Consider the following 72,089-nt stretch of genomic DNA (forward strand, 5'->3'; position numbering starts at 1 on the left):
GTATTGATGCAAGATGGTAAAGTAGTGGCATATGCATCAAGGCAGCTACAACCACATGAAAAAAATTACCTGGTACACGATCTTAAATTAGCAGTTATTGTTTTTGCATTACAAATATTGCAGCATTATCTTTTTGGTGAAATATGTCACATCTTTATGGATCACAAAAGTCTGAAGTATTTAATGACTCAGAAAGAACTGAATTTGAGACAACGTAGATGGTTGGAATTATTGAAAGATTATGATCTCGTTATTGATTATCATTCCTGGAAAGCTACTGTAGTGGCAGATGTCTTGAGTCGAAAATCCTTATTTGCCTTACAGGCATTGAACACCCAGTTGTCTTTATCTGATGATGGTTCACTCATAGCTGAGTTAAAAGTTAGACCGAAGTTTATGTAACAGATCTCTGAAGCTCAAAAAAATGATGGTAAGTTGCAAACGAAATAGATACAAAGTGAATCGACTCTTGACTCAGAATTTCAGATCAGGACCGATGGTTGTTTATTGTTTAGAGACAGGGTACGTGTACTGAAAAGTTCAAAGCTGATACAGAAAATTTTGAATGAAGCTCATAGTGGTAAAATGTCTATACATCCTGGTAATAATAAAATGTATAATTATTTGAAAAAGATGTACTGGTGGCCAAGAATGAAACGGGATATTTCTGAATTTTTATCTTAGTGTTTGATATGTCAACAAGTGAAGGTTGAACACCAAGACATTCGGGATTATTGCAGCCAATTATAATAACAGAATTGAAATGGGAAAGAGTTACCATAGATTTTGTAACGGGATTACCTTTATCACCGAAAAAGAAAGATGTTGTCTGGGTAATTGTCGATCGTTTAACGAAGTTGGCACACTTTATCCCGGTACGTATCAATTTTTCATTGGATAGATTGGCTGAATTATATGTCTCTGAAATTGTCAGATTGCATGGAGTGCCTATTTCTATTATTTCAGATAGAGATCCTCACTTTACATCTCGATTTTAGAGTAAATTGCATGAAGCTTTGGGCACTCGTTTACACTTTAGTACTGCATTCCATCCTCAAACAGATGGACAATCTGAACGTGTGATACAGATTTTAGAAGGCATGCTTTGGTGCTGTATACTTGAATTTGGAGGTAACTGGGAAAAGTACTTACCTTTGAATTTTCTTACAATAACAGTTATCAGTCCAGCATTTGAATGGCACCGTATGAGGCTCTATATGGTTGTAAATGTAGAACCTCATTGTATTGGACAGAGTCAAGTGAGAAAAAGATACACGGAGTTGACTTGATTTGGGAAACTGAAGAAAAGGTGAAGATAATTAGGGATAGTTTGAAAGCGGCCTCGGACCGTCAAAAGTCTTATGCCGATTTAAAGCGGAAAGAGATAGAATTTTGGGTTGGTGATAAAGTATTCTTGAAAGTTTCACCTTGGAAAAAAGTTCTTCGATTTAGCCGTAAAGGAAAACTGAGTCCACAGTTTATCGGGCCATATGAGATCATTGAAAGAATCGAGCCTATTGCATATCGGTTAGCTTTACCACCGGAGTTTGATAAAATTCATAATGTGTTTCATGTATCCATGCTACAATGATATCAATCAGATCCTTCACATGTTATTACTCCAACAGAAGTTGAGATTCAACCTGATATGACTTACAATGAGTAACCGATTAAGATACTGGCTTATGAGACGAAAGAGCTGAGAAATAAAAATGTGACCTTGGTAAAAGTCCTTTAGAAATGGCATGGATTAGAGGAAGCTACCTGGGAGCCTGAGGATACCATGAGGAAGCAATACCCTAACCTTTTTTCTAGTAAGAATTTTCGAGAACAAAAATTTCTAAGGGAAGAGAGTTGTAACAGCTCAATTTCGGTGAGGTTGGAACAGTGGTTTCGGGAGCACAAATTCGTTAAAAATAAAAATAATTTTATTTCATTTTATAGTTGGCATCATGATAAGAAGGTCACATGAAAATTTTGATACAAAAATTTTACCTATTGTGTGGTTAATTAGGTAAAAGACTAAATTGCATAAAATGCAAAAGTTGGATTCTAGTAGCTATAGGTATCAAATAGCTATAGAATTCAAAACTTAAGGCCCTTATATGGTAATTATACCATTGAAGGTTAGTTAGTAGATTTTTTAATGACTCATCCATGGAAAAATTAGAAAAGGTAAGGGACTAAATTGGAAATCACTAAAATTAAAAGATGGTAATTAAATAAAAAGAAATTTTTATCTAATTTCATATCATCTTCCCCAAAATTTCTATGGAAAACCTAAGAGAAAGGAAGGCAACTTACCAAGCTTGAACCTAAGAAAGAGGAAGGCAACTTACCAAGCTTAAAAAGGTATGAAATCAAGTCCCATTTTAATGATTTTTATATTTTTTAAAACAAGGATAATCTAATCTCTCTATCTAGGGGATTAATTTGAAAAGTTATCTAGGTATGAAATTTGGTTCATGGATGAATATGCTGAAAATTAGAAATTTATGGTAGAAAATGAAAATTTGTTCATAGATAAACAATTTTTACAAAGCAATTTTTGATGAAAACTTGATTTAGGGGCTAAAATGAAAAATGGTAAAAACCCATGGAAAATTCTAAAATTTTTGAAAATTGTGTGTTGTAAATGTTGTTTATAAATTTTGGCTAGGCTTGGAAAGAGGGTTAAATTTCATGAATTTCATTTCCCGAGCCTAGGGACGAAATTTGAATTTTTTAAAAGGATAGGGGCAAAATGGTAATTTTGCCTATGATGCAATAGAATGCAAATGTATATGAAATGTGATAGATTAATAGTCAAATTTATCTATATAGATCCGAAAAGACCAAATACGGAACTAGATCGAGGAAAACAAAAGGTTTCGGATTAGTTGAAATTCAAAACAAACCATTTTCAAGGTAAGTTTGTGTAACTTAACTATGTATGTTAAATACTTGAATTTAATCGTATAATTGTGTTGATGTGAATGAGATAACATACATTATGAAATAATAATAAGTTGTGAAATGTGGACAAATTGCCATGTTTCGATTGAACATTGAAATTCAATGGATTAAGGTGATAAGCTTGAACGAGAATAATATTCCATATGTTGTAAAAAGGATTTAGCCCGGACAGGTAATACTAATATAAGTCGGTCGAGCCTATGCTATAGATTGGATTTAGCCCAGATGGGTAATCCAAATTAAGCTCTTTAGAGCATATGTTTTAAAAAGGATTTAGTCTGGACTGATAATCCTATAACATAATATGCAGCTCAAGAGTGTGCTTGTTAAGTTTGTGCCCAAAGGGGTACTTTTGAGTATACTAACCGAATGTCCATTGACATTTCAATAGTTCAACGGAAAAAGGAATCTTGAAACAAGGAAAGGTGAAAAATTTATGAAACTTGTAATGTGATGAGCACATCTATATGTTTACTTAATATTCATATGAGATTACATGACTAACTTGTTTGAATAAGTGTATGTGTTTAGGTAACTTACCAAAAATTGATGGAATATATATATTTATGTGTGCTTGTGTTAATAAATAAGACCGGTAAATTCATTTTCTGTTATACGAACTTACTAAGCATAAAATGCTTACTCCGTTTATTTTTCCTTGTCTTATAGTGCTCAAAGCTCGCGAAGGTTGAAAGTCGATCGGAGCAGTCATCACACTATCCACTATCTCATTTTGGGTATAAATAGAAATCTCATTTTGGTATAACGGCATATATAAGCTTAATTGGCCAATTATGGCTTGATGATGATGTTTGTAATCTAGCCATTGGAATGGCTAGTAATGGTTGTTTGATATACTTGTAATGTCATGCTATGCTAGCTTTTTATATATATTAAGTGGTTGTTTTTAGTATGTCTAATATATTGATTAAACCAAGGTAAAATTATGAACATGTATGCATGTAGTGGTATGCCTTGTAAGTGATGGAATTTGTTTGAGATGGATGCTTGAAATAGTTGAATTATATTTGGTATGTTTTAGTGCAGGAACATGGTAAATTTGGGTGACAAATGAGGCTAGGAAATGACTTGTTTTTGTCCACACGGGCAGGCACGCTAGCGTGTGTCTTGGCCGTGTGTGACACATGGCCAGTCCCAGGGCATGTGTTCCGGTCGTGTGTCCCCTACATCTTAAAAATGAGAAACAAAATGCTCAAAATTGGGAACACAGGTAGAGACTCGGGCGTGTGTCTCAGCCGTGTGGTTGACACGGACTTGGACACGGGCGTGTTACACGGTTGTGTGAAAACTGCACCTAAATTTCGAAAAAAAAAATTTGCCATACAGCCTAGCACGCGGGCGTGTGACTTCAATTTCTTCATGCTTTAAAAGTCAGAGAGTTACACGGGTTAGGGACACGGGCGTGTGTAGTACATGGCATGACCACACAGGCGTGTCCCAAGACCACACTGGCGTGTGAGTTCCTCATTTAGTCTCGATTTGATTCCAACACTTGTTTTGGGCATTGATGGTCCATATATGAGACGATATGTATGACCTCGGAAAATAAATAGTAATTTATGTAAATTAATTGAAAAATATTCTGAATGTTCCAATAATATTCTGAAATCCTATTCCGACGACGGATATGGGTTAGGGGTGTTACATTTACTATTTAAAATTAAATAATTTAATAAATTTTCTTAACAACATAATAATTAACTAATTAAAGTTTAATAATTTAATAATATTTTCTTACCATTTGTAATTGAACGTCGGAGTTGTGCTTATCATCTAAACGAATAAGTTGATTTGTCATATTACAAATTATAATGAATAAAATAAAATATGAAGAATTCAGACAAAAAATTAAGAAGAAAAGATTTGACAATTTAGAATTTAGAATAAAAAATCGAGAATTGACAATTGAAAATAAAAAATTGAAAATCAAAAAGTGATAATTGAGTTGAAAAGAATGTTGCTTGGAGAAGTTTATATAGGAAATAATATGGTTATTGGTATCCTACCGTTGTTGGAATTCTGCCCGTTGAGGAATTGTTACCGTTGGCCAGAAAACACTACCTACATTAGTAAAAATGTGCCTGCAGGACACGTTTTTCTTTCTCTTCAAAAATAATGTAAATGAATAAATTTTCAAAAACTCAATGTAATTTCTCAATTAATATTTTTAGCTTATTCACATAAATCAGCCTCAAATCAATTGACTGTCAATTGATTAATTAAAACTGAGTTGATTCCTTCCAAATATTAATACTTTTTATTTTCAAATTTGCATAATATACTAAATTATTATCTTGATGGATATGCATTGTAATGAGAATAAAGATGGTACTTGGTTTAATTCCTTAATTGTTGTGATAAAACCTAATTAAATACGTCAATAATTAAATTCACAATCAAAAGAGTTCTGATTTCTCTATTATTTAACGTAAATTACTTACAAATTTTTATTTTTTAAATATATTTATTTTTTAATATTATTAAACCTTATTAATATATATTAAAGGCGTTCATCTGTTTAGATAATCTATTTACGTCGGGTTAATTTAGGTTGAGTTTAAACTTGATTACTTAATCTTAGGTTGATCTAACCCGATTAATTTTATTGTTAAAAATAATAAAAATAATACTATATTAATATTTATACATTTTATAATTAACTTTAAATAAAAATATTTATTGCTACCGTAAACAATAAAAGAAAAATCATTTGAATTAATCGAGTCAAGTCAAATTATGTAAGAAATTTTTAAAACCTGACCTCAACACAGTATATAAATACTTTTAATGTATTTATATCTTTATAATTTTATATATCTTTATTATTTCGAAAATTAATTGCAATAAATTCAGAATCGTGCTCTTTTACATTAACTTTTGTAATGATTTGGGTCTCATTTTTTAAAATTACATTTTCCCACTAATTGTTATGTTATAATAATTATTAATGTATTAAAATTACTATTACGTCGTAAACTAATGGAGTGTATTTTATTATTAATCCTCATAAATTATTACATGTTATAGTAATTAAAGCATCTATTTAATTTTTTTGATAAATCTCTATTTAATCTTACAACATAAGTCCCTTTTATTTTAAAATAATTTTAAAAAAGTCTCTCTTTTTACACGAATTATATGAATATAGATACAAACTTAACTATATATTTTAATTTTAATTTTAATTTTAATTTTAAAATTAAATAACAACATAATTGTAAAATAATATTATAAACTCTATAAACATAATTTTATATTTTTAAAACAAAAATATAATCTAACTATTTTAGTATAGCAATTCTATACACGATTTTAAATTTTATAATTAAAGTTCAATATTGGTATTCAATTTTAATAAAATATAAACAATATTACGATAGATTTATTTTACATTTTTTACACCACATTTATTTTATATTTTGAAAATTCAAACAATGATGCTAATATTGCACTAAATTATTAAAAAATGTGTATAATGATGATAATATATTTTAAGATATTATGTAATTTCAATTCAACTAAGCACATCTTTTAATCTATTACATGTGTTAATTAATTATAAGTTTTTGTTTTAATTTGGACTTATAACAATATTTTGAAACACTTATTCAAGATTGAGATTGAAGATATAAAATATTAACATCACGAGTTCTTTTTAAAATTTTAAATTTTCAATAATTTTGTTGATTAATTCAAGTTTAATTTATATTTATCATAATACTAATTATCATAAATCTAAAAATTAAACATTTATACAATTTTTTTTACTTCCTCAATCATTATATTATTGAAATGTTATAAATTTTTATAATAAGTATTTAACAAATAAATATAAAATATTTGCGCTTTCCATTCTCTTTCTCAGGGTTAGAGTTTTTAATATTTTTAGGTTTAGGGTTTTTTTAAAAGGGTTCGGAGTTTTCAATTAAAACCGGAGAATTTCAAAGGTAGTTTTGAGGAGTTGGGGATGTGATAACACGCCTCATATGTTGTGGCGAGATAGGACCATCACCTCATAAACTCATTTTTGGGAAATCTGGTTTCGGGGTGATTGTGCTTGATAAAATCAGGGGTCTTTAAGTGGAGGTCTCAATTAGCGGCCGTGATGTGGTCATAGATTCAAGTATAACCAGGGGCCAGCTGACGGTCATTACGTGGTCACGAGTTCAAGCTTCTTGCATACCCTACAAATAATGTCATATATATCATACATAAGATTAAGGTCAAAATCATAGGGAAAAATAGAGGGATTTCAGGTGTAATCAACGTAATTTTTTCTCTATTTCCATGTTGTCAATATCTTTAATCTTTCATTCTTATCCAAAGTCTAACACCAAAGTAGACACAAGAGGACTCTCAAGGGGAGAGCGGTTGTTTCAGCGGAAGTAGAGGTTAAACTTTGGTCAAGTGGCAGCAGTTGTAGTTATTAATGAGTTGTTTAATAATGACAACTGCTGTCAGCCTTAAAGGAACATCACTTTTGCTCCACCGAAACATATGCTCCCCTCTTGAGAGTCTTCTTGCGTCCACGACGATGCTGGCTTTCAGATTAGAAGGAAGGTTAAAGTTATCGGCTGCCTGAAAATAGAGAAAGGATTACGCTAATTATAGCATGAAGACCCACAGTTTTTCCCTATGATTATGCCCTCAAACTTCTAAATGTTATTTATAAGGTAACATTTTTGGGTGTCTGAAAAGTTTGAGCTCATGGTCGTGTAACGACTATCAATTAGCTCCCTCGTTATACCTCGATCCATGACCGCATAACGACTTTAAATTGAAACCTCCACGTATACTACCACCCATGACTGTACAAAGCAAAATCACCTTGGAACCTGACTTCCACAAGATAGATTTCAGAGCTAATAGTCTCATCTCAGCATGATATATGAAATGTGTGTGACTTGGAGCGATATCGCATCACTGAGAACTTAATAATACCTCAAAAATCAACCAAAAGTTTTTATTGATAGAAATTTTTAACACTAAGAATTATTTTGTAGAGGAGGGGTGGAGAGGCTGTGAGAGAAGATTTTTTTGGAATGATGAAGTGTGGAGTGGAAGACCCCTTTTTATAAGCGTGAGGGAAGGGTTGGATTGCCAAGTAAAATATTTTCGCGGTTGAAAACGCGCTACAAAACTAGCGTCTCCTAGGAATATATTCAAAACATGCTTAAAAATGATTGAAAAATTGAACGGGCACATACTTTTGAAGAAAAAGGTTAGAGAAAGAATCAAAGTTGGTTCCAACGAAGCTAGAACCTTGTAGGTTCGACGATGATAACTTGGACAGTGCTTCGGATCCACATCTGTGATACAGGGTATATGAACCTCTGCCCCATATGACCAACATCAACTTATCAATCAAAGGTAGTTTAAAGTTTTCGCATCTACCACACAAAATACCTGCCCATGCAAGTATATCGCGTGACGTATGAGTACTAGAAGTTAGTATGGAATACTCAAGCACAGATGTTTTCCTTGTTACACTAAAGAGGTATAGCTTCAAGAACAACGTGAACTACCACGTCACGAAGTCCCATTCTGAGAAATTCGAGGGAATGTGTACAATTCACAATGGGAGGTGTAAGTAAAAAATCATGCCATCTTTATGGAAGAAGACTAGGCTATGGACGATAAGGAAGTATTCCGGTCTACATACTTATGTTGTGATAGGTGCAAGTCAGGATATTCCAAGCTAGATTCTAACATGATTTCTGACATTATTTTACCAATGGTGAAGGTAAGTCTCAGAATTACCATCCCGGTGTTGATTATGAACATTTGTAGCCAATTCACCTACACTCCATTATACTACAAAGCGTGGGTTGGAAAACAAAAGGCTATGCATAAGATGCATCATAGTTGGGACAGTTCGTATAATTATTTTTGGCAATGGTGTCAAGTGTTGGATCGATACGTTCTAGGTTTCATAATCGATCTGGAAACACAGATAGTGTACTTCGGTGATCAATTGATCCTTGAGAAAAGAGTATTTCATTGATTCTTTTGGACCTTTGAGCAATACAAAGAAGCTTTCCAGCACTGCAAGTCATTGGTACAAATTGACAACACCTGGCTGTACAGAAAGTATCAGCATCAATTGTTGATTGTCGTTGCTTAAGACAGTAATCAAAGGATTCTGTCGATTGCGTTTGCAATAACTCCTGGAGAAATGATAGACAATTGAGATTTCTTCTTGAGCTGATTGCGCCACCGCATTTGCCCACAGCCAAACATATATGTCATATCTAATAGAGGAATTGAAATTTTATCTGCGATTGAACGGCAAGGTAGCCTTTTAGATCGCACCCATCATAGATATTGCTTACGACATGTTAGATCCAACTACTATACAAATGACCTTTTAAAAGTGAGCGAGATGCAATCATTAACATAGGTATGTAATTGGTACTACCTGCATAGTCATGTTGTACCTTATTTCGTTCATTTTTTGTATTCATAGGTATGCTTTTCTCGACAAGTTACGAGCTCGTCCAACATCCTTTTAATGAAATGTTGAACAATTTAGGCGTTATCAACAACTATGATGTGACATACCTTGCCAATATACATTTCAAACAATAGATGCAATTATATGAAGGGGGTTTACGGTATGGGCACATGACGTCAAACTTAGCAGAGCGTATCAATTTCATACTAAAGGGAACGCATCATTTCTCGATACCCTCGATTATAAAAGAAACAAACTTTCACCTGGATGCGTTGTTTCCAAAGAGGGCAGCGACGTACGCTGGACAGATAGCAAACAACCATACTTAGTGTGAACATGTAATAAAAGAAATTAGATGAAATACGACAAGAGCGAACACTATGTATGTAGTGTGCCACTCGCGTTGAAAACGGGAATTTCAAGCATGCTAGGCTAGATCAGGACATGTTAGGGGCATCATATCTTGTCAACCTAACAGGAGGGACTTGCAATTGTGGGAGGTTCCAAGCTCTTCAATTCCTATACGTACATGTAATTGTCGCATGTGAGTACCTAAAAATCGAGTACACATCTTACATCAACAATGTGTACAGTCTAAAACGCATGTATAAAGTATGGAGTCTTGAATTCCCACCCATCCCAGATGAGAGTACATGGCCGCTAGTGTTCAGCGAGCTATTCGAGTTGGCACTGAACATGAACCTGCGTCGCATCCTAAGAGGTCGCCCGAATACCACCCAGATACAGAACAATATGGATATTCAGGACAAGAACAATCAACAAAGGCTATGTGAGTACTGTAAAAACTCAAAGTATATGAAGGCAACATATTCTATGTTAAGGGTACTTTGGGGCCTTAGCATTGATAGCATTATTTTCGAGAAAAGAACATATTTAATACGATACTTCCATTATTCTGATGTTCAAAATTTGTTTTTATTATTAAGTTATGCATAACTCAGTTTAAAATGTAACAAAGGCAAATTTAGTGTTGGAATGAAAATTTATGGTTTCTTTATTTATGTCATATATATTTACATTGCTGTAGTAATAAAAAAATACATCAATCGTGTCATGGGGAAGAACGTATACCGTAAGGCAGCGGACAATGCTCGTGAAGAGGATTTTAGGGCACAACCGAAAACGCAGGCCTATAAACTTTCTCTTTGCCATTGTCCTCATATCATCGCCTTCACCCCCACCCTCTTGCTCATCTCCATCTCCATCGTTGTCATCGTGTTCATCTTGGTCTTCATGTTCGTATTCATCTTCGTCTCCATTATCTTCCTTCGTACTCAAGTGTCGTGTCATCCTAACCTCTTATCATGTATCCTCCACTCCACTAACAGAAGATTGCGCACCCACCTAGATAAAAAAATAATACGGACGGTGTTTGTGTCACTATCAGCTTGTAACTGTAAGGTGTAAAAAACTTGAATACGTTGGTATTGACCCAGGCATCGATGTCTACATCGGTGTCATCATTGGTGACGGTGCATGCATCGGTATTTGGGTCAACATCAGGGTATAGAATGTGAAAGACATTGGTGGCCTAAAATATGTATCTGCGAGAACAGAAGAACTAGACACGTGCGGTGGTGGTGCATAGTGCGGAGTTTGTGAAAAAAATATGGGGTTAATGAAATGAATGAGGGCAAGTGGAGTGAACTGGTCGGGATATTGCGTAGACATATGTGGTGTTTCTTGAGGCGGAGCTAATGACAAGCCAACGATACAACTGCGTTTGGCCCTACGTTGTTGCTGGGCTGGTCGTTGTTTTCTTTTCTGAAGAAGTTGCTTACCCCTCGCCTCCACTGATAGCAGATACGACTTTCTAGTGACTTTGAACCATGAAAAGTACTCTAAACAAACCGCCGTGTCCACTTAGAAAAATGGTTCGTAGATGGGTAAAAGTTCCATCCTACGATCCCAAGCCTCGATTCACTCTTTGTGCATCTCTCGTCAATCATCGTCGTTCTTCTCCCATATATCCACCTTGTGCAGCTCCTTCAAGTCTCACGATGGCGGTAGATTTTGTTGTCTCCACCCAAATTGTTGCATCACCCGGTTCGATTCTTGCATTTCCACCGTCACATACACTTTCAACAATACAGTTGCATCCCACACCCTAATTGGCCAACACTTCAGGTGAGATGCATATCGTTGTCGACATATGGCATCCATTCAAACTGAAATGCATAATTGTAAATTACGTTATATATGAAATTTTAGTTACAAGTTATTGTGTAATTAATATAGGTTCGAAAGAATAAGTAACTAATATCGGCTTCCAAGCGTTGATCTAACAACAGCCTAATATCTTTCAGCTCCTTGGGTAATCCCACGTAACTCGGTCCATGGTTCCACCTTTAAAAGCGATATGTTAGTTCAAACATATGATAAATAAAAATATTTACTGTATAAACTACGTATTTATTAATAAATGGTTTTTACCTTATCATCAAAAGAAACATGTATGAGTCGTGTTCACTCGGAGATGTAAAAATGGTAGCTGCCACCAGACTCACAACTGCAGTAGAAGCAGACAATCACCGATTGACATCTTATCTGGTTCCGTAGCCTAACACAACTCTTAGTATAACATGGTCAACACGGATGATCCCCTACTCAGTTTTTCACATTTTTTGAAGTGTACTAGGTGTAGTAGCCACTTATGTGTACCAAATTTCAAGATTTATCGAGCATTAAAATGTCCCCAATTAACTGAAGGATGAATTCTTGGACATATTTTTCTTTGATGACCTCGGTCGCATCCAAAGGAAGTTTATAGAATTTTTTCGCCAACCAATTCATTGATATTCAGCCACCATCAAACTTGTTTGGGACCTTCCAAAAAATGTTACGCAAAGATCCTTTTTACCAAGAACAATCATTGTTCCTATCACGACCGACCCATCCACCAGTAGACTAAGTCGTAACGTCACGTCCTCTAGTGTGATTGTAGACTCGTCATGTGGAAGATGGAAAGTGTGTGTCTTGGGCCTCCATCTTTCCACCAACGTGCTAATGAGTCTAGGACCGAGTTTGCAGCCCCCAAGCAGCAAGATGCATGCAAAAATCCCGCTTCTTGCAAGTAACCACGAATTTCAGCGATCGAAGGCTTTGCCAAATTATGTATGAATGCCTCCAAAACACGATCATTTGCCTATTTATAACGACAAAAAAATATTTTGATTTATTAAAAAACAATTTAAATTTAACTTAATTGAAAATAACGAAAATTAAATTTTCTTCTTACCATTACCGCTTGAGCAGCGGAAATGTGCTTGTCGTTGAAACGAATTAGGGAAGTTGTCATTCGTGAAAACTTAATTTGAACAAATAAAATACGAAATAAATAAAAAAACTAATATTTTTAAACGAGAATATCGAAAAAATTTGAACAAGAACTTGAGAAAATTGAGACAGTTAAGAGAGTTAGGAAATTAAAAAGAATTGAAAGAATAGGATATGAGTGAGAAAATTTATTTTAAGGGGGTATTTATAGGTAAAAAAGATTTGACCGTTGGCCCTTTTAAATTTTTTTACCGTTACTCAGCCAACGGTCATTTGAACGTTGAGGTAAAGTGCGTCTAGCTGGGCTCTCTTTTCATTTCTCTCTCTAAAAACGGCCTATATCCCTAAATTTTAAAAAAAAATCGGCATATAAGCCTAATTAAAAAAAATGGTGTAATTGCCTATTTTAGCCCAAAATATACTAGCTCATGTATTTTTATATTTAAAATTTAGTTTTTTTATTTTAAGGAATTTAGTATATTTACTTTTGATTTAAAAATATAAGTCTAATTGTTAAAATGATTAAAATTATTCTATTAAACTCGGGTTTGCTACAATTTTTATCACATGGCTATCAATTTTTTCTTTTTAAATTTCAAAATATTACACAAATGAATTTAACAAAATAAAAATAAATGCTGTTAACAATTAAACCTAAATTTAAGAAGTAAAAAATTAGAATATCTAAGAACAAAAATAAAGAAAGTAAATTTCAAATATGCAAAAATGAGCTGAATTCAATAACGGCATGGGTACGTTAGAGGATCCAAAACTTTCAAATTCAAAATCAGTGGCACCGTTGTTATTAACACAACATCAAAGCCCAAATTGCACCACAAAAATAATAAATAATTTCAAACTAATTACTTAAAAAAAGAAATCCTCTATAAACCATTTCACTCTCTAATCGGCCTCTCCTCGCTCTATCATTTTCTCAAACAACCAATCGACTCTCCCAGAAATAGTACATCGACTGTGAATTAATCGGCGATTCCATCAGATTGAAAGTAAAATAAATAAATAAATAAATAAAGAATCGACGATGTCTCTAAGACCGAACGCGAGGGCGGAGGTCCGTCGGAACAGGTACAAGGTGGCGGTTGATGCGGAGGAAGGCCGACGGAGGAGAGAAGACAACATGGTCGAGATCCGAAAGAACAAGAGAGAGGAAAACCTTCTTAAGAAACGCCGCGAAGGACTTCTCTCTCAACAACAACAGCCGCAGCAACAGCAGCTGCTCTCTTCCGCCGCCGGGTCCGAGAAAAAGGTATTGTCTTCTGATTAATTGATTTTGATCCGTCGGATCATGAATGATAACTAAGGTTAAGTTGTTATGCATGAATTTCTGCATTGAGTTGATTGGCAATTGATTTATCTCGATTGGTTAATTTATATATTTATATAAACTGGTCATTAGGAGGTAGCTCAAACTTATATTAATTAAATGAAGTTAAATACTTGTTTAATTTACTGATTTTAGTAAGGCTTAATAAAGAACAATATTTGATTTTATGTATTTATTTACTATTGAATTTAACATGATTTTGGTGCGTTTATAATGTAATTGCAGTTAGAAAGTCTTCCCGCCATGGTTGCGGGTGTTTGGTCAGATGACAGGAATATGCAGCTTGAGGCAACAACTCAATTCAGAAAGCTGCTATCAATAGGTTGATAAATTGTTTTGTTGTTCTTGATTGATACAATTTGTTTTTAGCTCCGTAAAGTTGATGTTATTTCTTATTCTTATTTTATCTGCAGAACGTAGTCCTCCGATCAACGAAGTTGTACAGTCAGGTGTTATTCCTCGCTTTGTTGAGTTCCTTGCAAGGGATGACTTTCCGCAGCTTCAGGTTATTTAGATTTTCTCGGTCTCTTTCTTATTGTTGTGATTGCTTCATCTTTTTAAGTGTTTTTTTTTTGTTCTTTTGGGTTGTAGTTTGAGGCAGCTTGGGCTCTTACAAATATTGCTTCAGGGACATCAGATAACACCAGGGTTGTGATTGATCATGGAGCTGTCCCTATATTTGTTAAACTCCTAGGTTCTCCAACTGATGATGTTCGTGAACAGGTATGTATTGGAGATTGCAAGTGATCTTTGTTCATTTGTACAGTTTATTTGCATTTCTCATATGGGGTGTCATTCGTTTGGAATTATAGGCTGTTTGGGCATTAGGAAATGTTGCTGGAGATTCTCCTAAGTGTCGTGACCTGGTCCTTGGCCATGGGGCATTGATGCCACTGTTGGCACAATTCAATGATCATTCAAAGCTCTCTATGTTGCGAAATGCTACTTGGACTTTATCCAACTTTTGTCGGGGCAAGCCACAGCCTTCATTTGAGCAGGTTTGACTTTTTTTTTTAACACAAATGTTGGAGTTGTTATGACTCTTTTGCTAATACATGGTGCTTTTGAAATTTAATAAGCAGACAAGACCAGCTTTGCCGACTCTTGAACGCCTTATTCATTCAAATGATGAGGAAGTCCTTACAGATGCGTGCTGGGCCCTATCATATCTCTCAGATGGTACTAATGATAAAATCCAAGCTGTTATTGGTTCAGGTGTCTGCCCCCGACTTGTTGAGCTTTTGCTGTAAGTGCTTCATTTCTTTCCCTTTTCTCAAAATTATTTCTGATTCAATGTATTTTCTTCCTTATTTTCTCCCCTAGCAGTTGCTTTTTGATTTCTAGTTGTTCTGAATATCTTCTTACACATTTTTCCCCTTGTTGTCAGTCATCCATCCCCAACTGTCCTAATTCCTGCACTTCGCACTGTTGGAAATATTGTTACAGGGGATGATATGCAGACTCAGGTATGGATTTCTTTTTTGGCAGATTTGTTACTTTCCTTACTGTTATTTCTTCCTCTTCAAATTTGTTTTGTGACTTTTCACAACATTCAATAATGAATTCTGACTTGATTATAATTCTTCAAATTTGACAGTTCTATCTTTTTATTAGCATTAGTTTGACAGAATGTCTATACATGTCAATGTAGAATCCGTTGGTCCTTTACTCAGGTTGGCTAGCTAGATATTTCTGACCCTTTTTTGAGTTCAGAACTTTGACTTTAGCATTGTTTTGTTCATTAGATTTTATTTTAAAGAATTTTTCTAGAAAACCTAAAACCGGGCATTTATTACTGAAGATTGACTCTTGCATTTCAATTAACATTTGACATGCATATAGAGCCAAAAAGACTTGATGCATGTAATGAGTGTAGACTGAAATAAATTGCACATCTTCCATGATTCTATCATATTTTGTGTCTAGTTTCTTGATTGACATATGATTAATGTACTTTTGGTCTTGGTTAATTGGCATATTATGAGGTGAATCGGTTTATGCCTTAAGCTACATTTGGATTAGACAGAATTGTCAGTTGTTTGGACAATTCCTTATGCTTTTCTTTGGAATGCAGTTTTTGTGTTCGTGTCACTACTTTAGGTTGCCTTGTGCTTCTTCAGAATTGTGATGCTTCATTATATTCCCCTTTCAGTGTATTATAAACCACCAAGCCCTTCCATGCCTTCTGAACCTGTTGACAAGTAACTATAAAAAGAGTATCAAGAAGGAAGCTTGCTGGACCATCTCAAACATCACTGCAGGAAATGTAGATCAGATACAGGTATGACAAACCTATAGTTGATGGTTGTTAGTTTTCAACTGTAGTCTTTTCACCCAGTTTGCATGAATTTTGAAAATCCTTGCAGGCTGTAATCAGCGCTGGCATTTTTGCGCCTCTAGTCCATCTACTTCAAAATGCAGAGTTTGAAATCAAGAAAGAAGCTGCTTGGGCAATTTCAAATGCTACCTCCGGCGGCACCCATGAACAGATAAAGTATGTTTTCTTTGCCTTAATCATTCTCTAGGGTTCTTCTTGATATTAGAACAAGATCCGGTAAAATGATTTTTCGTTTTTGGTTTGCCAGGTTCCTGGTGAGCCAAGGTTGCATTAAGCCATTGTGCGATCTTCTAAACTGTCCAGACCCAAGAATTGTGACAGTTTGTTTAGAAGGCCTTGAGAACATTCTGAAGGTTGGGGTAGCTGAGAAAAATTTGGGTCACACCAGAGAGGTCAATCTCTATGCCCAGTTAATTGATGATGCTGAGGGGTTGGAAAAGATTGAAAACCTCCAGAGTCATGACAACAATGAAATCTATGAGAAGGCGGTAAAGATTCTTGAAACATATTGGGTGGAAGAAGAAGATGAGCCATTACCCCCTGGTGATGCTTCGCAATCTGGGTTCCAATTCGGAGGCAATCAACTTCCTGTTCCTTCTGGTGGATTCAATTTCAGTTGAAGGTACGCATTTGAATATACGTCTGATTACCTTTCCCAAACAATCCACTCAGTCTGTTAGGAAAGTAGCGTTTTCTCATAAACCTGACACTAGGCTGTGATAAATGTTTCCATAAATGTATGAGAGATTATACGGCTAGGGGTGTAATCGAACTGAGCTGAGCTTGACTTGAAACTTGGGTCAAGCTTAAAAATAGATGTTCGATCAAGCTTGAGCTCAGCTTGAGATAAGTAGCTTGATTAAGCTTGTAATATGGTACGTGAGCTGTTTGAGCAGAATATTACTAAGCTTGAGCTCAGCTCGATAATTACTGAATCCAGTTTAAGTTTTTTTTGAGTCAAATGCAAGTAGCTTGCAAGCGCCAGTGTTTCACTTATTATATATGGCCATGCTCTGAGATCTTATTTGAGTCCTCTTGATGGTTCTTGTAAAGTTTAATATGCAAGAAAATACCTTATTTATTTAACGATTAGGTTATTGCAGAGCCTAATTTCTTGGTGAGTTGCATGTTATACGACAACCATCATGTTTCTTGTCTTGGTTAGAAGATGTCCTTACACGATTACAAATTTGCAGGACGCATGGTTGGAGTAGTAGGAAAGGGGATTGAGGTCGGGTATTTTATCTTGGTGTTTGGTTTCGGTATTCACATACAGTTGAAGTGATGCCAAAGTGTGTGCCTAAGAAGTCATCTCAATAAAGACGGGTGAATGCACACCATCATGGTAAAATCGTTCGAGGAGAGTGTCTGGTAAAACCGTTTAAATACTTATTTTACTTCTCCATACGGTAATTAAAATTCTTTTGCAGCATCCTAGTTACTGGATGCAAGGGTGAGTTTATTTTTCTTTATATATATGATATACATATATGTTTGTCTTTGTTTTCACTTTAGTGGGTAGTGGTGGTTTCTGATCATAAAGAGCCACCAATATCAGCTTTGAGAAGGGATTATTTATCTTTTTCATGTAATGTCTGATTTCGTTAGAAACAAAAACAAAAACGACGCATGGTTTCCCTCTTTAAAATTTTGGGGTGTGTCTTAAACTTTGAGTTCATATATTGGAAACCCCAGCCGTGTGAAGTTCAAAAATTCCGAATAGCAATTAAAAGGTTTCAAGCAACTTATTTGAATTGAGTTATGGATTAAAAAATTATATATTATATTTAAAGTTGATTAAATCAATTGGTAACATCTATATACTTAACCTATTCTGATTCACTATATAACCGTTTTAAACATGTACTTTTGCTCACTCTAAGATTTGCGTTATTGGCTGCCACCACAGGAACAGCTATGTTGAACAGTCGGTACCCTCTGCCATATTAAAATGTAAAATTTTATTTATCTTAGCTTAATTTAATATCTATTTTTTTTATAAAGTTATGGATAAATCCAAATTTATAACATTAGTTTTACCTTTTTGAATTTTTTCTAAAACGAATGGTGCAATTAAAATATAAAGATAAAATCTGAATTATAATTTTAAAAAAGTTCTATGTTAACAATTAGACCACAACAACGCTAGGGCCTTTTTTTCTTTTCTATAAAACATTGGCACTACAAATATGTTTTCACAAGCATCATAGAACTCGAACCCGTGACAGACGACAAAATAATTGTGTGGGGATATAAATTCCGGGTAACTGATCCTCGGTATACATGAGAACACATCCGCCTTCCGGTTAGCAGATCATAGTCTCTAGGACTCTGCAAACATGAGAAAACGGCTACCTTAGAAATTAAATCCACCATTTCCAATTTCAGTTAATGCAATCTAGTTGCAAAATCTTACCTCCATTCTCTTATTTTGCTTTACTGAAAATCACAAGCACTTTGTTCTACACACTGCTGCCAAATGAGGGAATCATAATAAAAATGACCATGACCAGGCTGAAAAACTAGCTGTTTTGTAGCAGGCTTCTAAGCAAACTCTAATTTTTCACCAAATATCATTTCCAACCGATCCTTTGTGACTCCCCCGACTACTCAAAAGAGCAGTCACAAAAATTAAGGTACCTTTGTAATCACCGTTTTGAGTTATGCGATACAAAAAACTGGAAATCGGGAAGATGGACTCGTAAACCATGCAGCCAATTATCAGCAGCATGTAACAGAGAGCTTGCTTGCTGCCATTCTTGGGAACAATTGGAAGTCAAAATCGAGCCTCTCAACTTATAGGATGCTAAACCGAAAACAGGTAGAGAGATCTGTGAAGATGCATCAAAGCCACATACTTTCCTGCTGCTAGAAGCAGGAGAATGGAGTTGATTTTTACCTGTAACTGCTGTAAAAACAAAAAATATCGTTAACATATAACGGCACATAATGTAACCTGCTCATGATTGTAAATGAGAGGGAAAGGAATGTACTTTGAGAATGGGTCGACAAAGAATGGAAGGTCAAGAATGATGCATCCAGATTTTGTAGGGTTGGACCCATAGGTATTCTGTATATTGGGTACCTAACCAAAATCGAATAACCGAAAACTCATTCACGGCAAGTTTAAAAGAATAGAGACGTGATCAATCCTTAGAAGTATAAGATGTCTTACCAAGCCACTGAGATCCAACTTGCTGGTAATAAATCACAGCTCCTGTACATCCTGATGTCTGGAAATTGAGATGCCAGACTTGAAACCTGCTGGGTCAAAAAAATAAGTGCCACAAGCATCCAAGTCAGGGCAACAAACATTAACATTCTACATCACCACCTAACATGAACTTGCCTTGTCATATAAAGGTTTCCGGTGATGTGGCTGTTCTTGTTCAAAGTATTCGAAAACCAAATGGCCAGGTGATTTGCCAACCTCCATTTCATCACTAAATGAACTCGTAGGAGGTTTATTGGTCCCCTGGGAGTTGTGCTTCTCCCGTGCTCCAACAACACCGCCTTTCAGTCTCCTGTCTGTTTCACAGTCACTACTTCCAGCACTACTAGTTTCTCTTGAAGACTCGACCTCACTATCCTCACTAGCCCTCCTGATAGTTCAATACATAGTCAGATTTGCAAAATTAACAGGAAGGCAACTCAAAAGCTTCACAGTATATTTATACATATTATCTAATATCACGTGTATAGCTCTTAAGTTGCAAACTAGTGAGCCAATGCCTTGAATTAGATTTAACAATCTGGTATTCCTTATTAAAAGAAATAGTGCCTGGAAGCAGCTGGATATAAATCACTTACGGAGAAAGGCAATTATCATGTCTATCAATAATGTCAGAGGAAGGGTGAGAGGAAAACAGGCGTGTGGTCTTTGTTGAGGCCAGATTTGTCATAAAACATGAACCATTATTTCAAGTGAATAAAAGTAAAAACTTTCAAGATTCACTAGAAAACAAGTATGAGAAGCATATTCCCTTGTCAAAGACAAGGTAACTAGAGATCATTTCAAATTAACATACAGAATCCTTAAGGATTATTCCTCAAATTAAATAGATGGGTCTAATGCAGGAAAGCCAGCCAAGCATGCTTAAAACAATCAGGCTGTTTAAAGATGGCATTCAAGGTTTCTTGCTGCCAGACAATAAGGGAAAGTTTACATATATAAACAATGAATTCAAGTAATCACATCATCGCAATATCAAGAGGAAGCATAAGAAGCTTACCTAGGCCTCTGTTGATCTACAAACAACTGTATGCCTGACAAGGAAGGAACGTAGTATTGCTTAACGGAATCGCTCCCATTCAACAATAGCGGCACTCCAACTCCATATACACTCCACTCACTAAAACATTCCCATAGGTCACCGAGACAAAAATATGGGCGTAGATTTACTTCATGAGTTCTCCATCCCCTCATTTTTGCCTTCAAATAAAAAAAAAAACAACAGGGTATGAGGAAATTTCCTTCAAAGAAAATAAGCATTGCCAATTAAGCTACTCAGCTTTCGATCATTAATGAAATAAAAAAGTAGCTGAGAAAACCAATGATTCTTTCTTTTATTTCCAAGAACAATACTCAACAATGTTGTTCGAAACAAGATTAATTTTAAATCTTTAGGACCACAAGAATGCAAGTCATTATAAAGCTAAGACCCTACACCATTAATTAGCAGTAAGTATGGATGTTCTCTACAAGTTGGAATTTCTAATAAACTAAACATTGGATTTCTTAAAAAATAATTGAAAATTATTTCTATCACACTATCTGCTATCTCAGCTTAATCTCAGGTTGGCCCTAAAAAAAACACAGTATTAATTAACTCTCCAAGACTTTGCTTTGCGCTTTTTTTTTTCTCAGCTACCAAACAGAGCTAAACAAAACTCAAAATATAATATTCAGTACTTATATTTAGTGACAAACTTCCCTTCTTTTTTAAGAATACCTCAGAGAAGCACTGAGCCGGAACAAGAGGAGTGACCGATTCCATGAGCCGATCCAAATTGGTCAAACTAGCAACCTCCGGCGATGACTGCGCCGCGGACAATGTAGATTCGTCCAAATCCGTCCGTGACTCAGAAAGTGAATCGACCGAGTTGACTCGGCTCTCATCTTTTAACGGTCTCCGTAGCTCCTTCTGCAATGTTCTGTGTAGCTGCTGGTGCTGCTGCCTCTCCAACTGCTGTTGTTGTAATAACTGCATTTGCCGCCTCACCGCCGGCGGGTTGTAGAATCGGTCCTCCGTGTGAGTTCGAGTCACCGCGAACCCGCCCGAGTTTGACATTCTATAATTAAATCTCAACCCAAAATGAAATAAATAAATGAAAATTACAATTTGCTCAAAAGAAAATTTTTAAAGCTTTCTGGGAAGTCGGAGGATCAATGACATTGAAGGGATAGAGAGGGAATTAAAGGCTTTTGTAAGGGTTTTAAAAGGTATAAAACTTGATGACGAGAGTTAAAGGAAAACAAAAATGCCTTTTCAATCACTATTTTCTCTTTGCGTTATTTTACTGCTGCTTTTTTTTTTTTTTTTACTCGCTCGACTAAAATTAATAATTTATATTCCATGCATAATATGGACCGATAATTATTTAATTCATTTATTAAATAACTAAAATGGGTTTTTTCTTATTTTAGAAAATCTATATATATCTTATTTGAATAGAATTAAACTAGTTGGATAAAAAAATAGCTAGTATATCGATATGGACATAGGAGTTTATTAACTTTTATGTAAACTACTCAAATTGATTAAAAAAGTCAAAATTAAGACAAAAATGGCAATAACATATATATATATATATATATATATATATTAATGTTTTTATTTTTATTTAATTATTATTAGACCGACGATTAAATTAAAAATATTAATCTGATTGATTCAATTATCAATTTAGTTATTAAAACATTGGCCTCAATTAGCTATTGGCATAATGGCGAATGCTTTTCTCGTTGTCAAACTTGGACAATCTAGATATAGGGGTTGAAAAATTTTTTAAGTGAACTACTCAGAATTGGTAAAAAAAAAAGTTAGAAATCAAGACAAAAAATGGCTGTACCAATTATATATATATTAATATTTTTAAATATTTATTTAATTATTATTAGACCAATGATCAAACGAAGAATCTTGATCAGATTGATTTAACTAGCAAATCAGTTATTAAAACATTGGCCTTAATTAGTTATTGGTATAGTGGCAAATGCATGTCTTGTTGTCAAACTTGGACAAATTTATCCCTCCAACTTTTAATAAAATAATTGATAAATTAGTTTTCTTACATTATTATTATTATACCTTTTCTTATATTTCATGTCAAAATATAATTTTGATCCTCTATTATTTCAAATTTGTGATTTAATTTCTATACTTTAATGTGACGTAATTTGATATGTTTATTTTATAATATCATTTGCTTTTTAGATAAATTTAATATTATTAATTAGTTCAAATAGTTTACATGGTTAATTTATTTGAATTAAAGTATTTATGTGACATTTTAAAAACATCAATAGAAATGACTAAAGTATCTCACATTAAAGTACTTAATTCCAAATTTGATTATATCAAAAGGATCAAGAAACAAAATTTGACCAATATATATAAAAGATGTATGTTGTTGATTCAATGATAACACCAAGAACAAGGAGGAAATATGGAGGAAAGTGTGGCAGTGGTTACAGAGGTCGATTTACTTAGTCGAGGTGAAGAGATAGAGGTTACAGAAAGTGAGAGTGAAGAGAGTATGAAGGCTAAGTTGATAGAGTATAGGTTTATATGCTTGGAGAGTCGATCCTTTCTTTTTCATTATTGGGGATATTTATAGGCAGGAGTCCTGTGAAAAATGGTGTTAATGTGTTAAGCTTGGCATCTAACCATCATTACAGAACGAGTAGGGTAGATGCCTTCGACGGGATGAGGATGTTTGTAATGGTACAAATCTTGCCATTCATTCTAATACAATAGTACAAATCTTGCCAACGATATCACATTCTTAATAGAAGGCTAGAGGCCTGGAGCAATAGGTGGTTCCTGTTTATCCAAATGGTTAGGATGAGAGATAAAACTTGGGGTGATCTTCGAATTGATAACTAATTGATTTGCTGTCGGAATGACCTTCTAACTTGCTACATATCCTTGTTCGAGTAGGGTGTAACGTGTCATCCAATTTAAATTTATAGTTGAATTAATAAGTTGATAATTAATTATCATCAAACTTGGTTAACCCTAATTATAATTTGGTAGTTGTTGAACCTTAATTGTCACAAATAAAATCGTCCGATCTCTAAATATTTTATATTAATTTTCTTAGCTTTGACTGAGGAAGATTTAATTGTTTTAACTATAAAATAATAGCTCTGTTTACTGATTTTGATTTGCAAATGGAATGTTATTATTAGGGGTATTTTTGGGAAGCACAGACATAATCCATCAAAAAGATAAAACACAAATTGAATATATTCATCGTCGGCAGCTATAATTTAAAAATCAAATTATGCTATTACACCTGTACATATCCTAAATTGGAATTTAGTATTTATATTTAATTTAATTAATTTTAATTTTAGATTTTTTTATATTTTAAAATTTTAATCCGACCTAATGGTAATAGGTAAATATGTTTGGTTAAATTATGTTATTATTGTTGTATTATGCGTAAAGTTATAGATTTAGTCTATATTCACCAATTGGACAATTCTTAGTGGTTATATTTTTTGAATTTCAAAATTTTAGCTTTAATGCAAATAAGAATCATTAAATCTATTAATTGATTTTTGTGAGTAACAGCGCATTATACATACGATCATATGTTTGTCACGTCAAATTTTAAAAATAACAAAACTTAATAAATTTATAGTTATCATTTGATTAGAACTAAAATTTTCAAATTCTAAAAGTACAGGCATTGAAAATGGCCAAATTAAAGTATAAGTACTAAATCCACAATTTACACAAAGTACGATGAATAATAACAGAATTTGACCTTTAAAAAATTGATTCACCTCACGTAGCTAGTAAATCGTCGAGATTGAGTCCACATTTTGGCCTTTTTGGGAGCCTTCGGTCAAAATGTCCATCGGTCATCTACTATTTAGCTTAGGCGACAAATCTACTTTTGTCGGTGTCACATGAAAAAAAAAATACATATTTGTAATCTAATAGATATTGTTAGGAGAAATAGTCACCAATTCTAAGTAAACTAATTTTTATGTATAATTTTAAAACATACCTAAAAGATATTTTTATTATATTATAAAAAAAAGGGGAAAAAGTACGACTTATAATCCATTACATTTAACCAATGTTGTAAGAATCAAATTAGAGGTTATAGTGAGGCACTCACGTTGTTGGTTAAGGCATACCCAAGGTTCTTAACAACACGTTTGGTTCACTAGAATGGAATAAGGTTATAATGGAATATTCATTCTATAAGAATGAAATAAGGCTGTAATGAAATTGAATAGGCATAATGGTGGTTTGGTTGGATAAAATAGAATGAGTATTGTAATAGTATCCATCTGTTTGGTTGAGAGGAATAGATATGTAATAGCAAAAAAAATACTCGAATGACAAATATGCCATCTAATATTTTAATTTATTTTTCATGTCAATTTAATATTAAAGATTAATATTTTCTATTAAAAGAATAATATTTAAATATAAAATATTTAAATAATATTTTATATTAAATTATATTATAAGATTTTTTATTTTTATATTAAAATGTTAAAAATATTTTATTTTTATATTTTCAAAAATTTGGAAATAATATTTTATAATAAATTATATTAAAATATATATTTTATTTTCTCCATCTTCTCCATCTTTGTTAGTCCCCTCTCTCCCCCCAAATTCATCTTCATTTTCCTCTCCAACATTTTTCCAAAATCCACTAGACCACCATCGTTGCTACTGCCTTCCGCCATCGTCAGTCACCGGTATGAATTTACTTAAAATTTACCAAGAGCTTTTCTTGATCTCCTTTTTCATATTTTCCATTTTGGTTTTTCTAAAAACCTTCCAAAAGCCTAGATTTACAAAGCTTCTATATCAAAATTTCTCCTTTTTTTTTTGGTTATTTTGTTTACTAGTAATACCAATACGAAGACTTCACACATATAGGTGATTCAACGCTTCCTCAACTTTACATGCATTATACAGAACATATGTTTCTTGTAAAATGAACAAAGAAACCGAGAAGAAAAAAACATTGTAAATTCCCTTGCCAAATTTACAAGTGATACGCTTGCTTGGATTGAAGACCAACATTTTTCTGCAAGGTCAATTGCCACAAAAGATACGTCTAGGAACTTTTTAGCAAAATGTTACTTAGAAAAATAAGTAAGCTGCTTAACATACTTTCGAGCATTGTAGCTCCTAAGGAACCCAAGATTCGAATCTTCTAGCGACCCTAGTAGTTATTTTATGAAATAATCAGAAAGTAAGGATAATTATCTAAACATGTTTTATCATCATGCATTCAATGTCCACTAAAAAATTACAACCTGCTTCAATATTTCATTGTAACAATACCTAAAAATGGTGATTATATAATATTCAGTACTCTTCTAGGAAACTAAAGAATTGGGTTTAGGGTTGAGTAAAAATCAAAGGATGAATACCTGAGCAATAAACCCCAACTGATGAACATAATCTTTACCAGAGAAAAGTGGCTCCCTTCTTTATCTCCATTAGAATATAACCAACTGACCAGATATCTGAAAAATTGCTTAAGATAGAACAAAAAAAAAAAACACTTTTGTTTTTAACTTCTAAACTTTCTTACTTTTTCTTTCACTATCTTATATCAAATGCTTACAAACTATTTATAGACTACTGCCCTTAAAAAAAAACTGAAAATATTAAAATCTAATAATAGCCATAAACCAATGACTGTTGACCTTTCATTCTCCTAAAAAAAAAACTTCTAAATTAAACCCATTAAAATCACATTTAACGTTTAATCAACAAAACTCCCCCGTAAACTTAAATGCTTCTACCATCCTTCATGTCGATTAATTTCTTGCAGTTGTCAAGAAGTACCATTGACAGCGGTTTCGTGAAGATATCTGCAGCTTGGTCCCGACTTCCCATGTGCACTAATTTCACACTTCTTTCCTTTATATGATCTCGGATGAAGTGAAAACGAATGTCAATGTGTTTGCTTCTCTCATGATTCACTGGATTCTTTGTTAACTCAATTGCTGATTTATTGTCAACTCGTATCTTAGTCGCACCGAGTTGTTGTTGCTCTAACTCATCCAACAAATTTCTGAGCCATATAGCATGACACACACACCAAGACGCTGCTACAAATTCAGCTTCACATGTCGAGAGTGTCACGATTGGTTGCTTCTTTGAAAGCCAAGTAAACGTCGTATTACCCATAAAGAATACATATCTCGATGTACTTTTTCGATCGTCTAAATCTCAGCACCAATCACTGTCAGAGTACCCAATCAACTTGTAATCTTCCACATTTGAATAGAATAACCCGAGTGACACTGTTCCTTGGATGTACCGTAGGATTCGCTTCAACGCTTTCTAATGTGAATAAACCGGCTCCTCCATGAATTGAGTTACAATGCCAACACTTAGCGAAAGATCAGGCCTTTCCAAGTGAGATAGCGAAGACTTCCCACCAAACTCCGGTATTTGCTCACGTCGACTCGTGCTCCTCCATCAAATTTCGAGAGTTTTATACCTAGTTCCATTGGTGTTGATACCAGTTTGCAATATACCATCTTGTATTTCTTCAAAATTTCATTTGCATATGCTTCCCGTGACACAAAAATACCTATCTCTTCTTGTCTTACCTCCAAACCAAGGAAAAACTTCATCAAACCCAAATCTGTCATCTCGAATTCCTGTGTCATTGTTCTCTTAAAATCTTGTATCATCTCACCATTGTTCCCCATAAAAATGAGATCATCAACATAAAGAGCAACAAATAACATATTACCTCCATTATTCTTCACGTAAAGGGCATGTTCATAGGGACATTGTTTAAACCCGTTCTCCTTGAAGTATGTATCAATACGAGTATTCCATGCCCGCAGTGCTTACTTCAACCCGTAAAGTGCCTTCTTCAATTTTAGTACATTTTTCTCTTCTCCACTTTTCATGTACCCGGGTGGTTGTTCGATGTAGACTTCTTCTTCGATCACACCATTCAAGAATGCTGACTTGACATCCATTTGAAACATCGGCTATTTAAATTGAGCCGCTTGTGAAAAAAGCAATCGGATTGTCTCCATTCTTACAACGGGAGCAAACACTTCGTCAAAATTGATTCCCTCCCTTTGTTTGTATCCCTTTGCAACAAGTCGCGCCTTGTACCATTCTATTTCGCCTTGAGCATGCATCTTTCTTTTGAACACCTATTTCACACCAATGGGTTGACTTCCTTTCGACAACTCCGTTAACTCCCATGTGTTGTTGCGGTCAATTGCTTGAATCTCTCCATCCATGGCAGTTTGCCACTTCTTGTGCTGTACCGCCTCTTCAAAACTTATATTCTTAGAATCTTCCAAAAGACATACAATGTGTACCTTATTTGTTGAATCATACAAATCTTGCAAACTTCGTATTTTGGGTTGTTGCGGTTCATCTTCATCATTGATAGCTTCAGAATTTGTCAGTACGATTGTCGGTGTAGTGGTTGATGATTCTCTATCTTTGATAATAACCTCCGTTGAGTTATTCTAATCCCACTCGCTTGCTTCATTAACTTGTACATCATGACTCGTCACAACCTTCTTGCTTATCGGGTTAAGTAGCTTGTATCCTTTTGTTTTCTCATCATACCCAATAAAAATAAACCTTTTACTTTTGTCTTCGAGCTTCGTTCTTCGCTGATCCGGTTCATATGCATAGGCCTCATTACCAAATACTTTGAGATGAGAAACTGTCATTTTTTGTCCGCTTTATGCCTTTTGTGGTGTTTGATCATTCAACTTCGCATGTGGACACCGATTTTGCACATAGATGGCACATTGCACGGCTTCCGCCCAAAATTCCTTCGGCATCTTCTTGCTCTTGAGCATTAACCGAACCATGTCGAGAACAGTCTAGTTCTTCCTCTCTGCTACATTGTTTTGTTGGGGAGAGTACAGTACGGTTAGGAATCGTCTTATGCCTTGCTCCTCACAATACTCCATGAAAGCCATCAAAGTATACTCGCCACCTCTATCGGATTGTATAGATTTGATGTGTCTACCGGTTGCCTTTTCCACCATCACTTTAAACTTTTTGAACACCTCGAACGCCTCAAATTTTTCTTTCAGAAAATCAACCCAAGTTTTTCGTGAGAAATCATCGATAAAGGAAATGAAATACCTTTTGCCGCTAAAAGATTCGGGGGTGATTGGTCCACATATGTCGATATGAATCAATTCAAGAGGTTGCTTAGCCTGATATTCTACCTTCTTTTGAAATGAAGTTCTCGCATGCTTGCCAAGCACACACTCTTCACAAAATTTTCCCTCGTAGTCCATGTCCAGTAGCTCGTGCACCATGTTCTTCTTCACCAACTCATTTAGACCACCATAATGTAGGTGACCAAAACGGAGATGCCACAGTGACGCTTTGTCTTCTACGTCAACTTGTAAACATTTTTCTCGAATGCTTCTCAAATTTAACTTGTACATGTGATTTCTCCCCATTTCAACTCGAGCGACCAAACGCCCTTGCTTATCTTTCAAGTGTAACACCTCGTCTTTCAAAAGTACCGAATAACCTTTTTTCATGAGTTGCCCCATACTCAAAATGTTGTTCTTGAGGTCTGGTACGTAATACACATCTTGGATAGACCCATCTAACCCATCCTTTTATATATAACAAATAGTACATTGGCCTTTTACCTCAACTTTCGATGCATCTCCAAATGACACATGTCTCGTTTCAACCTTTCGCATCTCTTTGAATAGGTGCTTGTGCCTGCACATATGGTTGCTTGCACCTGTGTTAAGGTACCACACCATGTTATTGTTGGTGTTGACTTCGTTGTGTGCCATCAAGAGAAAACCTTCTTTTGTCTCTTCATCTTCCGTGGTTAGGTTGGTTGTCTCTTCCACCTTTTTCAAGATGCGACATTCTTTCGTGAAATGCCCCGTCTTACCACAATTGTAACACTTACCAGAGTTGCAATCCTTCACATAGTGACCATATTTGCCACACTTGTAGCACTCGATGTTGGAATAATTCGACCGATCGCCTCTTCCACGACCGCGTCCTCTTTCACGCCAATTTGGTCGGTTTGAATACTCATTCTTCTCATAATACCCTTCTTGACCGCGACCATTCCCTCGACCTCCACGGCCACGCCATCTACCTCGAAAGTTTTGAGAATAGAAAACCTTTTCTTCTTTGATTGAAACCTTGGTTTGAAGTGCTTACTCGAGTGTCTCATCTTTCTTCTTCTTCTTATGTTGTTCACGTATCTCAAGAGAACCGACGAGCTCATCAACTGTGAGTGTTGCTAGATCCTTTGACTCTTCTATGGCACATATGACATTCTCGAAACTATCAGTTAACGACCTCAAAATCTTCTTCACAACTCGTACATCGGTTAACGCTTCTCTATTTCAGTTGAGTTGGTTCACCACGATTTGAACACGCGTAATGTAGTCGGAGACACCTTCTGATTCCTTCATCTTCATACCTTCAACTCGCCGTGAAGAGTTTGAAGGTGGACTTGTTTAACCCGGTCGACTCCTTTGTACACCTTCGCCAAAATGTCTCACGCTTCTTTTGAAGTTGTCGCACACGCAATCTTCTCAAAGCCCGATTGTCAACAGCTCAGAACAACATGTACAATGACACATTATCTTTTGATCGCATCTCTTTCAACGTCTTATTTTGAGCTGCCATATATCCTGCGGTAGTTGTCAGTTCTACAAAACCTTCTTGGACCACCTCTCAACCATCTTGAGACCCGAGAAGAGCTTACATTTGGATGCTCTAATTCTTATAGTTCGCCTTTGTTAGTTGAGGCAGCGGCACATTACTAGTCACAGTCTCCATGGCTTTGATACCAAATTGAAAAATTACTTAAGATAGAAAAAAAAACACTTTTATTTTTAACTTTTAAACTTTCTTACTTTTTCTTTCACTATCTTATATTAAATGCTTACAAACTATTTATAGACTATTGCCCTTAAAAAAATTGAAAATATTAAAATCTGATAATAGTCATAAACCAATGACTCTTGACCTTTCATTTTCCTAAAAAAAATTCTAAATTAAACCCATTAAAATCACATTTAATGTTTAATCAACAATATCGATGGTAGCAATATACTCTGAAAAATTGAGAAGCAATTCAGGGGCTCAATACCATCTGGTTACAACATACTCGGTCATGAAGTCTGTATCTGAGGTGGTTATTGCAAGACTAAAGTCACAAATCTTGAGATCACAATTTGCATTGAGAAGTAGGTTGATAGGTTTTAGGTTGCGATGTAGAACATTTGTTGAGTGTATGTACTGAAGACCCCGTAATAGTTGGTATAAGAAATACTGCAAAACAATATAGTTATAGCCCAACTTCCGATAATACACAATCAAATTAAACTACCATTGGTGATGCGTGATAGTGAAATATGTTTATTGCAATCGACTATGACATAGTACACAGACCAAGATAGAATACTGATGACATTGGTCGCATCACAAACTAGGACTTTGCTAAAGGGGGAAAAAACTAATAAGAATGATATATAACCCACCTAACAATGATCATCAGTGAGAGCCTCGCTAGACCATATTATCTGATGCAGACTAATGTCCATTAGCTCATATGCAATGTAAACATCATTGAACTTTCCCTTCTCTAGCAAGGGTATTATGTCCTTGATTTTGATAATCTGTAAAAAATGACAATGCAACACTTCATATCCCTTTCATAGTATAACATGAAAAGAATAAGCAAACCCAATCTAGTAGATTACATTATCATGATCCATGTGACAAAGGAGCTTGATCTCACGGAGTGTTCTTTTAGCATCAATCCTGTGGTCAAATGCATTCACAGTCTTTTTTATTGCAACATCTTCCTTTGTCTCGGAATTTGTGGCAGAACTGCAATTATCACAGGATCCAATTTCATTGTGACTCAAAATATTGTTTTAAAACTTTAATCTCGCAGTCTCTCTTTTAAAATTAAGCCTATTTGATCAAAGCACCAAACTCATAAAAAATTAAACCAAAATTATTACTTAAAGTTTAGTAAAAATAATAACTTTTTCAAACATCAAATTGGAACATACCCATAGCTTATTCTAAAATTTATGTAGAAGGACACTAAAGATTTCCATTTTATACATTTTTAATTAGATCTACCACCAAATTGAACGGATAAAAAAGGTGAGTAAGAACATATAAGTTTGTACGTATTGGCGAGTAAACCCAAGTCAGAGGTGAAAATAGGAGGATAAAGTAGAACCTAAGTTTAAGAGGTCTGCGGGTATAAGACGGCTTGGGCGGGTAAGTTCGTCGGGGTCTTATTTGGGAACAATGAAAGCATAACAAACTGACTAGTAGAGATTATCATAAGCCTATAAAGAGGAAGGATTTGTAATCTGAGAAAGTGAATGAAAGATAACCAAATTGTAGGTAATGGCATTCACATCCAAGGTTGTGAATAAAATAAAAAGGGAGATAAATCTTGGGAAGTTAGGATGAGCCGGAACCAGGCATGTACCATAGTGGGTTGTACCGTAAAAGGGCAAGCTTATGTCTCAGACAGAGAATAAGCTGCTACTAGTAAATTGCGAAAAAAAATAGAGGTGTCAACCTCGTTGGTGAAATATGTGGAAGGCCAAAGATGATCAGGGAGTTGAAATATTTATCTTAAACTTCATTCTTTAAATATCTAAATCATTGTTATAATGTCACCTTATAGATTCTCACTAAGTTCATTTGAACTTACAAACTTATTGCTTGTTGCAAGATATAGTTTTGACTCAAGAATCGAGTAGAAGGACAAAGCCAGACATTGCCAGTTGGTGTGAAGAGCATGATTTTCGTTCATGGGCATAAAGGGGCACTCCTTAGAAGTTGTGCCTCGGGGACTAAACTGGTTGTAGTAATGTAGTAGACTTTGATGGGCGTCAAAACCACCAAATCAAAAAATTCCTTCAATAAAATAACTTTAAACAGTAGTAAAGAGTAGTAGGGTTGAGTCCACAGGGAATGGTAATTATGATCAACTTTTGTGTTTTTCTTGTGAACATAATTTTTATCATGTCGATAATCGTGGCAATAGTCGTGCCCATGACTCCAAATGGACCAGCTGAAAAATAAATAAAATAAATTAAGGGAGTTGAAAATGTCAAGAAATTAAATAAGTGATATAGTAAAAATTAACAATTATATAAATCAGAAATAAAATTAAATTATAAATTAAATTTGAATTTTGTGAACAGAAATAATAAGCCTTAGGTCTAGACTCGGTGAAGTCTAGTCTCTAAATCGATCTTCAAAAATGAGTTTTCTCCTCCAAATAATAAGCTGGTTATAGCAGCTAAGAACGTCCTAACCACCAATTCTTCCTCTCGTAGCTGATTCTGGTACGCCCTGCAAATTAACCCTTACCAATTATCTAAATGTGATACACACGTTCACGATTCAAGACTTTGATAGCCTTGCATTATGAAAAACCCAACTTGGATTAACAACCTCAACCATAGGGGACATTTAAAATCGATCACTATCTCCTTTGATTCGTTTGCAGAAATCCGAATACATCATGACCGACTAATCTCTCCAATTGTCTGTCAAAATGATTCCAACCCAACGTGCTTTTTGAATTGAAATCGAGTTAACTTTAAGGATGAATTTGTTAATCCTGATATTCCGGAGAGATGGTGAATACTGATTTGAAGGATTTTTAGTGCGGATACATTTTTTATGATTCCTTATCGAAAAAAAAAACCAATCTAAAGCTAATTTGAATTTAGTGAAGCATGAAATTAATGATGCTTTGGTTGGTTGTAGAAGTGAACTTGAATGAAAATTGTGGTAGGTGAAAGGGGAAGAGCTTCGGAAACAATTAAGCCAAAATATTGAAATGGAAACAAAAGTTGGCAGAATGCCTGCACTCTTTCACGCAAAGTAATAAAGAAAATAAATTGATTTTTTTTTCTATTCAATTGCCAGACAAATCAAGGTGTATTTTTCAAGTCCACCTTGCCACCTATTTATACATAAACCATATGCTAAAATTAGGCTAGTCCCAACTACCCACTAATTACATGAAATAAATATCAGATTTTTTTTTCTAATTTTAGCTTTTACAAAGTTAAAAAATCTAATCAGCCCCTAAATGTCTCTAAATTTCTAATTTGACTCCTCTTCAATTGCTCATCCTTCAATTTAATCATTTTCTGCTTATTTTTGAATTAAAGCATCTGAATTTCGTTCTTGATAAGATTTAAACATAAAATTCACCAATTAACAGAAATTAATTCAAGAACAAGATGATTTGAGTACGAAAAATATGCAAAATAAATATGTTATCAAATCCCCCTACTTAGCCTATGCTTGCCCTCAAGAATACTTTACGTTTCTTCATTGGAAATTATCCAGTAACTTATCAAAAATCAAGCCTCTTTTCCATAATTATGATCAATGCAAACAATTTAGGCACAAAAATGAATAAGTGCTCAAATACTTAATTTGATCAACAAGTGTCCATAAAACTCAAACATGCAAATTATATCATTTCACTAAATTGAGTTTGAACCAAAATTTGTAAGGTATTATTCTTAATTAATTTGTATAGTAAATTTGGGACATAGTAAACCTTTTTACGCGAATTAGGATAACAATCCAAACACCCTACTCCGGTTACTTAATTTGATATGTCTCCAAACGGACTATTTTTCCCTACTCATGGCAGCTCGGTTAGTAGAATGCTTGTAAGTTTTTGGTTCGTCACTTGAACCTTTTTACACGAGATGAGATGACAACCTAAGCACCTCATCCTGGTTACTAAATTTGGTCACTTTTCCGAAATCTTCACTCATAACTTGAGCCATTAGCGGAGTAGTGTTTCTTCTCTCTTTTTTGTTTTTTTTTAAATTTATTTATTTAATTAAAAGAAAATACAGTATTCTTACCAAGCAATTATAAACAACCAATTTTCATGAAACAATCTAATTACATGTATCAACTTTAAAACACACATGTCGATTAAACTAGATATTTGAACACTTTAATTCAAGAATCACCCAACTATCTAAATTAACTAAGTAATGAAATTAGAGGCTCAATGTTTAACAAATTAATGAATAATCCAGCATAGGAACTAATATATGCGAAAGAGAAACATGCCATAAAAGAGATTCAAACATGCACACTTACTAACCCAATCCCCCCACTTAACCTATGCTTGTCCTCAAGCATATATTATATGAATCAAGTATAGTAAGGAGAAAGTATACTCCCCATGTGTATCTAACATGGTTGCCAACATTGGGAGTGACTACTTTATAAGATGTCGAGAATCGTGGAGACTTAGGTTTCTATTGTTTCAAGTTGAGGTTTGATCTGGCTTAAACATGCCTCAACAGATGAATGAGGCTACTCATTTTGCTCCTTAGTAGTGAAATTAGGACGTTTCCGAAAGACCCTATTACTGCGAGCTATTCGTGTACCTGGAGGAACAAAATAATATGCAGTAGGGGTGCTGGCAAGGAAACCCATAGAATGCAAACAATACTCATCTAGATTATCCATAGTATATGCATATGTTTAGGACGATAAATCAACTTTAGAGGGAAAAAGTTGAGAGGTTAAATTTGTAATATATGGGCGAAGTATTAGTGGTCGATTAGAGTGTAAAATAGCATGAAAATTTTGTGCAAACCAATATCCCAAATTAATTTTAAATCCAGAATGCATACACCACAAAAAGAACAATTATGTTTTAGTTAAAACTGACGATGAATCATTTCAACCTGATGAATATATCTCAAAACGGGTTCATGTACCAACAAGTCCTTAGAGGTCTTGAGATTATAAAGTTGATTCCTAAAATGAGTTAAAGCAAAATAAACAACATTAGATCAAAATCACTTGGTATATCCAATAATGCAATTTGGTAAGAATCGCTTTGAACATCGTCAGGGTCAACGAAACCCACATAATCTAAAATTAACATCCTAAAGTCTTTAGCAAGTAATTGAAAATAGACAACATCTTAAGTTTCAACAGTTCACAATACATTAATATTGTAGCTAAATGTTGTATAGAACTCATAAACTAGTTCATAATATGCAGTACATGAAATATTTGCAAATGAATTCTAACCAATAGCATCAAAATAGTTCAATATAGCATCACGTATATTTAACATATCAAAGGTGTACAGATGGACATTGTCAAATATAGTCATATCTTGCACAATAATTCAGGGTTGTAAAGTTTAGAGACCCTCATAATCGTCTTTCGATGGGAGTAGTGTAGGTACGGCCTCGCCTATTACGTTGACCGTCTCGAGATGGTTGAACATTTTCGTTAGGTGAGCTGGGTGGGGGACTTGAATTTCAAGCAGCTCCAGTACTGCTATGTAGAGGTATCACTGGCACATTAATTGGTGGTCAATGTGTTTGAGTGGTGGACGACCTTATTCGACGCTAAGAAATATGCTCGCTTCGGGTTGAAAGACTTTTTCCATAGTCATTATATGTCCCTGCCTCATCCGAACAACCTGCATAGTATGTTAGTAAAGGTAAAAATTCAAAAGTAGCGGGACTGCTATACGAGCGTTCTGTCTCGATCGAAGTTGGGCTTCATTGGCGATAATTCCTAACAAGCACAATTGTTCGTCTTGTAGGGGGTGGATATGGTTTCGAGTTGCCATCGTTTAAATCGATGACTAGAGGTGCTGAAATTCAGTTTTGTCCGCGATTAAGGGAAGTTGGGAACCTGTTGGCTGCTTGGTTCATTGTTCGAACCATAGAACGTGTTCATGCTCAAAATCAAGGACAATTATTATATAGCGGCTCGCGACGATGAATAGTGGCGGGACGATGACGCTGGCTTACAACAGTGGAGAACGGCGTTTGGGTAGTGGTTGTGGTGAACGTAAATGTGTTGGAAATGTAGTGTTATGGTGGGAGTTCTAAATGTGGTATCGTGGTGGTTTGAAGGGGTCAGTGACTATGTTGAAAAAAAGAAGAAGAAATAGGAATAGGAGAGGTGAGTGATGGCGTTTTGGGGAAAGAGAAGAGAGTCGGTTGACAAAGAAAGAAACAACGAGACCACGTCGGCTTTGTGAGGTCTAAGATCGATGGCGAAGTTGTTCGACGATGGTGGCGACGGGTAAAGAAAGTTGGGGAAGAAGAAGAAGAATGAAAAAGGAAAAAAAGAAAAAGAAAAGATAAGGTTAAGGTGGTGCTCGATGCCAAAAACAAATCAGCAATCGACCGACGTGACAGTGGTGTTCAACGATGGTGGCGACATGATGGTGTTAATGGGGTTAGAGTTTTTTGTTGAGAAAAGAAAAAGAAGATAAAGAAAGGTAGGAAAAGGGTGGGGGCTTGGGGGTTTTCTTTTTAGTTGGTTTGGGCCTTCTTTTCCACTTTTTTATTTGTTCTTTCTTTTTTTTCTTAGGCCATTATTGGTCGTTTGGCCCTTTTTTTTTGGTTTAGTTAGGCTTGTTTGGGTTTTGGGTAATTGGGTTTGTTTTGGGATTGGGTTGGTATTGGGTATGGGATAAGTAGGTTAAGTTGTTTTGGGTTTTGGGGTTATTATTTCGGTTAGGGTATTGGTTATTATTTGTAGGAAATAGATGAAAGCAGCCCACGCCACCATCGGTGTCTAATTTTCAGAAAATTGACAACCTCTGCCACATTCCTAAAAAAATAACACATTAAATGGATTAAATAATAATTTATTTTATTTCCAACCTAATTTAAACTAAAATTCAAAATTAAACAAATTAAAATAAAATTGGGTTGCCTCCAAAAGAGAACTTTTGTTTAACGTCGTTAGCTCGACGACCTAAAAGTTTATTCAATAGCTCTTCAAGGATTAATTCCTCAACCATGTGTACTTGAAAATTTTCGTAGAAATGCTTCAATCATTGTCTATTTACTTTGAAGATTTTTTCGGATTCTTCACTTTTGACTTCGACTGTATCATTCGAAAATATGTGGTTAATAACAAAAGGCCCTAACCACTTAGTTCGGAGCTTACCTGCACAAATTCTTAGTGTAGGGTCATAAATTAATGCTTTTTGCCTTACCACAAATTGTTTATGACTTATTTTTTTTATCATGGTATGCCTTGATTTATCCTTATAAATTTGGGCACTTTTATACGCTTTTCATCGAATTTCTTCAAGTTCTTGAATATGTAATTTACGATACTTACTTGCAGCCTCCAACTTCATGTTGCATTGCTTAACCACGCCAAACACCTTGTGTTCTAATTCTACAGGAAGATGACATGGTTTACTAAATATAAGTCAATAAGAAGACATACCTATGGGTCCCTTATAAGTTGTGCAGCACATTATTTAGTTGCAAACTCTAATATTTCCTATCTAGCTTAACGGTCTTTTCCAAAATTAATTTGATCTTTCGATTTGATACTTTCGCTTGACCATTTGATTGAGGGTGATAAGATCTAGCAACTCGTTGCACTACCCTATATTTTTTCAAAAGTGTGTCGATTACCTTATTGTAGAAATGCATTCCCCAATCGCTGATCAATACTCACGGTATGCCAAATCTAGAAAAAAATATAACTCTTTAGGAAATCCACTACAGTTTTGGCATCAGCATGACAGAAGGCTCTAGCTTCCACCCATTTTGATACATAGTCAATTGCAACTAAAATATAAATATTACCGAATGATGAGACAAAAGGCCCCATAAAGTCGATGGCTCATATGTTAAAAATTTCATATACATGTATAGGTGTTAGAGGCATTTCATTATTTCGGCTCAAATTTCCTACATTTTGACATTTTTCACAGGTTTTACAAACTAAATATGCATCACGAAAAATATGCGACCAATATAGTCCACATTCAAGTACTTTGTGTGCAGTTTATTTAGGACCAAAATGTCCACCACATACGTAAGAATGAAAAAAAATATAAAATCAATTTTAACTCAGCTTCTGTAGCACACTATTAAATTACTTGATCGGAACAGTATTTCCGAAGGTAGGGGTAGTCCCAAATATAGTATCACAATTTTCGTTTAATCTTATCCTTTTCAGATTGTGATAAATTAAAAGAAATTATATTTGTAGCAAGGTAATTCACCATGTTTGCGTACCAAGGAAAATTTGTCTGAGCAGAAAGAAAACTTTCATCTGGGAAATTGTCTTTAAGAGGTGTGACATCTTTCGATAGAGGCATTCTGTTCAGATGGTCAGCTACCAAATTCTCGTGTCTTTTCTTATCCTTTATCTTGAGATTGAACTCTTGCAAAAGTAATATCCATCTAACAAGCCTTGGCTTTGCTTTCTTTTTCTCGATCAGATATTTAAGAGCTACATAGCCAGAGAAAACAACAATTTTAGCTCCTAATAAATACGATCGAAACTTTGAAAAGCAAAGACTATAGCTAGAAATTCTTTTTTAATGGTCGAGTAATTGCTTTGGGCGACATCCAAGGTCTTAGATGCATAGGAGATAACATGTGGTTCATTCTCAATTCTTTGCCTAAGGACCGCTCCTATGTTGTAGTCACTTGCGTTGCATATGATTTCGAAGGGATAGTTCCAATTTGGTAGTTTAATTATGGGTGCCAAAATAAGTTTATGTTTGAACGTGCCAAATGCATCCTTGCATGATTGGTCAAACTCAAACTTTTTGTCCTTCTATAAGAGATTACTAAGCGGTTGAGTAATTTTTGAGAAATCTTTAATAAACCGTCTTTAGAAACCTACATGACCACGGAAAGAACATATCTCCTTCACAGTTGTGGGGTATGGAGGTGATTTAATAATATCAATTTTTACTTTATCAACAAAAATTCCTTCAGTAGAAATGGTATGACCTAGAACTAATCCTTTGTCGACCATAAAATGACATTTCTCATAATTTAGAACAAGGTTAAATTTTAGGCACCTTTCTAAAATTTTGGCAAGATTGGACAAACATAAATCAAAAGATTCACCATACACAGTAAAGTCATCCATAAATAGCTCAATAATTTTCTTGACATAGTCGAAAAATATACTTACCATACACCTTTGGAATGTGGCTGGTGCGTTGCAAAGTCCAAATGGCATCCGTATATAGGTGAATATGCCAAAGGGACACATAAACATTATCTTCTCTTAATCCTCCGATGTCACTGGAATAAGGAAAAAACCTGAGTAACCATCAAGACAGCAATAATGAGATTTTCCAGCTAGATGTTTTAACATCTGGTCAATAAAAAGAAGTGGCAATTGATCTTTCTAAGATAAAGAATTCAACTTCCTATAATTTATGTAGACTCTCCACCCGTTTCGAACCCAAGTGGGAACCATCTCACCTGTCGAATTTTCAATTACGGTCACATCAGTTTTTTTAGTACTACATGAACTAAGCTGACCCAATTGTTGTTAGAAATGGGATAAATCATCTCAGCATCAAGTAACTTTTGAACTTATTTCCTTACCACTTCCATCATGGGTGAATTGAGACGTCTTTGAGTTTCTTTTTTGGGAGTTTCATTTTATACAACTGAAATTTTGTGCATACAAGTCAAGGGACTCAACCCCTTAATGTCAACAATTGTCCACCCGGTCACCCCTTTATAATCTTTAAGAACTCATACCAAATTTTTCTATTCTAACTTTGAGAGTTTACTCAAGATTATTACTGGTAAGGTATTTCCTTCGCATAGAAAAGTGTACTTCAAATGGTTCAAAAGTGGTTTAAGTTCCAATTCTAGGGCCTACAAAATAGATAGTAAAAAACTTAGTTTGTGAATGAGACAATTCAAAAGTTTACCTGAATTTTTCCATAATTGTGATGCCTCCATATGAGCCATTGTTTCACGAATAGACTCCTCAATCGTCATCCATTCCTCTAGTTCTTTTATAATATCAAAATCTAAGCTTCTGCAAAAGGCAGTTTGTAACTCATCTTCATCATGATATTCAAAATGTAATTCAGTTAAAGGCTCAATTATATCAATATTAGAAACGTTATTCATCGCGTTGGGACAGTTCATGGCCTCATAAATGTTAAATTTCACCACTTCTCTATCGAACTCCATAATGTGTATCCCACTTCGTACGTCAATATTCATTTGTACGATACTAAAAAATGATCTCCCAAGTAGTATATCGGAAGAATTGGCCGAGTTATCATCCTCTATGTTGATAATATAGAAATTTACAGGAAAAATCCGTTCGTTTACCTTGACAAGAACATCCTCAAGCCCTCCTTCCGGATGCACTATCGACCTATCTGTAAGCTGAATGATTACACATGTTTCCTTTAAAGGACCCGCATTTAGTAGTTTATAAATAGACAAAGGGATAACATTAATAGATGCACCTAAGTTGAATATATCTTTTTTGGTACTGACACTACCTATTTTGCAAGATATGGAAAACATACATTGGTCCTTACATTTAGGTGGTATTTTTCTTTGTAAAACAGCGGAGACATTTTCTCTGACACTCACCTTTTCATTGCCTAGGAGGTTCTTATTAGTCGTGCATAATTCTTTTAAGAACTTTGCATACCGTAGAATTTTTCTTAATCGCATCAAGAAGAGGAATATTTATTTCTACCTTCCGAAAGGTGTCAATGATCTCCTTCTCTTCTCGCTCCTTTTTGCATTAAACAAGTCTTCCAAGAAACGAAGGTGGTACTGCAAATGGTTTTTGTGGTGCTAACTCCATTAAAGCCTCTGAGTTAATTTTATTCTCATATCGACCTACATCGTGGGCACGACTCGTGCCAGGTACAGTTTCCAAAATCTTTCCATTTCTCAATGTCATAGCACTTGCATTATGTTGAGAATTAGGTTCAGTTTGAGACATCAGCTTACCTTGGGACACCAAATGGCTAAATGTGTGTGCAAGCTTACTCACTTGTTTATCTAACTCCTGCAAATGCACGTCAGTTTTTTGTTGAAATTTTTCAATAATATTGGCTAGCCTTTCTAATATGGCTTCCAAAGATGATTTTGGTGGTGGTAATTGTTGATTTGGAGGCGACCTTTGTTGGTATAGTTGATTGAATCGAGAATTCGACCCATAACTAAAATTTGGATAATCTTTCCACCAGGGATTATATCACCTTTGGGGTGGCCCTGGAAAGTTTCTGACAACATTTGCTTGTTCTGTCGAATCTTTATGTAAAATTGGACATGAGCTCTTCGAATGATATAGCATAGTGTAAATTCCACACAACCGTGTTGAGCTTGTTTCATTTGTAAGAAAATTTTGGATAACATTAGTAAGCTTATAAATTTTATCTTCTAGAGATAGAGAACTTAACATATGAACTCGTATTGTGGGTTCTATAGCTAGTCAGAATTGTTAAGAGTTCGTAGCCATAGTCAAAATTAACTCTCTTGCTCTCTGAAGCGTCATGTTAACAAGTGCCCCTCCACTGGCAGCATCTATCATTTTCATTTCCATTGGGAGTAACCCCTCATAGAAATACTACAAGAGTGACTGTTTAGTCAGGTCATGTTGTGTGCAACTTGTACACAACTTTTTGTATTGCTCCCAGTAATCGTAAAGCGACTTAGTCTCATTTTTCTGAATTCCTACAATATCCCTTTTTAATTCGGTTGCTCGAGCTGTTGGAAAAAACCTATCAAGAAATAAATAATACATGTCGGACCATGTATTGACAGATCCTGGAGGTAAATAAAATAGTCATTCTCTAGCAGAGCCGACTACCGAGAAAGGAAAGGTAAGAAGTTTAACTTGATCCCCAGTTACTCCCTGAGGTTTCATGCTTGTGCAAACCATATGAACTTCCTTGAGATAAGTATGCAGATTTTCATTTTGTAACCCACAGAAGGTGGGCAATAAATGAATCAAGATCATTTTCAACTCGAACAACATTTCTCCCGCCAGATAAGTTATACATATAGGTTGTTGTTCATCTGTGGCTGTTGCGAGTTGGCGTATATTTTGCTCTGTCATCTCGTCTAGTTCACCAAATGAGAAAATATCCTCGGTATAAAATACAGTTTCGAACTCGGGATGTGGTCATTTACTGCATCAAATGGCTTCTCTTCAAAGTTTTCGAGCCAAATTCTCTATTTCTAGTTCAAATTCTAGAGTTCCTAGTTCTGATTTGGTCATAAGGAAAACAAAAAAAAATTAAAAAAATATCTCCAATCCCTAGTAACGGTGCCAAAATTTGATGGGTGTCAAAACCACTAAATAAAAAAATTCCTACAATAAAATAACTCTAAACAGTAGTAAAGAGTAGTAGGGTCAAGACCACAGGGATTGATAATTATGATCAACTTTCGTGTTTTTCTTGTGAACATAATTTCTGTCGTGTCGATAATCGTGGCAATAGTCGTTCCCATGACTCCAAATGGACCAGCTGAGGGGAGTTGAGAATGTCTAGAAATTAAATAAGTGAGATAGTAGAAATTAACAATTATGTAAATCGAAAATAAAATAAAATTATAAATTAAATTTGAATTTTGCGAACAAAAATAATAAGCCTTAACCCTAAACTCGATGAAGTCTAGTTTCTGAATCAATCATCAAAAATGAGTTTTCTCCTCCAAACAATAAGCTGGTTATAGCAGCTAAGAATGTCTTAACCACGAGTTCTTTCTTTCGTAGCTGATTTTTGGTACGTCCTGCAAACCAACCCTTACCGATTATCTAAACGCAATACAGGCGTTCACGATTCAAGACTTCAGTAGCCTTGCGTTCTGAAGAACCCAACTCGGATTAACGACCTCAACCATGCGGGAGATTAAAATCCGATAATTATCTCCCTTGATTTGTTTGTGGAAATCCAAATATAGCATGACCGACTCGTCTCTCCAACTGTCCGACAAAACAAATTCAACCCAACGCGCTTTTTGAATTAAAATTGAGTTAACTTTAAGGAATGAATTTGTCAATCCTGATATTTCGGAGAGATGGTGAATACTAATTTGAAGGATTTTTAGTGCGGATACGTTTCTCACAATTCATGATTGGAAAGAATACTGACCTAAAGCTAATTTGAACTTAGTGAATTATGAAATTAATTATGCTTTGGTTGGTTATAGAAGTGGACGTGAATGAAAATTATGGTAGGTGAAAGGGGAAGGGCTTGGGAAACAATTAAGCCAAAATATTGAAATGGAAACAAAAGTTGGCAGAATGCCTGCATTCTTTCACGCAAAGTAAGAAACAAAATGTAACAACCCCTAACCCTTATCCGTCGTCGGAACAGGGTTATGAACCATTACTAAACTTTTCAGATCAAATACGAACATTTACATAATCATTTAACATACACATCATAATTTAATCATATTGTCCCGCTAATAAACGTTCAAGGCCCAAAATATATGTTAAAAACAAATCGGGACTCAATCGGATACTTTAGAACTTTTTCATGAAATTTCAAAAATTTTCCTAGGTGCAGGGGTCACACGCCCATGTGGTCAAAGGACACGACCGTGTGGCTATTAAACATGCCCGTGCCTCAAGCCGTGTTCGACCCCGTGGAACTCTCTGACACACACGGCCAGCCACATGCCAATGTGCTAGGCCGTGTGCCTCACACGGCTACGACACATGCCCATGTCTCTGCCCGTGTGAAATTACCTGAGCATTTTCTTTTGAAATTTTAAAGTTGCAGGGGACACACGGCCAGTGTCTCACACGGTCTAGTCACACACCTATGTGTCTGCCTATGTGGACTCAAAATGAACCTTATACATCAAGTTTTCTATACCTTCCAATCTTGAACACCAAGCAACTTAAAAACCATTTATTCAACCAATCCAAAACTCATTCAAATACATCTAAAACATATCAAAACTATCAATCTAATGACTTATCCAATGTATACTCATAAGTATTTCACATTTATTATCCACACAATCCATTAAAAACACCATTCAAGCTAATTCAAATTTTCATACCATTTCACCCAATTTTTTGCCTATTTCATACTTATTTATACATAAACTTGAACATTCCATATTAAACCTCAACATAACACATATATTCATTTATATAAGTAACCAATATCATTTTATATCATCATTTACATTCATTTTTCCAAAATGACAACTTAAGACATCCTAGGTACGTGCCATTACAAAAAAGAAACATACTTTATCACATTTGAGTTCAGGATCTCTGATGGATGCAGAATCGTTAGTCTAACTTTAACCTAACCTGCGCACGAAAAACAAACCTTACGCTGAGTATAAACTCTGTGCTATTTCTATAATTCGAATACTTTAAAGTAAAATAAATAAACATATACATTAAATCATACAAAACCTTAATCATACGACTGATCAATTTATAGACATAACATTTATAATTCATTCAATTCTTATCAAATGCTATCACAGATAGCTATTCACAATATCAACACATATTACTTGAATCATAATATCGATTATTCATATTCAATTCACAAATACTCGATTCATGTGTCTCTATTCATATCTCATTTTACCATTCAATATCAATCATAACACTGTTTATTTCAATAACCCCTATTAACATGACTCGGACTTGGACAGAAACACGGATCCAACCAAAAGACACCAATTTGGCACCCAGTGCCTCATCGTTTAAATCGAAGTAATATATTGACACCTAGTGTCTCATCGGCCATGCCGAAGTAAGTTGGTACCTAGTACCTCATCGAATTTATCCGAAGAAATAAATTGGCACCTAGTGTCTCATCGACTCGAAGTCGAAGTATCCCTAAACTCTTTCAATCCTATGGCATGCCAACTATATCCAACTCAGTCTGATATAGTTAATAGGGTTTCAATTCACTTTTCAAGTATAACAATATCCAATGTTCAATTTCCACAATAATCACATATTCATATCAATTTCATCACACACCAAATCAATCCATCTTAATTGTAAACACAATAATTATCACCTTCCATACTTACCATATACAAGAAATCAAAGTACAACAATTTTAACAATTAAATTTGGATTATAGAAATACAAACTGTAATTTTCGAGCTACTCATCGTTGACTTTTTCCTTTCCCTTCTTAGCCGAAGTTTCCGGCACAACGCTAGCTACAAAATTGAAATAATTGAAATTCATCAATACAATACAATTTCACATTGAATACTTCAATTTATATTCAACTTTTGCCTAAATTCCAATTTAGTCTCTAAATCGAGACTAACTTTATTTCTCCAAACTAATTCCATATTTTCATTCAATTTCCACTTTAGACTAATTTTAACTCTGTAATTTCACTTAAATCCCTAAATTTCAAAATTTTCACATTTTAGTCCCTATTACTCAAAACTTATAATTTATTTTACAATTCAATCCCTTTTTCATTTCTAACTTAAAATTCTATCAATTTGACCTCAAATACTTAAATTATTCAACGTGAACAACATCTAAAAATTCAATATTTTCTAAAATTTCAACATAGGTTAAGTAGTATTTAATACTAGGATTCTAAAACATAAAAATTATAAGAAAATGGACTAATTGACTAACCAATTTGAGCTTGAACCCTTGAAACCTTATTTTTCTCCTTATTTTTCTTTCTTCCTTCTCTACTTTGTTCGTTTCAATTTTTTGTTTCTTTCTATTTCATTTCATTTATTTATTTCTTTTATTTATTTACTTTATGTTTTAATTATAATAATATAATAATATAATAATTACTTAAATAATAAGAAAATATATAATTATTACAAATAATGTATATAAATATTACACATGCCATGTGCATTACCAAACACTTGTCAAAATTGGGTTTAATTACTTATTTAGTCCTCCACTTTCTCTCTAGTCTATAATTAAACTTTCACCCTTTATGCAATTTAGTTCTTATTCCTAATTACTCATAATTCAAGCTAATTCACCTAACCAAAACCTAATTAACCACATAACTAACTTTCTAAAAATATTTACGAATCCATTTTACAAAAACGAAAACCCGAAAGTACACTTTCCGATTACTTGTAACTATCGAGTCGTTACAGAAAACAAATTGACTTTTTTCTATTCAATTGTTAGGCAAATCAAGGTGTGTTTTTTCAAGTCCACCATGCCACCTATTTATACATAAACCATATGCTAAAGTTAGGCTAGTCCCACCTACCCACTAATTACATAAAATAAATATCAGATTTCTTTTCTAATTTTAGCTTTTACAAAGTCAAAAATATAGTCTGCCCCTAAATGTCTCCAAATTTCTGATTCGACCCCTCTTCAATTGCTCATCCTTCAATTTAATCCTTTTCTGCTTGTTTTTGAATCAAAGCATTCGAATTTCATTCCTGACAAGATTTAAACATAAAATTCACCAATTAAAAGAAATTAATTCAAGAACAAGTTGATTTGAGTACGTAAAATATGCAAAATAAATATGCTATCGGACTTAAATTAGAACGACAAATAATGTTAGAAATTTCATCATTGTAAAATTGTAAGAGTTCGAAAGTTTGTTCGAAGTAGTTTATGAGTGAAGTTTAATTTTGTAAAATAAGAAACTAAATACTTAAATAGGACAATTGAAGATTTGGTCAAGTTATGCATGGTTCGTGACATTCGATACCCGAACTTGTGGATTCGATCAGGTATAGAGTGTTACATGAATAGAAGGAACATACTTGAAAAAGACTTCAAAGATGTTACCTAAGATGTTGTAACGAACATATCTGCGAGTAGGTTAGGGTTCCTTTAAGATCAATCATCGTTCCTTTATTCTCCATCTTCTTTTATCAGTTCCCTTGGAACAAAAATAGTGGTGCAAAAAGAAAGGAAAAGAAATGTGTGATTTTATGGAAGGAAAAAAAAAGAAAGTAAGCAATGGAAGCTGGGTGAGAGGGGCTATCGGGTTGAGTGAGGAAGGTTTCAAAATGGTGAAGGTAAAATTGAAACATTTAGGGCTAATTACTTGTTCCATATGCCTTGAATCAAAAATTTAATGGGGAGGGCAAGGAATAGCTATACTCCCTCTTCTTTGAATAAACTCATATACTACACGGGTCGTAATAGGTAAATATGGTCAACCAAACAATCGTTTGGTGGTGGGCTTGCTGAATTGGGCTATAATGCATTCATACTCCCCTCAACCAAACATGTTGTAAGTATCTAAGTTTGAGTCCCATTGTATGCAATTGTGATATGTTGGTCTCTAATCTCACCATGTGGGTATGTCATGGGTAGATTTTATTAGGTCCTTTTTTATTTTTTGTTTGTTGTGCTTTGTATTTGTTTTTTTTTTACAATATAATTAGAATTTAGGTTATTCATAGAGAAAATAAACACTCACTAATAAGCCACAACTTAAGGGTTTTGCTTTGTATTGGTTTGGTTCTATATTATAGTTGCTCATATTTATATTTGTGCTTGTAATGTTCTTTTGAATGTTATTTACAATAGTAAAATTTAAAATATCAAATTAAAAGCTAAGTTAATTGGACTTTGATTTAATCTCTTAAAATGATTTTTCTAAAATTATTTAAAAATTAATAAAATATATATTTAAATAAGTATAAATGAACCAAAATATAAAAAAATATTTTTTGTCATAAATAAAAAAAATAAGAAAATTCAAAATTTTTCTATTCATGATATTTGATTTTTTATTGAATCAAAATGGTTAAAGATATTTCTAATTATATAGCTAGTTGAATTAATTGAACCTTTAATTTCCGGTTCAACCGATGAATCTAATTCAACTTTTAAAAACCTAAAAATACTTATTATATATCAAAGAAATAAAAGTCATATCATTAACGATTACAAATAATGAGCACTACATTAAAATTTACAGCTCCAATCTCTAGCCCTGGTTTACTTTTCTAGCATTACGAGGGCTTCATGTAAAATTTAAATCTCTTTTCAAAGTCGATCATTAATTAAGTTTTAATTAGATAATTTTAATTTCTTTTTCTAAAGTGTTTCCATGTTAATTTATGTTTTAAAGAATAAATGTATGGATATCTTATTTATAAGTGTCAGAATACGTACTAAATTATTATTCTATAATAGCCCATTTCTTTGATTTGTCGAAATAGTAATAATACAAAATTGAAATGTGAGTCCGTAAATATTATTATTTAATATTTATGAATATTATATGGTGTAATAATAAAATTTGATTTAATAATTTTTGGTTAAATGGAAAAACAATTAAGTTCAAGTGGTTTTAGGAAATGAGGTACTGGGACCTCATTTCTATAAGCCGAGCCATAAATATTTTTGGATTGTTATAAAGGCTGTATTAAAGTTTCATTGAAAATTTTTAATGTTTCGATAATTAATTAATTAAAAAAGATTAAATTGTAAAAGCTAAAAAAGCCAATCACAGTTAGTTTAAAGGTGTTAATTTATTAAATAATCATAATTGTATGGCCTTTATGGAAAATTTACCCATACCTAAGATGGTGGGACGGTTTTAAGCTTTGAAATATTTTAATTTTATATGTTTCATAAGTTAATTTATTATTATAATAAAGAAAAGGTTAAAATATATGAAACAAAAGCCATTGTTGGTGATTTTGAAGCTTCCTGCACGTGAGTCCGTTTTTCACTCGTTTATAATAGTTTTTATGATTTTGAGATTGTTGTAAATAGGTTTAGTTAGTTCGTACCTTCGTTTTTGAATTTGTTAAAGATTTTAAATGTTGCCATTGATGAATCTTTGTGAATTTTTTAAATTTTTCTTTAATGTTTTAAATGTTTTCGATTTAGTCTCAAATCATTTCTAAAGTGTTTCTAAGGCCTCGAGGGCTCTAAAAAGAGGACAATATTCATGTGTATCAATGAATTATACTATGGTTAATGAAATGTTTGGACATATGTTCTTATGTTACGGTTTGACGGTAATACTTCGTAATCCTATTCTAGTGATAGATACAGGTTAGGGGTGTTACCTATTCTTTTTTAGCTTCAAAGTCTTCATAAATTAGAACTTTGAAACACATGTATCAAAACATTATGACTTATGCATCATAATTTATTCTATTTTATATTTAATTTAATTTTTTCAATTTAGTCCTCTCTCAAGATGAACTAATATTAACTATACTTTATTTTTCCTTTACTTATCTACTCTTAATCATATTCTTTTCCATATATAATTCACTTCACCTTAATATTATTACTTAACTATTTTTTATTTAAATAATTTCTTAAAATTTTCATTTAACCACTTATGTAATTATTTTGCTCATTTAATATTACAAAATTTACAGAATAGTCCATAAAATTCCAGTTTTGGAATTTTTATAATTTAGTCCCTGAAGTTCAATTTCTACTGTTTTATGGTTTTAGTCCCTGAAAACAAAATCTTTTTCTTCCAAAAACAGTCCAGAATTCCCAGGTTTTTATAAGTCAATCCCTTTTTCTCAAATTTTCAGATTTTAAAATCTTTACAATTTAATCCCTATAACATCAATTCTTATCACATAATGTTCTCTTTTCTTTTTTCTTTTTTTTTTAAAAAACCATACATAACAATTAAGATATTAAAATTTCAGATTTTCACATTTCAACTCTTAAATTTTGAACTTTTATAAATTTCTTGATTTAGTCATTTTAATCTAAAACATGCCAGTTTAAGTACAATTTTTCCAGTGCTTTAAATATCATATCCTTATAGTCTTATCATAAAAGCCCAAGATTTAATATCTCTATTTAAATCCTTCATTTTTAAAATTTAAAATTTAGTCCTTCAATTTTTATCAAACTAATCACATTAACAAATAATTTTCAACTTACTCATCCAAATAATATTTAAAATAAATATTTAATACTTTCAACATCACAAATACACAGTTAGTTATTCACACTAATAAATTTTGAATTACAAATTTTCATAATTAAACCGCTCACACTTTCTTTTAGTTATTCACTTAAAATCATCCATCATTCTCTTCATACATAAACATAATATTTTCTTTACTTAGAACATAAAAAATAATTACACAAAATTAATTGTTACAATATCTCATCAAATTAAACACTCAAATAAATATAAAATAATAATTTGAACCACTTACCTTAATTTCTTAACTAATTTCTTCACATTCCCATGCTTTCTCATACTTCCATCTACATCTTCAAGCCTAGATACCTTGATTTCCTAATTTCTCTTAACTTCATTTTCAACTCCAATTTCTTGCTTCCAAAATGACAATCAAACTCTCTAAGATCTCTACTTCACTTTCCTTTTTGGTGGCTATGAAAATTTTCATGAATTTTAAATGAAAATGGTGGATTTAATAAAAAATAATTAAATTACATAAAGTGCAAACTTTCTTTCTTCTCCCTCTTATGGATGTTGGGAGCTTTGTGAAAGTATGAATAATTTATGCTAAAATAATAAAATATATTAATAAAATATTATTTAAAAAAATAAAATTATAAAATCTCACCAACATGACCATTTTGCCATTGAAACTTTTTAATATTTAAAATTTTTCCATTCACATATTTGGAAAAATTAAAACTTTAGTCCCTCGATTTTTTCCATCTTTTTACTTCGAAACCTTAACTTTTGATTATTTATGATTTGGCCTCATTCCTTTTCACTTCTTTATGGTTCATTCCTTGCTTCAAATCATTATCTCACAACATATTACTTGCTTTAATTTCCTTCAATACCTAATACTTTTTTCTAGTAACACTGATAATTCACATTTTATTTACTCTAAGAAATCTTAACACATATATTCTCAAGTTTATACTTCTTACAATTTAGGGATGTTTAAATTGGATAATCGTTACTGAAAGAATTGAAAGATCCGATTATCATATTACTACATTTGATTCAACATTTTTTTATTGGGGGTATAAGATTTCATCGTCACATTATTATATGGGTTCAAAATTTTTTTATTAGCATTTTTTAAATCGGTGATATGTTTAGATGATTAAGCTCACATTACCATCATCAAATTACTATGTTTCCTTCAACAATATTCTTGTGCACTGATAATATGATATTGTTAACAATGTCCAAACTCAATAATATAAGAGTAATTCCAATACTATTATTTTTTACATGAAAATGAAAGGTTTGAGTAAATTTATTCTCAATTTGTCCAATTTATTCTTAAATCATAATAGAATAATAATTATTAAATCTAACTCAAAATTTGATTGTTGTCTCATTATAAATAAACTATATTTATCATTATTAAAAAAAAATTATATGATATTTTGTTCTACAAATTGAATTTAAATGATAACACATACTCGTTTTAATGTGCAAGTAAAATATTATTCTATTGGACTCCTAAGGTCTTGTAAAATTATGTTATTTTTATTAATGAGTGAAATGAAAAGTGAAAATTCCAATCAATGCCACGATATCAGAACATATATAAAATAATAACACTAACTAATGTATCTATTCATAACTCCACATGTTTATTATATTTTTGTGTTAACTATATCCATTATTTTTAAATTTAATTATAAAAATATATAAAATATAATTTTAATGATTTATTAATTTGTAATATTTAAATGGTAAAAAGATTAGTTAAAAACGGGTTTGAGCTTTTTTTTTTTTTTTTTAAGAATCTTGTTTCTCTCTCTAATCATGAACAATTGTAACTGAACTTGTAACATATTTTATCCCATGCGATGTATGGATTGTTTATTTGTACTATAAAAATGTTATTATTTAAACATTAGTTATTAATTAAAATTGTTCCTAAAATAATATTTGGAAGATATAAATAATATTTTTTGGATTGTATTTTAATTATTTTCATGTATTTGTATCATTTGAGAGTTTGTTTGTATTTATTTAAATTATTTATTTTTGTGGATTCATTAGAAATATTTAAAGGATTTGACAAATTATATATTATTTTAGTTTTTGATTTGTCAGATTATTGTATTTCATTTGACTATATTTTTAATTTATTTGCATAAATGTTAAAATATAATTATAAGATAAATTTATTTATAATTAATGGTTGACCTTCCAAGTAAAACAGGGTGTAACATCTAATTATTATAATTTTAAGATTATCTTCAATTAATTTTAAAATATATTATAATTTTAAAATATTATTTTCTATTAATTATAAAAATGGATATATAGATAAATTATCTATATTGTCATGTGTCGATAGGATAAGTATGCCACATATCAAAATATTAGGCAGCCATGTCAATTGCGACCTTAAGACCTTGTAGTATATATATATATATATGATTTGTTCATCTTAATCACAAATTACAATTAAAAAATATTATTATCTTTTATTTTCTCAACAAAGTAAAATAAATTACATTTCAATCAACTAAACCAATTATGAAAAATTTAACAATCCAACTAAGATATATAATTTTATTTTGATAAAAATATCATGGATGTCCCTGTACTAGGTGTCAAATTGTACGTTGCTCCCTCTACTAAAAAAATGAGCATGTTAATCCTTGTACATTAGATCATAGAGTGAATTGGTCCTTTCTGTTAAAAATTTTATTCATTTCTATCGTTTAAAATTGGCATGGTTGAAAGAATAACCAAATAGTAACACGTGACGTGCCATTCATACTTCATGCTAACATACATGGACTAATTTTTAACAGTAGTAATGGATAAAATTTTTAACAAAAGGACCAATTCACTCTTTGATCTAACATATAGAGACTAATTTGTTAAATTTTTAATAGATGTAGTAAAATATAATTTAAATCCTAGTACAAGGATCTCTATAGTACTTTTACCATATTATTCGATTGAAATGCCCTTCAAAAAAAAGATAGTTTACACTTAGAATAGAAAACCCGTGAAGAGTAAAATATTCGTTTGGGCTTAGCACCCTTCCAAAGCCCCAAACTGGTAGTATTCAAGCTGGGCTACTGAGATGTTGGGCTGACGCAAGTCAGAGTAAATTATAGAAGCAAGTTGAAAGGGAATATGGGGCACCCTTTTATACTGGAGGTGTCATTGGTTGCCTGAAGCTGCGTGATGGCCAAGGCCTAAGTATTCCCTCATTGTGATTGGCAGGAGCTATTGTCAGTTATGGAGCTTAGCTATTTTGCTTGGACTTGTGCCTATTCTTTTGGGTTTCATGGGCTTGATATCTATGTGTAGGTAATACATTGTTTAATGCTCTAAAACTCACAAGCCCATGAAATCCCTCAATTCAAGACTCATCATCTTTCTTTCTCCATGTCTCTTTTTCATTTTAACAACAAGCAGTTGCTCAAAGTTTTTTAGGCCTTCAAAGCACCTAAAACTACCACCTCCTGGACTAGTTTGCTCTGTTAACAAAACTGCCTTTCTCTTCAAATCAAAGTCTTCTTTTCTATTTTTACCGTCAAAGGACTATATTTTTTAGTTTGCTGTTTAAGGGACATCTAACTCCATAGTACTCCACCTTGCATTCGTTTGTAAAGTATAAGTGTTATTGTAGATCAGTAAGAGGGGGTGGTTTCACATCTTTTTGAGCAAGGAATCCATGTGAGGGTGGCCAAAACCAAGATTACAAGTATGATCTAATTTGTCCAGTAATGGAGTTAGGTTCTTTGTACTAATCCCAAACATAAACAGTTTCACAACATCAGAATGGAAATTCTCTTTCTTTTGAGTCATAAACCCCAAATATACATAGCTCATTTCTACAATTTCCCTATTTTAAATTACCATATCTTCCATAATCCCAAATAGCTTTTTTTTCTTATTAATCTATCCCAACTTAACTTAGTATCTGGCGGTAATTGAGCACAAATTCAATCAACGTAATTAAGAACATCCAAAGCTTACAATAAAAAATAACTATAAGAAGATTTATGTGTTTTACCATTTTTAAAATTAAAAAATACCCATCTTCAGTTTCTTTTCTTTTTCATCTATATAGATGTGTGTATGCACACCATTTCTAGTTTAATTTAAGCAATTTGAAGTCTTGTATTATGTCTGCACAATAATCTCATCTTCTGTAATGATCAGGGAGTTGAAATATGGAAATTTTACTCGCTACACTTTCACATTATTCCTGACTGTATAACCTGCATTATTTGTCTCTTCGTTTGGGAATAACCATTTTCCTTTATTATTGTACCAAATCTATCTATACATTTAGTCTTTAACTCTGAATTTTTTAATTTAATTTTTAAATTTTTTTCCATATTAGTTCCTAAGCTTGAAAACTTTTTATAATTTTGATCAATTCTTAAAACTAATAATTTTTATATAAAAATTGGGTGATCATATGATACAATCTCAGAGTGTCATTTTATCATATGGACCAAAATTGGGAGAGGGAAAAGATCCATTTACGTCGAAGTAAAACTAAACTTGTTTTACACACTTCTATAACTTTTCTAAATTTAATATTTTAACAACTTAATCCTTATATTTCATATTTCATTCATGTAGATAACCATCTTAAATTTTGAATAAATTAAAAATGTTTATGTTAGAGTTGTGTGACCCAAATTCTTGTTAAATAAAATAAGAGATTGCTTGCAATTCAAGTTAAACAAAATATATTTTCTTTCTAGAAGATTTAGTATTTATTAGTATATTTAGCATTTATTAGTATAATATATTTAGCATTTATTAGCATAATTTATTTGATCTACAATTTAGCCTATAAATAGGTTCTTTTACTACTTTAGAAGAAACACCCATTAAAATTAGAAATCATAGCATTCTTTTAGAATTTTATGTTTGAGTTTTGAGGGTTCTTTGTTTTCAGGTTTCGAGGTTTAGTTTTTATCTCCATCTTTTGTATTCTTTGTTCTTTTGCTATTATAGTAAAATTATCTTTGCTTGTGGTTTTTTATCCTCTTTGCAAGGATTTTTCCACGTTAAATTTGTGTGTTCAATTTTTCAATTTCTTCCACTATTTTTTACTTGTTCATTGCTTAATCGAGTCGATCCTTAACAAGTGGTGTCAAAGCTAGTTCAATTTTCGTAAATTATCCCGTCCAGAGATGACAGCAACAAGGTTTGACATTGAGAAGTTTGATCTGTGGCAAGTTCGGATGATGACAATTCTAGTTCAGACTAGCCTGAAAAAGACCGTTACTGAGAAAAAACCTAAGAATCTAGATCAGACAAAATGAGAAGAGCTTGATGAAAAAGCCTTATCTATAATCCAGTTGTGCCTCACGAATAAGTTATTACAGGAAGTATTGATGGAGAAAACCTTATCCCCCTTGTGGAAAAGGTTAGAAACTCTTTATGTGACTAAGTCTCTGGCTAACCGTTTAGTGTTGAAACAACGTCTATTTATGTTTTGCATGAATGAAGGTGAGTTTCTTAGAGATCACATTATTCAAATTATTACTTTTTTGAATTATTTAAAGAATGTTGAGGTTAAGATTGACGATGAAGATTAGACTATGATATTATTGTGCTCTTTACCTCTTCATATAAATATTTCAGAGAGGCTCTGATTTATGGCAAATACAAACTCTCATTCGAGGATGTGAAGAGTCATTTGTTGAGTAAATACAAACTCGACAATGAGTTTGTTTCAGATAGCAAGGAAGATAGACAAGCTTCTGTTTTGGTAGCATTAAATAAACGGGATAAAATGTGTAGCTATTGTAAAAAGTTAGGTCACGTCAAAGCAGTTTGTTATAAATTGTGAAACAAAAGACTGTTGAAAGTAACAAGAAAGATGTAGCTAGTGCTAATTTGGCAGACGAAAGCGGAGTTGATTTCTTGTTAGTGTCAACAAGCGATAGATTCGAGCTTACGTCAAAATGGATCCTAGATTTAGGGTGTTCTTTCCATATGTCCCAACAGAGAATGGTTCTCCACATATAGTTAGGTTGAAGGTGGAGTTGTGCTCATGGGAAATGATTCATCCATTAAGGTAATTGGTATTGCTATTGTTAAAATTAGGATGCATGATGGGACAATTAGGACACTCTCAGATGTTAGGTATGTATCTGATTTAGGAAAGAATCTCACCTCATTAAATATTTTAGACTTGAAAGGTTGCAAAGCCAACATTGAGTCGAGCGTCATTAATGTGTCTCATGGGGCTCTCGTTTTGTTAAAAGGTAAAATGACCGACAATCTTTATATTTTGGAAGGTTCTACAGTGACTAGTGAAACCGAACGTCCTTTGTCTGTTATGGAGTCAAAGTCAACTCGTTTGGAGCGAATGCAACTTGGTCATACGAGGGAAAAATGTATGACCGTTTTGTTGAAGAGAGGTTCTCTTTTGTATGTAGGTTTTGAAAAGTTGGGTACTATGTTCGTGAAAATCAGACCCGAGTTAGTTTTGATTTGGCAATGCAAAGGCTAGAAGTCTTCCAGCTTCTACGCACATGTTCGACTCAGTTAATTCCTTGCATAGTTCAAGATAGGCCTGTAGCAGCCTTTGAGAAATATGGCGTTGTGAGAATTCATGTCAAGGTGGAGATTATTAGAGTTGTGTGACTCAAATTTCTGTTAAATAAAATAAGAGATTTCTTGTAAGTAAAGTTAAACAAAATATATTTTCTTTCTAGAAGATTTAGTATTTATTAGTATAATATATTTATCATTTATTAGTATAACTTATTTGACCTATGAATTTAGCCTATAAATAGGCTTTTTTTTACAATTTTAGAAGAAATACTTATTACAATTAGAACTCATAACATTTTTTGAGAATTTTGTATTTACGTTTTGAAGTTTTTTGTTTTCGGATTTCGGGGTTTAATTTTTATCTCCATATTTTGTATTCTTCGTTCTTTTGCCATTATAGTAAAATTATATTTGCTCGTGGTTTTTTATTCTCTTTGAAGGAGTTTTTCTACGTAAAATTTGTGTGTTCAATTTCTCAATTTCTTCTACTAATTTTTACTTGTTCGTTGCTTAATCGAATCAATCCCCAATAGTTTAACTATTTGTTAACTCCTACTTTGGCTGGCTCGTGCCATCGCTAAATAAAACAACCAATTTTGAGAGGGTTTTTTTATTAGAAAAAAAAGCATTAGAAGTAAATTTCATTTAATAAATACTGGAAAACACAGTATAGCGACAACTTGGACAATACAATCAAAGAATACTTTTGGATAACAAACAAGTCTTATTAACCCTTCTAAACAGTCGAATATTTAAGGGATCATTAACATGCAATCAACGTTTCAACCATTTACTTGACTATGAGTAAATGCATATGACCCCTTCTACCATGATGTCTTTCATTTCAGTTCGCTAATAAAAACTTGAAATTTAAGCTCAAGGATTAAAAATGAAATGTGTTACTTTTCAAATACTACTTCAATTTCATATAAATTATCGCATTAAAAAAACTATATGTTGGGTAAAACTCCTCAAAATTGATAGTTATGTATTATAGTTCATATTATATTTTGATCCTATTAAAAGAATGAATAAATTAATTCACATTCATTGAATAAAAAATAAATTAATTCTTTTGTTAAAAATGTTGATATAAAAGGTAATATTCCGTTTCCTTTGAATTTTTTTTAAATTATACTTTCAAAACCCTAACCCTTCCCATTTCGTTTCCAATTTGAAAAATACATAATCCTTTGCAGCTGGAAATTCCAACCCTAACAAAAAAAAAAAAAAACTCCTATTTGGCCAAAATCCGGAACAGGCGATCCGGGAAACACAAAAGCTTAGTTGAACATTTTCAGCACTTCCATTTCGGAAAAGGGTAAACGTATAAAATACAAAAGCCAGTTGAATAGTTGAACAATGAACTCTTTGCAACACTACTCCTTATTGAATATAGGTATGGATAAGGAAGGATTAAAAATGGGCAATTCATGGGCGACTACAAGTAAAAAAAAAAAAATTCATTTTAATCTCTTCTTAAATAATAAAATTATTGTTGAAAAATATTAACGTCACATATATAATAATTAAATGTTATTATTTACTATCATAAAATGTTAGCCCAACTTAAAAGTGATATACTTTGGTTAAGGTTTATTAAGCTTTAGTTATTAAATAAAGTATGAGTCAAATATGTGTAGATACTCTAGTAATTAATTTCTAATTAATGATATGTTGATTAGAAATTAGGGTTAATATGCAAAAGTTATTATTAGGGTAAATTACACATACACAACTTTTCTAATATCTCATCTTTAGAAAAGAGAGAGTCACATTCTCTAAATTATTTGTGTGCTAATTTGAAAGATAAAAATCGTAAGATTCATAGATTTCAAGAAATCGATGAATTCAGGTACGTTTTCCCATTTAATTTTAACAATGATTTATTCTTGATGATTTTACATGATAGACTGATTTATTAACCTTTATTTCAAATTTATTTTTACAATTCTAATAAGTGGCATCCGAGCCTCGTCATGTTGAATAATTGAAAATTAATATTTTTAGATTAATTTGTTCTTAAGAGTACACAATTTAGTGTTCCCATTATAAAGATATTATATCTTTTAGATTTATATTAAATTTTTGGTTTTGACTAATTATGGATTAAGTTCTTAGGATTTTCTTAATAATTTAGATTGAATGTATAACATCATATTATTGATTGTGCAATTGCATGATCGGAATGTGGTTCTCGATTTATAATTCAGATTAGTTTTTTTTTTCCTTCATTGATTCCTGATAAAGTTGCTAAAAGTCAGGTGTGTTTACGATATATTTAGAATATCATATAGTTTGATTTTATAGATTATTATGATCTTATTTTGAAAATATATTATGATATTCATTTTATTATTATAATTTTTAACCTTTAGAAACATGAACTCATAATTTCATGGCAGACGAGTATGTTGATTTAATGTGAAATAAATATGAATCTTTGGAAGGCATGTATAAAGTGCCAAAAGTTATAAATGCTTTGTAAGTAGACCATATGGCTATGGGCGTTAAATTAACCCTATTTCTATGGTAATAACAGCTTTGGAATTGTTGTCTTTATACTACCCCTGCAAGTATATACGACAACATATGATTTTGCTATGACATATATTTTATTTATAAATCATACAAGTGTGTAAATTTATCGGTAGATTTAATTCGGTTTGCTTTAATGTTTTTAAGTTTTGTGTGTATTTATATTAAAATTATTGATAAATTGTTAATGAATCCAATTATAATTTTCTATTAAATTGGAATTGATGGACTTAAAATTGTTTTTTTTGGGTATGGATATATATATTTAATTTTATGGACATTTTGATGTAAATTCATATTAAATTGATGCATGTTTAAGGAATTTAATTTTAAGTTTAGTTCTATAATATTTAGTTTTGACATTTTATGATTCTGAATATTCGATTAAATTGTGATTATATGATTTATAGTTTGAATTGTGGGACATATCAATTATTATGATGTTGATTTTTAATATTTAACTTTGATGTATGTTGTTTTGAGAAAAATATAAATATATATACTACTATCTTTTAATTTGATTGAAAGATGAAATTAAGATAAATTTATTATGAAACAAGTAAATTCAGATTTGGCTTTAGGTTTTAATTAAGGATGTCTAATATTTTAAATAGATTAGTTGCAACAAAACGCCACCAAAGTGACCACTTTGTGTAGATTAGTTTATTTAAAATATCAAGATGATTATATGCTTTTGTGATTCATTCGTTTAATAATTTCCTTGATGAAATTGAGAAACATTTTGCTAAAAATGATAAGGTTGAGATGACATCATTTCTAACTTCTTTGATATCTATGAAATATAAGGGTCAAGGAAATGTGAGGGAGTACATTATGGAAATGTTCCATATTGCTTCAAGACTTAAGACACTTGAGATCGAACTTTCTGAGGAATTGCTTATTCTTATGGTTTTGGTATCACTTCCTACACAGTTTAACCAATATAAAATTAGTTACAGCTGCCAAAAGGAGAAATGAAATCTAAATGAGCTTATGTGGCTAATACCTCTAAAGATAAGGGTAAGAAAAGAAAATATCAGAATGAAGCTGCTAAGGGTCCAACTCAAAAGAAACAACAATAGCTTACAAAGAGTTGTTTTTTTTTTTTGTAACGAGTCTGGACACGTGAAGAAAGAATGTGTCAAATATCACGCCTGGCATGAAAGAAAGGTATAATTCTTACTTTGGTCTGTTTTGAAGTTAATTTAGCTTCAGTATTTAGAAACACTTGTTAGATATATTCTGGTGCTACTACTCACATAAAGATTTCTATACAGGGTTGCCTGAGCTACCGAAAGCCAAGTGATGTTGAAAGACACATCTTTGTGGGTTGTGGAATATGATAAACCATAATATATACATATTTTTACCCCATGCTTGGCATATTTATGGATGATTTTTCCTTGGTTTCATTGAATTTGATGCTTCTAATCCTTTAATTTCATGTTCTATACTCAGGAAAGCTTAGGAAAGAAAAAAAAGCTAGAAATGGGCCAAAAACAGACAAATTGGGCCTAAATCAGTGTTTCACACGGCCTAGGCACTTCCACACGCCCGTGTGTGACACACGGATAGACCACATGCCCGTGTGTCATGGCAGTGTCGACATTAATCCAAGTCAGAATTGTACAAGGCTTGAGCACCTTCACACGGGCGTGTGCCACGCTCGTGTCCCTGTCGAGCCCAAGTCTAGTTCTACTCAGAAAAGGCTAATTTTGGGCTATTTTGGGCATTCGAAAGTCTATATAAACACCCTAAAAGAGGATTAGAGAGGACACGCAGAGCTAAAGGCAGAAAATACTCAAGGACAGCCATCAGAATCACCTCAGAAGCAGGATCTACATCAAGACTGAAGAATTCCATCCAATTTCCTAGAAGTTCTTTGGGTTTCTTTATGTTTTGTTGTTTTCCAAACTTTGAGATGTTTTCCATTATTATTATGAACTAAACTCCCTAAATACCTAAGGGAGATAAAACCTAAGACGGATGTTATTATTATTTGAGTTATATGATAAATACTTGTTCTTATTCTTAATTGTGAATTTAACCATTGCTTTAATATTCCAGGATATTAATTTAGGTTTTTGATGTGCTTATTCAATGGTGCAAAAGTCCCTGCATAAGAGTAGATCATTCATAATTAAGCGGAGTTGCATGTAATCTTAGAGATAGGACGACATAAATCTGCCAAATTAGAGTCAAATCTAATAAGGGAATCCATAGATTGAGTTAATGCGACAATAGGGGTTTTAATTAGAAAGAGATTTCAATTAATCAACCTAGAGTCAGTTGTTTTTAGTCTCGAGAGAGATATTAACATAAATCAGGGATTTCTACGGATTAAGTTAAGTGAATAAATCGTCTAACTCAAAGGTAATAGGTGAAGTCCAAGTGGATTCTTCCTTGGGTATTGTCTTCTCTATCAGTTTTCTAAAAAGTATTTTTCAACCTTAATCTCTGTCGTAATCTTAGTTAATTAGATAATTAGTTTTAGATAAAATATTCTCTTAATTTTTAGGCTAGATAATAAAAAGATAGTAATTACTAGTCTCACCATAATTATACTATTGTTCGATAGGTGCGCTTGCCTTAAGTCAAATTTTTAGTTAGTTTCACAACCATCAAGTTTTTGGCGCCGTTGCCGGGGACTAAAATATTAGGAACGTTTAATTTTTATTACTTTAGCCATTTTTATTTTTATTTTAATTTAATTCTATTTTTAATTTTGCTTATATTACTAAATTTTCTTTTATTTACTTTTGGCAGGTTTTTATAGTTTATGAGTAGAAGAAACCTGTCAAGACCTCTACTTTTCGACAGTGAGATCGAAAGCACAGCTCGCAGAAAATGAAGAGAAATAAGGCGAAGCCTATAATACATAGAGGAAGGGTAAGAGGCCGATATTCACACCACAACGGAGGAGATGGCTGAAAATCAGAATAATTCGCTACCTCCTGTGGTTGCTACAAATCCAGTAAATCAGAATCCTGCTCCTCGTACTATGTATGATTATGCTAAACCTACTTTAACAGGAACTGAATCGAGTATAGTTAGGCCTGCTATTGCTGCAAATAATTTTGAATTGAAACCTAACACGATTCAAATGATACAACAGTTTGTTCAGTTTGATGGTTTACAGGACGAAGATCCAAACACTTATTTAGCAAATTTTCTGGAATTCGGCGACACTTTTAAGATCAATGGCATTTCTGACGATGACATTCGCCTTCGGTTGTTTCCATTCTCATTAAGGAACAAAGCTAAATAGTGGTTAAACTCGTTACCTCGAGGGTTAATCGCCAATTGGGAACAAATGATCGAAAAATTCTTGCTTAAATATTTTCTGCCGGCTAAAACAGCTAAATTACGGAATGATATCTCTTCTTTTGTGCAGATGGATTTAGAAACACTTTATGATGCATGGGAGTGATACAAAGATCTATTGAGAAGGTACCCTTACCATGGATCACCCCTTTGGCTACAAGTTCAAACTTTCCACAATGGGTTAAATCCATCGACTAGACAAATGATCGACGCAGCTACTTGTGGAACTATCAATAACAAAACAGTTGAAGAGGCTTATGAGTTCATAAAAGAGATGTCACTGAATAATTATCAGTGGCAAGTCATAAGGACAAAGCCGATAAAAGCAGTCGGCGTTTTTAACGTCGATTTGGTTGCTATGCTTTCCAATCAGGTAGAACTTTTGAATAGAAAAATTAATGGTTTACTTGGTTCTATGCAGGTATATCTAGTAATGCAGTGCAATGCAAGTGGAGGTGGATTAAACAATTCAGAATATCCACCCTATAGTCCTAACATGGAGAACGAGCAATTGAACTATATGGGTAATAATCCTCAGCCTCAAAATAATCCTTATAGGAACACTTACAATGCAGGTTGGAGGAACCACCCAAATTTCTCATGGAGAGGCTAAGGAAATCAAAGGCCACCACCCCTTCCAAGCTTCCAACAACAACCTTACCAGCTAGAGAAAAAGTCGAACCTTGAAGAGATGATAACAAAATTAATCTCAGTAGCGGAGACTCGTTTTTAGAATACTGAAACTGCACTTAAAAATCATCAAGCATCAATTTAAGGGCTCGAGAATCAAATAGGATAGCTGGCTAAGATGATTTCAGAGAGACCACCAGGAAGCTTACCTAGTAATACCGAACCCAATCCAAAAGAGCATGTGAAAGCAGTTACATTAAGGAGTGGGAAGGTGTTAGCTGAATCTGAAAAGAAGCTGCAACTAGAACCTGATAGAAAAGAAGATGAGGAGGAAGAACCCAAAAACAATGAAAAACTAGTGTTAAGGAAATATAAACCACCAATCCCATACCCAGCAAAGTTGAAGAAAGACCGCATGAATGCACAATTCGGTAAATTTCTTGAACTTTTTAAACAATTACATATTAATTTGCCTTTTGTTGAAGCTATCTCGCAGATGCCTACATATGCAAAATTTTTAAAGGAGCTTCTAACAAATAAAAGGAAGTTTGAAGACTTGTCTACAGTGGAACTCAACGAGAAATGCTTGGCCATACTCCAAAATAAACTGCCAACCAAACTGAAAGATCCAAGAAGTTTTACGATTCCCTACTTAATTGGTAGTTTGAATGTTGAGAAGGCACTAGCTGATTTAGGCACTAGCATTAATTTGATGCCATATAAAATATTCAAGCAACTTGGTCTTGGGGAACTGAAACCCACTAGGATGAGGATTGAACTAGCTGATAGATCTGTTAAGTATCCTAGGGGTATTATAGAGGACGTACTTGTAAAAGTAGATAAATTTATATTCCCTGTTGATTTTGTTGTGCTTGACATGGATGAGGATGTTGAGGTGCCTTTAATTTTAGGTCGTTCATTTTTAGCCACTGCTAGGGCTGTTATTGATGTGGGTGATGGCAAACTTGTGCTTAAAGTAGGTGACGAAGAGATTATTTTTAAAATTTATGATGCCATGAGATTTTCTAGGGAACAGATGACTCATGTTATTTTATTGACATCTATTGATCATGCAACTCAAGACTCTTTACAGGAAATTGTACATAAGGATACATTGGAATTGTGTCTTACCCAAGGAGAGGAGGTAAATGATGATGACTCTGAGATAGGTAAGATAAAAGATGAACTAAATTCCAATGAGCCTTCACTGAGACAGAAGAGCTACGAGGGTGTTGAGGTCAACAATGAATTAAAATTAAAACCCTATGTTGAAGAACCGCCTAAATTGGAATTAAAGCAATTACTAGATCACTTAGAATACAAGTTTATTGGAGATAATTCCACATTACCAGTAATTATTGCTTCAGATTTACAGCCAACCAAAAAAAGACGAGTTACTCAAAGTATTAAATGAGCATAAAAGAGCCATAACTTGGAAGATTTCTGACATAAGAGGGATTAACCCTTCTTTTTGCACACATAAAATTTTAATGGAAGATGAATTCAAACCCTATGTGCAAGCTCAAAGACGGTTGAATCCTAACATGAAAGAAGTCGTAAAAGGTGAGGTAATTAAACTTCTAGATACTGGAATTATTTATCCTATTTTTGACAGTTCTTTGGTGAGTCTTGTGCAGGTTATTCCTAAGAAAGGAGGCATGATTATCGTGGCCAATAAGAAGAACAAATTAATTCCAACATGAACAGTCACGGGATGGAGAGTCTGTATTGACTATAGGAAATTGAACGATGCTACAAGAAAATATCATTTTTCTTTACCATTCATTGATCAGATGTTAGAAAGATTATCTAGACATATGTATTATTGCTTCCTAGATGGATTCTCAGGTTATTTCCAAATCCCAATAGCTCCTGAAGACCAAGAGAAAACGACAGTTACATGTCCATACGGTATGTTTGCTTATCAATGAATGCCTTTTGGATTATGTAATGCTCCTGCTACTTTTTAGCGATGCATGTTGGCCATTTTTTATGAACTCGTGGAAGACATTGTGGAGGTATTTTTGGATGACTTCTCAGTATTCGGTAACTCTTTCCATCTTTTCCTTAAAAATTTAAAATGAGTTTTAATTAGATGTGAGGAAACAAATCTTGTACTGAATTGAGAAAAATGTCACTTCCTGATTTGTGAAGGAATTGTGTTAGGCCATAAAATTTCTAGCAAGGGAATCGAGGTTGATAAAGCAAAAGTTGAAACAATTGAGAAACTACCTCCCCCTAATTCAGTTAAGGCTATTCGTAGTTTTTTAGGGCATGCTGGATTTTATAGAAGATTTATTAAAGACTTTTCTAAAATAGCTAAAGCCTTTAACGAATTTGCTAGAGAAAGACGTACCTTTTAATTTTAGTCAGAATTGTTTAGAAGCGTTCAATACTCTTAAGGATAAATTCATTAACGCTCCGATTATAGTTGCACCTAATTGGAATTTACCTTTTGAACTAATGTGTGATGCGAGTGATTTTGCAGTAGGAGCGGTTCTTGGATAGCAGAAAGACAAGCACTTTCAACCGATTTATTATGCTAGCAAAACATTGACAGCTGCGTAAGAAAACTATATGACGACTAAGAAAGAATTGTTTGATGTGGTTTTTGCATTCAATAAATTTAGACCATATTTAATATTATCTAAAGTTTTCGTTTACACTGATTATTTAGCTCTTCGATACCTCCTTACTAAAACAGATGCAAAACCTCGACTAATAAGATGGATTTTATTGTTGTAGGAATTCGATTTAGAAATTCAAGATAAGAAAGGAGTAGAAAATCTTGCAGCAGATCATCTATCCAGATTAGAAAACCCACATCTCAATGAACTGAACGAACAAGAGATAAATGACTCATTCCCTGAAGAACAACTTTTTGCTATCTCTGACTATGAGGAACCTTGGTTTGCATACATTGCGAATTATTTAGGCACTAACATTATACCAAAAGTGTTGGCACATCAGCTAAAGAAGCGATTCTTCACTGATGTGAAAAACTATTTTTGGGAATAACCTTTTCTTTTTCGTATATGTGCAGATCAAGTAATTTGAAGATACGTTACAAAGACAGAAGCGATTAAAATTTTAGAGCATTGTCACTCAAGACCGACTGAGGGACATTATAATGGAACCAGGGCTGCACATAAAACACTCGAATCAGGTTTTTACTGGCCCACACTATTAAAAGACGCCAACAAGTATGTTGCTACTTGCGATAAATGCCAACGAATAGGTAATATTTATAAACGTGATGAAATGCCCCAAACGTACATGCTCTCATGTGAAATATTTGATGTATGGTGTATTGATTTCATGGGTCCATTCCCTAGCTCGTTTGGGAATAAATACAGATTAGTAGCCGTTGATTATATGTCTAAATGGGTGGAAGCCCAAGCCTTACCTACTAATGATGCTAGAGTAGTGGTGAAGTTCCTTAAGAAACTTTTCTCTCGATTTGGAACACTAGAGTAATCATCAGTGATAGGGGCACTCATTTCTGTAATACTCAATTTGATAAAACTTTTAAGAAATATGAAGTTTACCACAGAACAACTACCCCTTACTATCCTCAAACCATGGGACAAGTCGAAGTCGCTAACTGAGAACTTAAACGCATTCTAGAAAAGACTATAGAGTCAAATAGGAAGGATTGGGCAAAGAAAATAGATGATGCTTTATGGGCCTATAGAACCACTTTTAAGACCCCCATAAGAACATCCCCTTACAGACTTGTTTATGGGAAGAGTTGTCATTTACCGTTTGAATTGGAGCATAAAGCATTCTGGGCTATAAAATTTCTAAACTTTGATCCCAAACTCGTAGGTGAAAGGAGATTGATACAGCTGAACGAGTTAGATGAATGGCGAGCTAATGCCTATGAGAATTCACAAATATACAAGGAAGCAACAAAGCACCTCCATGATGCTCGTTTAAAGCAAAACAAGCAATTTGAAGTTGGAGATCTTGTTCTGTTATACAACTCAAGGCTCAAATTTTTCCCTGGGAAGCTTAAATCACGATGGTCAGGTCCATTCGAAGTCTAACTGTTTTTCCATATGGTACTATAGAGGTAAGTCACCCAACCCAAAGCACTTTCAAGGTAAATGGACATCGGCTTAAACTTTATAATGGCGAGGATTTCAAAGATAAAGGAGAGGAGCTACAGCTCCGCGAAACTAAATAAAATACCTACCAGGTAAAGTTGAGCTTAGACTCTAAACAAGTGCTTCTCGAGAGGCAACTTGAGTACTAAACCCACTAATTAACTTAGTTGTTTTTTTTTTTGCTTTATAGTCTGACTACAGGTATTTTCGGCACACATGGCCTAGCACACGGGCATGGTTTAGGCCGTGGGCTCCTCACGGGAAGGAGACACCGGCGTGGCCCTGACCGTGCTAAAACATGACAAACATTTTTCCCAAGATAGGATAACACATGGGCTACAATACCACATGGTTAAGGGACATGGACGTGTCCTAGACCGTGGTAAAACTGCACCTTAATTTCCAAAAAAGATCAGCAGAGACACTGTCTACGATAAATCACTACGGTCGTACGAGGCGTCCGTGGGAGTCACACGGCCTGTCACACGGGCGTGCTTGAGGCAGTGTGAGAACTTCCCAAAAATTAAAACGATAAACGAACTCAGAATAGAACACAGGCGTAGGCCACGACCGTGCTTAAAGGCCGTGCACAATCCTGATTAATTGACATGGGGGTGTTGGACTGAACACGAGCGTGGGAAAAATGAAAGGGAGCACCACATGGCCTTACGATGTGGCTGTGTGAGTCACTCGGCCTAGACATACGGGCGTGTCTGTAGGTCGTGTGCGATACTAACTTGAAACATCAACCTATAAGCATAAGCCATGAACATAGGCGTGGAGAACATAACACGGGCATGAGTGAAACGAATGAAAGTGTACATGGCCGTACGACGTAGCCGTGCGCACCACACGGCCTGGAAACATGAGCGTGTCGGAGGGCCCGTGTGCGAACCTGACTACGATTTCACAAAAACACAGGCTGGGAGCATACCACAGGGGCATGGGCCACGGCCATGTGGCCCAAAACGGGCCTTACACGATCGTGGCCCTCCCTTTTTATTTCCCCCTAACCTTAATTTCTTCCTATCTCCCTTCACAATTTATCATCTTCTCTCACCAGCCACCCTTTTTTTTTTCTCCTTTCTTTCCTTCATTTTTCTTTCCTTTCTCTCTTTTCACTTCTTCTTTCCACTACTTCCCTATTTTCTTCCCCAACCAGCCCCATTCCCCTTCTCCTATTTTATTTCCCCCTCTCCTTTCATTTCTTCCTCCCTCACTTTCTCCTCCTCAGTTCACGCACTTCCCCCCCGTCGAATAACCCACCCTGCGCGAGGACCAAGCCCCATCAAGTACCACCATCATTCATCAGTCATTTGTCCCTCCTTTTACCCCCACTACCTTCATATCTTTATTTTATTTCTTGATTTATTCTTGGTTATTCTTTCCACTGCTAATAAATTGTATGCTTATGATTCTTATTTCTGTTTAGTGATTTTCAATTTTATTGATGATAAAGTTTTACTTAGTCTTTTGTGTCTTCATTGATTTCCATTCCTTCCTGCTCTACCCATATGATTGGCATTATCAATAGGTCCTTACCATATTTCATTTGCGTCTTAGTCTCTACTTATTTGTTCATAATGCTCTCATGCCTATTATTAGTCTAAATCAGTTCCTAGTCATTTTAAATATTTATCACTATTTCTGGTATTCTCTATTATAACTTGATTTGTCTTTTAGCTTGGATTTTTTTAGTCTTAGTACTATTTTATTTTTTTTTATTTGTTAATATCCCTTTAGACCCAAAAGGGAAGAAAGCTGCGGTTCCCGCCTCTAAAAAATGAAAAGGAGCGTCATCCTCCTCTGGCCCCACCGCTGAGATACGACATCCATTCCTTCAATTTCCACTAGGGCCCTAGGAGGAACTATTTCAGATTCTACGTGCCCAACCCCTTGGTGTGGGGCGTTGCATCGATTGGGCCGCACTAGAGTAGGTCTACCTAGCTGATTCGGTTCGGGCATTCTTTGTCACCGCTCCGTGGGACCGTTTCTTTGATATCATCGAGCCGACATATTTGGAATTCACCTTGGAACTCGGCTCGAATTTCCAGTTACAGATAGTGATGGCGGAGTATGACGACCCGGGAATAGTTCAATTCTGCCTTGGCGGTCTAGTACGTCTGTTGAGTGTCCCCAAATTTGAAGATGCCTTGGGACTCTATACCGATGAGTTTATGGAGGCCAACCATTTCCCTCACCTTCACCGCCACATGCATCGTTCACCTTCATCGTGTTGTGTAGGCCTCCAGCCTGCTACAGGCATTTATGAACCTAGCCATTCAAAGGCATCGGCTCTAGCTCTAGCTCCGCGCTATCTCCATACCCTTTTGGCACACATATTAATTGGAAGGCGAGAGAGCACAGGTGTCGTCAACACCTACGACGCATACTTCCTGTGGAGCATAAGGCAAGGGCATATTTTTTATCTCACTTACTTTGTCACCCTTGCCTTTCGCCACCAGACAGAACGACACCGAAAGTGAGTCATTAGTATCGGCCCATATGTGACTCGTCTAGCGCAATATTTTGGGCTCCTAAATACAGTGATGCAGTATTTATTGCTCACTCTCATTGGCTAGATGTCCCCACAGGGCATCCAAAGTATACTTCATATTCAAATGATTGAGCGTCGTCGTGGGTTCGACCTTCCTCAGTACCAACTTGCACGAGCTACCGATGAGTATGACGCCGATGATATTCCTGATGATATCCCTGCATTTCAGGTGACGCCGATGATATTCCTGATGATATCCCTACATTTCAGGAGGACCCACCTTCACAGCCACCATCGAGTCACCGACCAGTTCATGCGGCTGCTTCATTGTCCGAAGTTTCTGACCACCTTTATCGCTTTGAGCAATATTACACCCAGTGATTCGACAGCATCGAGGTGACGCTACAAAAAATTTGCCAACATTTTCACATATCGCCTCCAGCACTGCCACCTCACGATCTAGATGTCGACGAGGACTTTTAAGTCTATTTAATTTTCAACTTGTTTTTCTTTTTCTTTTATTTTTATTTTTGCGTTTCTTTTGCACTTTCGTTATTATTTTCTTACAAGACTTTTATTAGTATAATTTGAATTTTCTTTTATATAGTTATTTCATTATTACTAACCATAACAACCCTGTACATATAAATCCCTTAAATATTATTGATGGCATCGCAGTTTCAAAAGGTTCAGTCGATGGGTACTACTAAGGAATAAACAAACAATCCTCCACGACTGCCATGTCCTGCCCGACTACGACCATAGCCACCACGACACTGACCACCACGATAACCTCTTCGCTGGGCACTGTGATTGTGGAACCCAACCTCTACCACCACCTTCACCTCTATCTACATGTCACATACACATCACTTTCAATGCCTCTAAACCTGTTTTTGCTCTTTCAATGATTACATTCAAGTTCAGGGCAGTTTCACTTCTCTCTCTCTCTTATGATATTATGCTTATATTGCTATTATCTATCTCTGTACGTTGAGGACAATGTACATCTTAAGTGTGGGGAGGTTATTTATGTGATTATCAGAAAATCCCTGAATTTTTATCTTGTTCTCAAATAATTATCTCATATCATTATTAGAGTAAATTCTGATTGATTTATGATTTTTATTGATATGTTTTGAATTAAATCATAAGTAACCGTTTATTGATTGTTTAAACTTTGAGACACTAGAGGATCAAGCATGATAAGTTGACTTTTGAGAATTAAAATTGCTAGGTTGTTTCCCTGAATTGAGGTATTATCTTGAAGTTTTGAATTTACAGGATTGACATCAAATACCCATAAATTTCGTGAGATTTTGAGCCTTTTAGAGCATATATCTTTCTTGCTCACTGATTGTTTTTATGAGTATGTCAACATTGATTTGCTATTCTAGAACTTGCATCGATTATACATGTCGAGACCACACCTTTGATTTGATATACTAAAATGATAAAGACACTTAGGTTTTAACCCATTTACCCCATAAAAAGCCTACCCACATAATTGACCCCTAGTGAACCCCTTTGAGCCTTAACTATTATTTCTCGATTTTTCCCCTTAATGTTAACCCACAACTTAACCTTTTTTGATTCATTAAGAATTTCTCCCTTTTTATTGACTCCCTTTTTATCGAGATTTAATTTGATTAGTTACCTAATTATATTCGTTCATTCTAGTTACTAAATTATTTCTTATTATGTATTTTCCATTATTGTTCTTATTCTAAAAAAAAACTCGTATATTCATTCAAATTACATATTGTTCTAAAGAGCTTGGATAAGTTATCATATTGAGAGAAAAACTCCCTTCATTAGTTTTGGTTAGTGTTAATTCTGGCATTTGTTTGTAATTCAGTGATTAGCTTTATTTTTCTAAGTTTGGAAATCTATTAAATTAATCTCGATATTAACCCTCTTTTTCAGCCTTTATCCACACCTTTAACCCAAACCCCATTACAACCTTGTTAAAGACCTTTTGATTTATGTATCATCTCATTATAGTGGTGGAGATTTGATTTTCATGCAAGCCTATGGTAATAACTTTTCAAGTTTGACTATTGAGTGCTTAATTATTGAACCTTAAACACTTTGAGTGATTTGAG

At 33.8% G+C, this 72,089-nt stretch overlaps 2 protein-coding genes, 1 non-coding gene and 1 pseudogene across 3 annotated transcripts; 1 reads left to right on the top strand and 3 right to left on the bottom strand.

The window, feature by feature from the left end:
* The first annotated feature begins 13,570 nt into the window (after positions 1–13,570).
* Positions 13,571–18,123, top strand: LOC108467471 (importin subunit alpha-like). The gene is made up of 11 exons (XM_017768091.2): positions 13,571–13,994; positions 14,298–14,394; positions 14,486–14,577; positions 14,664–14,795; positions 14,885–15,070; positions 15,155–15,318; positions 15,460–15,538; positions 16,225–16,353; positions 16,439–16,566; positions 16,658–17,032; positions 17,607–18,123. Exons 1-10 carry the CDS (start codon positions 13,770–13,772, stop codon positions 17,028–17,030), a joined length of 1,605 nt encoding a protein of 534 aa, XP_017623580.1. The 5' UTR covers positions 13,571–13,769; the 3' UTR covers positions 17,031–17,032; positions 17,607–18,123.
* Positions 18,124–18,483: 360 nt separating this feature from the next.
* LOC108468913 (uncharacterized) lies at positions 18,484–21,959 on the bottom strand. Its single transcript, XM_017769778.2, has 7 exons — positions 21,363–21,959; positions 20,643–20,842; positions 19,760–20,012; positions 19,586–19,671; positions 19,404–19,495; positions 18,827–19,318; positions 18,484–18,741 (listed from the first exon to the last, which is right to left on the bottom strand). The coding sequence occupies exons 1-6, from the start codon at positions 21,699–21,701 to the stop codon at positions 19,059–19,061; spliced, it is 1,230 nt and encodes a 409-aa protein (XP_017625267.1). The 5' UTR covers positions 21,702–21,959; the 3' UTR covers positions 18,484–18,741; positions 18,827–19,058.
* Positions 21,960–25,535: 3,576 nt separating this feature from the next.
* LOC108468684 (mitogen-activated protein kinase homolog NTF6-like) lies at positions 25,536–47,311 on the bottom strand (annotated as a pseudogene).
* Positions 47,312–62,786: 15,475 nt separating this feature from the next.
* LOC128279693 (small nucleolar RNA R71) lies at positions 62,787–62,892 on the bottom strand. The gene has a single exon (XR_008269891.1). It is a non-coding gene; the product is annotated as a small nucleolar RNA R71 (small nucleolar RNA).
* Positions 62,893–72,089: the final 9,197 nt, after the last annotated feature.

The sequence above is a fragment of the Gossypium arboreum genome, chromosome 8 (assembly GCF_025698485.1).
Source record: "Gossypium arboreum isolate Shixiya-1 chromosome 8, ASM2569848v2, whole genome shotgun sequence".
In the NCBI taxonomy this organism is placed as follows: domain Eukaryota; kingdom Viridiplantae; phylum Streptophyta; class Magnoliopsida; order Malvales; family Malvaceae; genus Gossypium; species Gossypium arboreum.

What these genes read in the sequence shown, in the direction of transcription:
- LOC108467471 (XM_017768091.2), top strand. Translation starts at nt 13,770, where the DNA reads ATGTCTCTAAGACCGAACGCGAGGGCGGAGGTCCGTCGGAACAGGTAC. An exon ending in CGACTTGTTGAGCTTTTGCT is followed by an intron (nt 15,319 to 15,459) that starts GTAAGTGCTTCA and finishes CCTTGTTGTCAG; the next exon opens with TCATCCATCCCCAACTGTCC. An exon ending in GGGATGATATGCAGACTCAG is followed by an intron (nt 15,539 to 16,224) that starts GTATGGATTTCT and finishes TTCCCCTTTCAG; the next exon opens with TGTATTATAAACCACCAAGC.
- LOC108468913 (XM_017769778.2), bottom strand. Translation starts at nt 21,701, where the DNA reads ATGTCAAACTCGGGCGGGTTCGCGGTGACTCGAACTCACACGGAGGAC. An exon ending in CGGCTCAGTGCTTCTCTGAG is followed by an intron (nt 20,843 to 21,362) that starts GTATTCTTAAAA and finishes TTTTATTTGAAG; the next exon opens with GCAAAAATGAGGGGATGGAG. An exon ending in AGTTGGATCTCAGTGGCTTG is followed by an intron (nt 19,496 to 19,585) that starts GTAAGACATCTT and finishes GATTTTGGTTAG; the next exon opens with GTACCCAATATACAGAATAC.